Below are 72,089 nucleotides of genomic sequence, written 5' to 3' on the forward strand. Positions count from 1 at the left end.
AAATATTAAGGTACAAAAATACTTAACGGTGCGTAGACCATAATTAGATTTACAAAAATACATAACGGCACGTAGTACATATTTTCTATCCTAATCGGGTCCCACTAGTTGCCATTTCATGAAACCTGTGAGAGAGAATACACATTCCATTCATCCATTTACTATTTGTGAATGGCCCATGTAATTTACAATATCAAACAAGTAAAAAGCATTTAAACAACGCGCGAACTAGTAACTAATCTAGGTGGTTAATCCGATTAACACGCCTAATTAAAACTAGTCAAAGTTGTTTAACCGATTATGTAATTGACGTCATTAATAATTGAAGCTCCCACTAAATTCCGCATTTCCCTTAATTAATCCAATTCATTAAGTCGGTAACACCCAAACTTGTCAAAATAAAATTTTGTCAATGCCGCTCAAAACCGAGGCCTAGCCTCCCAAAATTTTAATTAAAATAAACAAAATTAATTAAAATAAATAAAACAGCAAAGTAAGCAAATATTAAGCCAACCGCATTTCAAGTGGCTTTCGCTTTAAGCGTTTTGCCAAAGAAACTCGAATAATTGCGGCTCGTGCAAACCAAGCACACTACGGCCATTTGCCTCACCGCACCAAGCACATACACACACAAAAGCTCCGCACACATGACCCGCGGCAAGCAGCCTTGAGCTGCTGCCACTGCCGCACGCACGCGCACGCACAGCCATGGCTGCTGTTGTGTGGCTGTTGTGGCCGTGTGCTGCTGCCGCGCATATGGCCGCACGCAAGGCGGGGCAGCCACCTTGGCAACCACATGCGGGCTGCTATACAGCCCGGCTAGCAAAGTGTGTTTTTTTTGCCTCGTTTTGCGTGCCATGGCCTCGGGATTTGATCCCATTTCGCGATACATAATTAATTAATTCTAAATTAATTTTAGAACTAACTTAATGAGCAAAAATGAAAAAATTTTAAACAAGTCCAACTTAATAAAATTTCAAAGTGCAAATAACCAAAATAATTCCAAGAACCATTCTTAATTAAATTGGTTTAGCTTGGTGCAATAACAAAGTTGAGGCAATTTCTCACTTTTAATTAATTTAATCAATTTAAATTAAACTTGAGAATTTGACAAAGTAAGGGGAAGTTGGAAAAATATGAACTTTAATGTTCAAATGAAAATTCCAACATCTAAATTTTGTGAATCCTTGAAAATTATATCTTCCAACATGAAGATAACCAAATTTCTATCACAAAAATTGAAACTTTATGTTTCCAATCAACTCAAAATGATTAAAACAACAAAGTTTAACACAAAATAACATGGAATTTAGTGGTTTTTAAAGTTTCAATCACTTATCACAAATAAAGATTGAATCTTTAACACTTGGGAAGCCTCAAAACAAAAATTTTCACACTAAAAAGCAATTAGTTTGCAATTATGTGAAAATAAATCAACCTTTAAGCATCAAATACTACCAAGTAACTGTGCTTTAAGGGGACTTAAAAATGCAGAAAATAATGCAAATAATCAACCACATAATCAACAAGTTATGCCATTAATTTCAAGGTTAGAAAAGACTTAAAAAATTTCGTCAAAAACGAAAAATCCCTCGAAAAAAGGCATTTTTGGTCAGAATTTGGCCAAAATCACATTTCCGAAGGGGAAAAAACCTTTCCAGAACACCTTTTCCACCCAAAATTCACTATTTTTGGGCGAAAATCTGGGTTCTAGGCCAAATTCGACATTAAAAACGGGATTAAAATAAATAAAACCGAGCTACTAATCTAATTAGCAACTTAAACCAGAAAAATAAGCCAAAATAAACCTTGAAAAACATGATTATAAAAATAAACTAACCGGGCTCCGATACCGCTGTTGGGGTTTGGTGAGTCCGACTCACCGCGGAAACGACCCCCACCCAAGGAACCACTCGTAATTAATAAAACCATAAAGCATAAATAAACACGAGAAAAGGAAGAACGAATCATACCCTTGAAGCGAGCTTCGCCCTCACAAAACGGGCTCTTACTTGAAAGCCATGAGCACTGCAAATGTCGTGCCTCCAACGGTATCCACCCACAAAGGACGAACACGACTTTTTAGGTCCGCTACCTTGGAGTTAGCAAGGTCCGACCAAAACCCAAGTGTTAATGGAGTTTAAGAGTTTTTCCAAAATATGGAATGCTCTTTCTAACTCCCACTCAAGCACTTTACTCCAAATCCCAAGGTTGGTATTTATAGAGGAAAGTATGACTGGGAATTTCTATCCCATCAATGTGGGATTCATGAAATTCAACAAATTAATTTAAAGCTAAATTAAATTAAATATATAAGCAAGTAATAAATCAACAAGTGTCCTAGTCATATGTAAAGAGGAGTATGGACCACTTGGAGAGCAGGGGACCATACTTGCTCCCCACTCCTTCCTCTCCTTGTGACACTTGTCCACACCAAAAAGCAAGCATACTTACTAGCTTCCCCTTTCTACCCGACCTAGGCCCACGGCCCAGCTAGTCTCGCACCGTGCGGGCTGCTAGCTGCTGCCAGCTCGGCCCAGCACGCCCACGCACATCAGTGTGGGCTGCTGATGCCGAGGGCGCTGCTAGCTAGCCACGCACATGTGCGGGCTGCTAGCAGCAGCGCACACCAGCACGCCACGCACTGCTTGCGGGCTGTTGGCCGTGCTGTGCTAGCATGCCTCGCACATGGTGCGGGCTGCTAGCCACGCCTTGCTAGCATGTCTCGCACATGGTGCGGGCTGCTAGCTCGGCTAATCCCCTAGCACTCGGGATTCCGATGCTAGGGGTATTTTGGTCATTGTTGATTTATTACTAATTTGTCGTCTCGTCTTTTTATTATTTTTTACTCGACTTCCAACGCTCGGTTTAGACGCTCTAAGCTCGAATTTCCGACGTCTAAATTTTTAACACTCGGGCGACGAATTAATTTCTTCCGAATTAATTCGTCGAGTCGGTTTGTATATTTTGCTTGGGTGTGACCCGAAGGGTTCAGTCAATATTAAGCTGTAATATTAATTATATTAACATTACTGATCGGAAGCGGCCTCCATCCAGGCATTCCGACCACTTGACCTTACTGAATATATTAGCTTACACTTGTTCGAAAGACACCATTCCTTTCATTCACTTGGTTGGCTATTAGCTGAGAGTCCGAGCTTGCATCAACTTTTGTTTCCCCGGCTGCCTTACACATTCTAAGGCCGGCCAATAGGGCTTCATACTCGGCCTCATTATTAGAGGCTTGGAACTGAAATCTCATTTCATATTCAAACTTATCTCCCTTGGGAGATCGACAAATAATCCCAGCACCGCATCCGGTCGCTGTTGCACTACCATCCACATACACTTTCCAAATTTGGTCTCCATTCGGCTGCAAATCCGACCGAGTCATCTCAGCTACATAATCGCCAAAGGCTTGCTGTAACACCCCCAAAATTCGAGTCTTTTAAAAACAATAAGAGTAACCTTTAACTTTCAAAAACCCAACCATCGAACTCTGGGAGTGTTACTGCTACACTTATTTTTCGTAGAAAATAAATGCAAAGCAAAAATAACATAATATTTAAATAAACTAAGTGGTCTAAGTTGTGGAAAAATAATATAGTCATTACCTCAAAACTGTAAATTACTTCAAAACGATAGTTAAAGGAAATAATTAAATTTCAGAAATAAACTAAATTGTCTTAGCTAAGCTACGTGATTATTCTAACGTCTCCTCACACGTATCCGAGTACCCTCTTACCAACCTGCAAAATAAATTAGAAACAAGAAAAGAGAGAAAATTCCCAAAATCATATAAATTGAGTAATTAAAACTGCATCCCGTAAAATAAATAATTTTAGTTCAAAAGCATATTATACATAATACTCAACCAAGTTCAAATAGTCTCATAGACATTATAATACTCAACCAAGTTCAAATAGTCACATAACATGTTATTACTTTATTTAAGAAAGGGAAAGAGAACGCTAGTAAGCCGGGACTAGTCTCTGTCACCACCTACTTTACAGAGGGTCGCGCGTAACCCCAAATGACCATAAAATAAATAGAATGTCCCTAGTGTGCACACCCCTCACTAATACCCAGTGATTAGGAGGAAGACTAATAACAATATACCATAATTTAAACCAACTAGTAGCAACCATAACCACTAGTGGGCAACTTGTTCTTCACCCTTTCGGGTTTCATTTCCCTTCTTAAATTAAATTTCACTGTACATTTTATTAGATTATATTGTCCGATCACATTGCACACGAGTATTGCACAAATCAATTTAATCCCAAGTAACAATATTTCACTTCCAATATTATCATATTATAGTCATCCTACATGACATAGGAACTATCGATCACATATAATCCATCATCCAACTTCCAAGATTTTATGTATTTTTTAAAAAAAAACATACGATGACAAATAATCAATTTTTTTTTGTTTGAAAATACACATACTAGTACACAAAATAGAAAACTCATATATAATATGATATCATACGATAGCACACTCAACACATATAATTACATAAGCACGTATTTGGCACATAATATTTCAAAACAATTTCCTAACGGGATTCTAAAGATGATGGACATTGAAAATTACCTTGATCTGCGTAATATTCAAGGTAATTAACCTCCGAAACGTTTACCTAGTAGCCTCCGTCTACAAATAAACGATTCTAAGTTAGATAATTATACGACTATATAAAAAAAATTGAGGGTGTGATTAATTTATCACAACCCATAATCTAGTCACCCCAAAACAAAATATAAACAACTAATTATAGAGTTAGATGAATCGTATTATATCATCATCATCTCCATCATTATCATCATCATCACCATCATCATCATCATCACCGACATTATCATCATCACCATCACCCATCATCACCTAAATCCCAAAATCCACTAACAATCAATACGAAGTTCCCCTTTTTTTTCTTTTTTTTTTTCTTTTTCTTTTTTTGAAAATCAATCTACACAAAAATTTAACGGACCAAATATTAAAACCAAAACAATGGAGAGTGACGAGTTGCTAGTGTCTTCCGAACTCGGCAAATTCGGCTTCCGATTTTTTTTTTTTTTTTGAAATAATCCATTACTCTTCATGAAAAGCTTTTGGGTGTAAAACAATTATGGTGTTGTGCTATGATTTCCTAGTGAAAGGCAAGGTTAAGGTTTTTAAGGAAGTTTACCTGAGAAAAGATTGAAGGTACATTATTGAAATTTGAGGTTAAGGGGGTTTATATAATTGAGTTATTTGGCTTTGACTCTAGAAGTTTCACAAGATAAGGGTCAAACATATCTCGAGTTTGTTACATAATCTCAGTAAACATATTTTCAAAATTTCTTTTTATCAGCTTTCAAACCAATCTCTGTATGTTATCCAAAATCAGTTTTCTTTTTTCTTTTTTCTTTTTTTTTTAAATCCGAAAATGATAATAATATTATTATTATTACAATTTGAAAATAATAATAATTAGTTTTAAAGTTTATTTTTGAAAAGAAATCGTTGACTAAAAATACTCCAAAATTTTGGGGTATTACACTTGCCCCTTGATTGCCCTTCTGGGTTCGAACGTGATGTCGAAACCTCTCAGCTCTAAGGCCCATTTAAGCATGCAGCCACTAGCTTTGAAAGTTGCAAACGACTTCTTGAGTTGTTGGTCCGTATAGACACAATTGATTGCGCTAGAAAATACGGCCAAAGCTTCTTTGACGCCATATACAATGCAAGGACAAAATTTTCAATAGGGGGATACCTAAGCTCAGCATTATGTAACACATGGCTGATGAAATATACTGAAATTTGATGGTCGTCCCTTTCAGCAAGCAGGCGACACTGAAAGAATGTTCTGAAATAGCAAGGTACATGTATAGCTTCTCGTTCTTGAGTGGACTGACGAACTAAGACAATGTATGCAAATGGCTTTTCAGCTAAACGAAGGCTCCTTTGGCCTCCTCTGTCCACTCAAACATTGCTTTCTTCTTAATCTTCTGAAAAAAGTATCGGCACTTATTCCCTGATCTTGACAAGAATCGGCTGAGGGCGGCTAAACAGCCCGTCAATCTTTGCACCTCCTTAATTTTCCTCGGCGACTTCATGTCCAAGACGGCTTGAATTTTCTTAGGGTTGGCCTTAATTCCTCTCTGGTCAATAAAAAATCCGAGAAATTTGCCGGACTCAACACCAAAGACACACTTCTTTGGATTTAACATCATCTTATGCCGCCTGAGTTCGACAAACGTTTCTTGGAGATCCTTTAAATGATCGGCCGGCTCTTTTGACTTGACAATAATGTCATCAATATATGCTTCCATATTTCAGCCAATTTGATATCTGAAAACAGTATTCACAAGGTTTGGAAGGTAGTAGGGGCATTCTTAAGGCCGAATGGCATAACTTTGTAACAGTACACCCCCTGCTCGATCACAAAATCTTTTTTCTCTTGGTCTTCTTCCCATAATGGGATCTGGTGGAATCCGGAGTATGGGTCCATAAAACTCATAAGAGCATGTCCGCCCGTAGAGTCGACCAGTCGGTCAATCTTAGGTAAGGGAAAACTATCCTTCGGGCACACCTTGTTAAGATCAGTATAGACCACGCACATCCTCCAGGTTCCATTCGGCTTTCTCACCAACACAACATTGGCCACCCAGTCTGGATAGTAGCATTGCCAACTGAAACCAGCGTCCAGCAGCTTCTTTACTTTGGCTACAACCGCTTGATTCCTTTCCTCCCCGTGATTCTGCTTTTTCTGTCAGATAGGCTTAACAAGTGGATTAACAATAAGCTTGTGTACGACCAGGTATAGGTTGATGCCCAACATTTCACTTACTTCGAACACAAACACATCCTTGAATTCTCTCAATAAGCTGATTAAGTCATCTTTAAGCAAACGTGCAGCTGTAATGCCTACCTTGACTGTTAATTCTGGCTGATCAGGGTCCAACACTACAACCTAATGATCGCCGGCCGGCTGGGGTCTCAATTCTTCTGGCCGGCCGACGGTCATTAACTGTTGTGCCTGGTCGACCATGACCTGCTTACGCTTTTGGCCGACCTGGTATGCTTAGAGTTAGGGTTTTTCCACTTTTGGCTTGGACGACTTTCCCTATCTGCGGGTTGTTAGCTTCACAGCCAGCTGATTACATTGCCATTTTTTGACTTCCTTGAATCGAACTAATCTTTTCATCCGACCTCTTGAACTTTAACAGCATCAGATGGGGGACGATCACAGCTTTTACAGCAATCAAGGTAGGACGACCGAGTATGACATTGTAGCCAGTCAACTCTTTTACCACTAAGAATCGAACGACCATGTCCCTTCCTTCCCCTTTCTGACTAAATCGGACTGGCAAGTCTATCTGTCCGATTGGGTGAATGATACTTCCCCCAAATCCCACATTACCACTAAGAATCGAACGACCATGTCCCTTCCTTCCCCTTTCTGACTAAATCGGACTGGCAAGTCTATCTGTCCGATTGGGTGAATGATACTTCCCCCAAATCCCACTAAGGGGTAGAGCGTCTTCTGGGAACTTCAAATTTTTCAGTGCGGCCAAGCTGATGATATCGGACGAGCTGCCCGTATCTATTAGTATCCGGCCAACTTTCAGATTTGCTATCTTCATGATGAACACTATGGGGTCGTTATGCAAGACCTTGACCTCCCCTCGGTCGGCCTCACTGACCGTTACCTCTGGAAAGGGTTCAACTTTGACCCCTTTGGCATGTATCACCTTGCTGAGCTTCCAAGCATCCTGCTTGATACCTTTAATGGTAGGGCTGCTTGCGGCGAAGCCGCCTGATATTACGGCGACCAAACCAGAATCTGTACTGTTTCCATCATCTTTCTTTTCGGTTTTCTTTTTCCTTTTCTTCTCGGAGTTGTTGTCTGTCCGAGAGTGAGTGAATTTTGACTTCAAAACATATGAATTCAGCATGCCCTTCTCGGCCAGCTTATCCAACAATCGCTTCAAATCAATGCAATCGTTCGTGTCTGTCCCACATCCTTGTGGTAATGACAATACTTGTTCTTGTTGGTATACTGGGCCGAGCCTCTCATTGGCTAGGGCTTCTCAAACTCAAACTTATCCTTAATCTCCATCAGGATTGAGTAACAGTCTTCGGTGAACTCATATTGCGGCTCGTACGCCTTAACCTTCTTTGACTTTGGCGGCTGATCATCAGCCACCCAAACTTCTTTTCGCTTGTTTCCTTCCTTTTTCTTCCCGGTCGAGTCTTGCTAAGAAGATGGCTTCTTCTCAGCTCCCTTGGCCGGCTGCTCTACTTTGGTGAGAGAACAAAAATTAGCTACTTCTAAATATTCCTCGGCTTCTTGCAAAACGCCTGCGTATGTCCAAAACTTTTTTTAGACCAAATTAAACTTAAAACCATTTTGCCTTAATCCCCGGAGAAATTCTGAGTACGCCATTTTGCGTTCGTACGTCTAAGGAAACTTGTGCTGAATTTACTCCCTAGCATCCCTCTAACATCGAGACGGCTCAGGATCCTCCCTTCGAGGCTATCTGGTATGCCCCCCCCCCCCCACTCAACTTGGTTCTCTCAAGGAGCCTTGACTGATTTGTTGGTGGCACCCTGGGAGACCTGTCATGCGGCTGGCGAAAGGGGGTACTCCCAGCATCTTCAGCGTTAGTTGCCTTGCTCTGATTTCTTCTCTGAGTTTCGTCCTCCACCCTTTTGGACGGCTGTCTGGAGGTAGATGACCTCTTTTGTTCCAATTCCTTTCGAAGCTTGTTCAGAGTGACCTTTAAGGAGGCGACAGTTCTGGCAGATCCTCGACCATATGGAATGTGGCGATCAAAGGATCATTAGAATTGATTACTGTGGCTATATCCTCTACATGGTCGTCCTGACTAGGGCCAGGGCCGGCATTAGGTGTCTGTTCGTCTATTGCCATTACGGATGAGCATCCTCACAAACGGCGCCAATTGTTTTGGGGTTTTTTGGAATCCCTCGGGACATTGGTCATGTAATGTTGGAAACAAGATTTGACACCTGCAAAACAACGAATATTCTGTCACCGGAATATTCGGCTCAGACGGTTAAGTTAGTAACCGGAAAACGGAAAGGCTAGAGAGATAAAGTAGAGAGAAGCTAGAGCTTTTAGTGCTTTATTAATTGTTATGTCACAATCCACCCCTCACATCATAAATGATTGGGGTATTGATATGTTCATTTTATATAGTATTTTACCCCCGTCCCTTGGTCATAATTAGTAGTGTTTTTGGCTCTTTAGAGCCACTTTTATTACTAATTGGTGTTTTAGTGTTTTCGTAGATTTGGTTGACTTTGTAGGGATTTGCACTTTTGGAGCATTTTCCCGAGATATTATGGAGTTTCTACGAGGATTGGAGATGCACGACCATCCTTCATAGCCCAGGGCCGGTTAGAGCCATCGAACCGGTGATTGCTCGGTGTATGTGATATCGGGGCATTTGGACCGAGTATTTAAGACCCGAAGAGGAAATCCGGATTGGCCCGAAGAATTGGAGCCCAATCGAAGTCCAAAGAGTGGCCCAAGAGTGTCGCCCGGCCAAAAGAGCTCCAGCCCGAAGGCGCCCGGCCGGGCGGGGGAAGCAAAGCTGGCGCCCAAACTCGCGCCCAGCCGGGCGCGAGAGACATAACTGAGAGGAATAAGGCGCGCCCGATTGGGCGGTGCCTCGCCCGATCGGGCGCGTGTCATTATTAGGAGGTTTTAATCGTCGTTTAAGTTTGTTTTAGTTTAGGATTCTTGCTTAATATAAATACTTTTCCGTTGAGCGAGTTTAGGATCTTCTTTTACTCTTTCTTAATTCTTCCCCTAGATTTTCTCTCTCTACTTAGTTTTTAGATTAGTTTCTCTCTCTAATACTTTGTTCTTAACTCTACTCTTAATTCCAGATTACTTTGGTAACGATTTCTTCTACTTTAATCTCAGTTATTTATTTTAATTCTTTCATCATGTCTTATTTTATTGATTTGATTAGTTTAGATTTAATTATGTGTGAGTAGTTTTATTTCTAGGGTTTATGGGGATCCATAAATAATATGAAGGGGTAATTTATTGTTGTTAATTATCAATGCTAGATTAATTTCCTATTGATTGATTTAATGCTTTGTGACAAGATTAGGCCTGATCTTTTCTGCATGAGTTTGACATTATTGATTCGAGATTCGAGAGATGAGAATTGATGTTTAGGACTAGTTTCAATAGGCAGGTTAATTTATAAATGGTTAAGTCGAGATGAGATTTAATACCGGTAGATTAATTCTGTGATTGTAATACGTAGCGAAAGCCCTTTATGATCTGGTTAATTATGCATTGATGATTGATTATTATGTTTTACCCTAGAATGTTATTTATTGGCGAACCTATGCCCTAGGCCTTTTATTCATTGTTTTCTCTTTACTCTTAATCTCCGTAGTTTAGTTTTATATCCATATTATTAAATTGCTACTTAATAATTTAGATTGCTTTAATAAATTAGGAATAAAAAGACTTGTTTCCCTGTGGATTCGACCCTACTTCCCTATCTGCATTAGTTAGAGGATTTAGGAATTACTTTTGATTACGTGATACGACTTTAGCCTGTCAGGTATTTATAGGGGTGGGAATTTGTGCCCCTTTAGGGTTTCTGCCCTAAATTTCCGTATCTTGATTGGTTGTGCAGTCAAGATTGGCACGTGTCAAATGGGGGCGCCATTTTGCGGCTTTCTACAGTAATCTCGGGATTTGGGCTTTCTCTTATTTCAGGTGCTCTTTGTGAGCTTGTTACACGTTTCATCTTCCCATAGGGACACATGTCACCCTATGATTGGGCCACGTGTCACTATGGGATTGGACCACGTGTAAGGATTATTCGTGAATTGGTGAGGATTAATGATCCTACTGTGCTTGTCTTAGTCGAAACTCACATGAGTGGAGACCAAGCTAATCAAGTTTGTAGCAAAATTGGGTTTTCAAGCCAGTTACGGGTTGAGGCTCAAGGTTTTCGAGGAGGTATTTGGATGTTTTGGAGGCCGGATAAAGTAAAAGTCACGCCTTATGATGATCACTCGCAACATCTCACTGTTAATATCAAGAAGATTGGTGACGATCTGTGGCATTTTTCGGTTGTGTATGCTAGTCCTGATAGTACTCTGAGGTGTGAATTATGGGAGGATCTTGAAAAATAAAAGATAATTATTCTGGCCCTTAGTTGATAGCAAGAGATTTCAATGAAACCATGACTATGGAAGAGAAAAACGGTGTGGTTTGTTTTGAAACGCAGAGGCGTTGTCGTGATATTACTAATTCAATTGAAAACAATGATTTGTTTGATTTGGGATGTTCAGGAACACAACACACTTGGTTTCGAGGTAATACACCTCAAACTTTTAAATCGGCAAGATTAGATAGGGGACTTGCTAATGAGGAGTGGAGAATGAAATTTGAAGAGGCTGCAGTTCGTAATTTGCCCAAATCCCAATCGAATCACTGCCTAATTCTAACCAGTATGTTAGGTTTTGCCCCCGTCCCCATGGCTACTAAACCTTTTTGGCAAGGCTAAACCACCAAAATTTTTCTTATTTTATTCATCAAAACTGGGATAACAGTGTTCCTTTGGTTCCTTTTTTTTTGAAGAAGTTTGCGGGAAAAATTGAATTGCTGGAATAGTGAGGAGTTTTCTAATAATTTTTGTAAAAAATCGGATCTTTGGGTGAGGCTTGAGGGAATTCAAGCTGAATTAGCGAAAGGGAGACAATGATATGCCATCTAGTGAAATTGGAAGCCAAGTTGCGCAAAGGAAGGTGTGCCCATCGTAGGACATCCTTCTCCTTTATGCCCATGACCCTTTAAAAGCCTACAACTTTACACATTTGAGGGTGTATTAGGATTTGAATTCCTGATTGTTTGGGAGACCTTGAATTAGAGTTGATCCTATCATTACGCTTTTTTTATAATAAACTAGTAAGGAGTCGTCCATGAGTTTTAGGAAAACTCATAAACCTCATTCATTTCTTTCTCCCAAGTAGAGTTCAAGGGATATTTAACATGAATCATAAGTTTACCCATGCCCAAATTGGTATACTTGTACCAAAAATGAGTTCATGAGCGAGAGTACTAAAATAACGTTCCCTTTAGTAGGGGAATAGCTATTCTAGCCCTAGCGAGGCCTATACTAGCTCTTTCTTTTCCACAACTTCATTACCAAACAATATTACAACGTGATAGCTAAAACTAAGAGTTTGTTTGACATTGTTTTTTGTTTTCAGTTTCTAGTATTTTTTACACTAAAAACCAAAGAAAAAAGTGTTTTCACTTTTCAGTTGTTAGTTTTCAAAATTATCATGATTTCAATAAGTTTGACTAATTTTTGATTCATTATATTACATATATCATAAGATTTTAAAAATAAAAAACCAAAAACACAGAAAACCACAGTGATGTTAAACGATCCCTAAGTTAATTGATTTTATTTACATGTATTAATCACGTACGAGTTACATTGCAAAAGTTGTTATTCTTTACAATAGAAGAAAAATATAAAAGAGCACCGGTACAAAACTCCCCTATAGCACTGGTTTTGAACCAGTGTTAATTTGAGGGATGCCAAAAAGTATGATTTTTGCCACCTGTTAAGAACCGGTGGCAATAACAGTTATTAGCACCGGTTCTGTTCAGAATCGGTGCCCTTAATGCCCTAAAAAAAAAAATAGTTATTAGCATCGATTCTATTTAGAACCGGTGCCCTTAATGCCCCAATAAAATAAAATAAAAACAGTTATTAGCACTGATTCTGTTAAGAACCGGTGCCCTTAATGCCCAAATTTTTTTTTTATTTTTGCATTTTTTGACTTAAATTAATATATAAACACTTACATACATATAAACTTACATATTTTCATAAAAAAAAAGGTTGTAATGTTACAATATTCGTCCAAAAAACCAAAGTGGAAAGAATGACATGAATTTTTAGGCAAAATAATCTTGAGGCAGTTGAGTGTTTAACCTTTGCCTCAGTTTAGCATCCAAGAAGCAGGTAGTCTTCTGATCACCTACTAAACAGCGTGCCCTGGTAATAGACCTCCAGACTAGCGCAAACAATGCTTGCAATGATAAGATCTCCTTATTAGTCTCTCCAACCTCTATTCTTGCCTTCATCTTGAGCTTTGATATTGACTCTGACGAGAAATGGATTATTTTTTCTCTTAGTTGAGGTGCCTCATATCTTCTTATGAATTCATCAGTATGGATAAAGGGAAGGGTGACTCGTGGACCATATCCTTCAGGAAACCAACGTTCATGAATCGGTAGCTTTGACATCGAAATAGGACTGTGTTGCATATGTATCTCTGACCATATGTTCCAAAAATTCCAGTGTAGTTCCATCAACTACTGCATGATTCATTGATGAACAACCGATGAAAATCCCATCTACAAACTATGTTACCTGTAGCACAAATTATACAATTAGATGCAGGACATCCTTTTCTCCTAAAGTTCTGATACTGCATTATAAGATAAAAAATACACTTGAAATAATGAAATGAAACTCCTGACAATACTTGTAGATTTTCCACTATCTGTTAATTTACCTGAACAGATCACAAAGGCCTAGTATGACATCATAATTGACAACTTTATGGTGATCAAAGAATGATTTCACAATTGCAGGCATGTCGATAGGAGACATAATATCTTAAATGGTCATATCAAGAGTAGCATGGATGAATCTAGCTCCAGGACCCTTGTTGCAGTCAATGAAGATGAAGCTATTATGATGATCTTCATCTATCTGTGTGGAAAGTTGACCTGTCAACAGATAAAAATGAAATAGATGCGAGAAAGAGAATACCTGATCTTATAGCTATATGGATCAGCTGAAATCTTAAAGTTAGATTCAAATATACATCATATTCAGATGAAATCCACTATTAAACATTGGCATAATTAACCAAAGCCAAAATATGTAGACTTCGTACTAAAATATATAGCATACTCATTGTGATAAACATGACTTATCACAAACTATGATCTTTCAACTTTTAACTAAAAAACGAATAAATGCAATGATTAGAAACACAAATCCTGCACTGATAAAATAGTTGAACTTGTTATCAAACACAATTAACAGGAAATTAATGTTCACATTCAAAGCTTTTCTCAAAACAAACACAGAAGAAAATCACCTCCCATTACATTAAACAGAATCACATTCATTTACAAAATCTAATGAGACAAGAACATGCAAATGGCAAGAGCCTAAATGACTAATGTATCTGCCCACTTGTCAGATTGACAATTAGCATTGCACCAAACAATAGCAGCACCTTGTATCCATCAGAATTACAGTTCTTGCCGAGGTTAAGTCTCCTGTACAGTTCTTGAGCCACTTAAGATATGAGACGTTACCAACAATAATAGGCATACCTATAACTTCAGGTACCCTGCAGAAATGATAATGACAAACATAAGGTCCTCTATCACCTAAATTAAGAATTTTGGATGATTACAAGTATATAAACATGGATCTCGGTTTTAAATCCTTAAAATAAAATAGTTTGCAAATAATATTCAAAGATCCCTTGATCTAATTGTAAAATAACAAGAGCATACAATTCTTTAATAGGAGCTATATATTAAAGCATGTGATCAAATTAAAGATTAGAGAATTGGGGCATATATATCTGTAATAAATCAGAAACCCCCATGGAATAGTAAAAATGTTACGTTATGTGGTGTTGGGCCCGTATCACCAAGCAACCCAATGCAATTAGGGAATCATCCTATGATCAAAGAATACACCAAATCAAGCAAAACGGCCTGATTGGAACAAGTATGGCAGACGAGATCAGAATATCAATCACGAAGATACTTACCAAGAATACACCTGCTGAACAGGGAAACAGAATAAAATCAAGAGGATCTCCCACGTTTGAATATATTTGATAACTTTGTAACCCTAGTTGTTCCTAGGTATAAATAGTATAGTTCGGCATTATGATACTCATGTACGCGCACTCATACATTAATATAAACAGATTACTCTACTTATTCTCTCAGAATTGTGTCCTTGCTGAACAAGGAAGCTTATCCTTTCTCAGTATTGTATCTCTAAATTTAATCTCTTTTAATATAATCGTTTACTTAATGCTTTATTATTGTTCTTGGTTATTGTATTTGATACCTGTGGCTTGATTGTTATTACCCCCAAATCCCTAAGCAAATTCCTAGATGACCTTACTAAGATTTGCCTAAACAATTTAGCGCCCACCGTGGGGCTGATAATCAATTAACTTGTCAAACCCATCAAAACCAAGACAATCACCATGACTAGATAACTAGTACCCTTCACCATAGCCGAAATCAATGAAGGAATGAACGCATTCTTTCAAACCCTGGACCAGGAAAAAAGCCAAATCGAAACATTGTTAGCCCAGAAAGTCTAAACTAAAGCTAATCTTACAAGCTTAACCAGATAAAATGAAGCCCTCCGTAGACAAATATAGTCAGTTGCATCCAAAATGTTAACACCCGAAAGAGCACTGAAAGCATAGCCATGCAACTTTATATGTCTGGAACTTTTCGTACCCCTAATAACAGGAAAAAGGTTCTAACAGCAGAGAAGATACCCTAGATTTAGACTTCATTGATGCAGGAACCTTCAAGAAAAGCAAGCAGGAAGGAACAGAGGAGGGAAAGATAGAGAAGGTAGTCAAGGAGTACCTCAAGGCGTTCGAAGCCAAGATTGCAAAGATCGCTGGAGTGCCAAAGCCCATGGAGGAAGAGGCAGTAGACGACTACATAGAGTCACTCTTCTCAGAAGATATCGCCATGGTGGAAGTGCTAAAGAGGTTCAGCACACCCAATATGGCCATGTATGATGGAATAACAGACCCAGATGAGCACGTGTCCCTCTACAAACAAAAGATGATGACCAACTTAATCCCCAAAGACATAAGAGAGGCTATCATGTGCAAAGGCTTTGGAGCCGCTACTATGTCAGGTCTAGCCTTAAATTGGTTTATTAACTTAGAAAATGGTACTATTCGATCTTTTGCAGGAATGGTGAACCTATTCAAGATCCAATTCGCAAGCACCAGGAAGATTGAGAAGCAATCTTCATATTTGTATCGTGTCGTGCAGAGACATGAAGAGTTGAGGGATTATCTTAACAGGTTCAACAAGGAGAAAATTGGGATACATATATGTGATGCTCCCCAACAATTGAAGCATTCAGGAGGAGGCTGCTGGATCATAGCGAGCTCTATAAGGAATTAACAAAGTATCCCTGTGCAACCTTCGAAGATGTGCAAGCTAAGGCCATGGCACAGGTCAGGTTTGAAGAAGATGTGTACGCAAGAAAGACTCCTGAGCCAGATCGCTTGTCAAGAAGGAACAATTTTCCCAGGAGGGACCATCGGTTTAAACCGTACCAGAGGTCCCACTACGATGAAGGATTGGTCAACGCTGTCGAAGAAGAATTCTCAGATTGGAAGGAAGATCCTGAACTCCCACCTAAATTGCATGAATATTGTTTCAATGTTAACCTTATAGGTGTAATTAGAATCTTGAATAAGATGGGAGATACAGTGCAGTGGCCTAGGAAGAACGATAGGCTAGGAGAGAAGAAAGATTCGTCAAGATGGTGTGATTTCCATTCAGATATTGGCCATACAACCGATGAATGTCTCGCGCTCAGAAAGGAAGTTGCATACCTGTTGAAGAAAGGCTATCTCAAAGAACTCTTGATGAAAAGGTCCAAATTCTCTAGAAAGGAGAAAGAGTCCCATCATAGCAATTAAAGGGGATCCCAAAGAAGCCAAAGAATGTTACAAGATTGCCCTAAAAGCAACGTCTACATAGAAGAGTTCAGCATAGCAATCAGAGGGTCAGTTGGGCCAAGAGAAGCTCAGCATAGCACAAGAACAAGAAGCAATAGAAATCTAGCTGAACCCAAAGCATCCAAACCAAAAAGTAAGAAAAGGATCAAAGTTGAGTCCAGACCTTCGTCAACAAATCTCAGAATTTCTAGAAGTAGAAAAGGACGTGTTCGCCTAGACACATGAAGTCATGAAAGGAATTTCTCTAGATGTGATTACCCATAAGCTAAACATAGACTCGATGCACGCACCAATGAAGCAGAAAAGAAGAAAGTTAGCGCCAGAAAGAAATAAAGTTATCAATGAAGAGGTCCAGAGCTTACTGAAGACAGGAATGATTAGAGAACTGAAGTACTGAGAACTGAAGTACCCAGAAGGGCTTGCCAACGTGGTAGTGGTAAAAAAGAAGAAGGGGAAGTGGAGTATATGCATCGACTTCATAGATATCAACAAGGCCTGCCCAAAAGATCCATTCCCGTTGCCTCATATTGATGCCATGGTAGATGCAATATCAGGGAACGAGTTACTCTCTTTCATGGACGCATACAATGGTTATAATCAAATCCTCATGAACAAGGACGACCAGGAGAAAACAGCTTTCATTACAAGCCAAGGGATCTACTGCTACAAGGTAATGCCTTTCAGGAAGAACGCAGGAGCAATATACCAAAGATTGGTAAATAAGATGTTTGCAGAGCAAATCGGGAACATAATGGAAGTCTACATAGGCGACATGGTGGTTAAATCCAAGAAGGTAGTTGATCATGTCAAGGATCTTAAGGAAGCCTTTGCCATCTTAAAGCAGTACGACATGAAATGGAACCCCATAAAGTGCACATTCGGAGTACAGTTAGGAAAATTCTTGGGCTACATGGTGACTCGAAGAGGAATAGAAGCCAGCCCAGAACAGGTTAAAGCCATATTGGATCTAGAACGACCAAAATCGAAGAAGGACGTACAAACTCTAACGGGGAGGATAGCAGCATTGAATAGATTCATCTCTTAATCTTCTGACAAGAATAAAGCCTTCTACGACGTATTGAAGAAAAACAAAGAGTTCAAGTGGGAGCAGGAACACGAAGAGGCATTCCTGAAGTTGAAGGGGTACTTAGCCAACCCTTTAATACTTTCCAAGCCAAAAGAAGGAGAACCACTCCAGCTATACCTCGCAGAAGGGACGATCAGTGCAGTCCTCACCAGGGAAGAAGACAAAGAACAATTTCCTATTTATTACGTAAGAAAAACCTTACTCATTGCGGAAACAATCTCTAGAGAAATTCATTCTAGCCTTAGGGCCTGTTCTCTTCTGTTGAAATTCAGTTTAGCTCTTAATTTATGTCTAATGATATTGCTAATGATATAAAGCCAAATTTCATTCTTTTAAGCGCTTATTACGACGACGACGACGACATGTTAATAATAATAATAATAATAATAATAATAATAATAATAATAATAATAATAATAATAATAATAATAATAATTTGGGGCTAGATACTAGTTAGATACATGTATTAATTAAAACATTAAAGAGAGTGGGTTAGGGTGTTGGACTGTTGGGTCGTTGCCTCTTTAGATTTTCGTGTTTTTTTCTTTTTTTTTTAAATATTTTTTTTAAAATTTGTTTAAATAGATTAGATACAAGTAATTGTTGTGTTCTTTTGTCATAATACTATTTTATTTTAAAATTAAATAGGATATGTGTTTAAAATGTTTAGAGGTTTCAAGTTTTTAATATATTTTCCATAAATTTTATAATTATATAGTATATTTTTCGTAAATATTTTAATATGTACATTAATATATACACATATGTATAGTAATAAATAATCAATAAATAATCAAAGATCACTAATCCGTAGTTAAAAATCACTAATTAATAAGTTCAGTTCAGTTCAGCTCAATTCAGTTTAGCTGAGTTCAGTCAATCAGAACAGGCCCTTAGTTACTGCTTTAATAAAGGTACGACCGTACTTTGAAAACCACTCTATACGAGTACGAACCAACTACCCATCAAGGCCATCATGAGAAAGCCAGAAATGTCAGGCAAAATGGAAAAATGGGCTTTACATCTCAGCAGGTACGACATACAATATGTGCAAAGAACCGCAATTAAGTCACAAGCCTTAGCGGATTTCGTAGCTAACTTCAGTCAAATCCTTGTGAAAGAAGCGCAAAAGGAAGTACTGGCCCTAAAGGAACCCAAGGCAATGCAAAAGTGGACACTCTACATAGATGGCACAACAATCATTTGAGGTGTAGGTCTAGGAATAGTGCTTACATCACCGCAAGGAGACAAAATCGCACAGGCAGTAAGGTATAATTTCAAAGCAACCAATAATGAAGCAGAGTACGAAGCATTGATTACTAGACTACAGTGGCGAAAGACATGAAGATACAACACCTGGAGGTAATATTCGATTCCCTACTCATTGTGAACCAGATTTACGGGGAATATGCAGCAAAGGATACAAAGATGATAGCATATCTAGAGGTAACAAGAAAGTTCATTAAGGAATTCAAAGAATTCAAGATAGCATAAGTACCCACGAACTTAAATACTAAAGCAGACGTTTTGGCAAACATAGGGTTAAACATCAACCATGATGAGTTCAGAGCTATACCACTAGTGCACGTGCTATCACCAGCCATAGAGAGTGACTAAACCATGAACGTCTATGAAATACTAACAGACCTTACAGAAAAAGAAGACAGTTGGACAAAGCCTCTCAAAGATTATCTCACACACAAGGTAACACTAGCAGGAAAGGTGCCAGCTCAAGCACTTGCCTTAAAGGCATCCAAGTATTGTTTAATCAGCAATGTGCTCTTCAAGAAGTCAATAGCAGGACCATTCTTGCGATGTTTAGAAAGAGAAGAAGCACAACCAGTATTGCAATCACTACACAGTGGTGAATGCGGGAATCACTTAGGAGGAAGAAACCTCGCCAACAGAGCACTCGGAATGGGATACTACTGGCCTATCATGAGGAAGGACGCCACAAAATTCTCTAGGTCATGCTTAGCATGTCAGAAGCACGCACCTTTAACACATAAGCCATCTGAAGAGCTACACCCAACACAGACGCCTTGGCCATTCATGAAGTGGGGAATGGACATTGTTAAGCTGCCCCCCCTCAGCAGGGCAAAGAGTCTACTTCCTAGCAATAACGGACTACTTCTTAAAATGGATAGAAGCAAAAGCATACAAGGACATCAAAGACAAGCATGTCATTTCGTTCATAAAAAAGAATATCCTAAGAAGATTTGAAGTACCAGCAAAAATCATTTCTGACTATGGGACCCAATTCATCAGTAACAAGATAACAAACTTCTGCAAGGAATGGAACATCTCTCTCATCACATCTACACCAAGATACCCACAAGCGAACGAACAAGCCGAGTCAAGCAACAAAGTTCTAATCAGCAACCTGAAGAAGAGATTGGAAGGCGCTAAAGGGAAGAGGGCAGATGAATTACCCAACATTACCCAACATACTGTGGGAAGATAGAACAACTCCAAAAGGCGCCACAGGTTACACTCCTTTCTCACTAGTGTATGGATGTGAATTAGTAATTCTAACAGATGTAGAGGTCCCCACTGCAAGGTACGGATTGATGATAGAAGAAAGAAATCAAGCTGAGTTGGTACATAATTTGGATACTGTAGAGGAACTTAGGGAAGATGCAAGAATGAGAATGGTAAGAGAAAGAGTCTTTAGGGTAGAAGATTGGTCCTCAAAAAGGTTTACGAGAACACAAGAGTAGTAAATGCAGGAAAGCTAGCACCCAACTGGGAAGGGCCTTACGAGATCATCAAGGTAGTAGGCAACACAACATACAAACTTAGGGGCGTAGAAGGTAAAGAGGTACAGAGAAGCTGGAATGCAGCACATTTAAAGCTTTATCATTTCTAAGGAATGAAGAAAGGAACGTAGTTATTATTCCAACCCCTTTCGTTTTTACAAAAATAAAAAAAAAAAAAAAACAAAAAAACAACAAAAAAAACCAAAAAAATGAGAAAAACAAAAAAGCAAAAACTCTCCAACAGCCAAATGCGGCACGAATGGTACTATTCTTTACTCAAACTTAGTCAATTCAGTTTACTTTTACTACGAGTACTGACTTAAGAATCAGAGGGTTGTTGGGGAAACCCACGGCCACCCCTCACCCAATTCTGTTTTGTAAGGACAACAATGCCAGGAAAAGTGCAGAGAGACACAACATCGCTACAAGTACCCTTCCCTATAGAGCAAGTAAGCGCCAACAACAAATACATGTCAGCAATATTACATCACAATTGTAATACAATTGTAATACAACTGCAATACAACTGTAATACAATGACAAACACAAGTTAACACAAAACACACATAGCATAAAAAGGTACTGAGATTACTTAGTTGCACAAAGCAACAAAACAAACAAAGCATCCAACTGCAACAAGGAAGCACAAAAAGAAAAATATCCAACTGCACTAAGGCAGTAAAAACAAACATACTTCAAAAGAAAATAAATATTGTTCAGAACAAATAGGTGACACATCACCACAAAAACTAATTCTCTCCGGTGTTGTCAATGCTAGTATAGAATTCAAGGCAGCCTGGTGATATTGTATAAAGTACTGCAGAAAAGAATGTCGAGATTCAGAGAGTGTAATAAACAAAACAAACAGAGCGACTGCTATGATGGTAACCACAGATTGATTATAAGGCCTTGCTATCATGCATGTCAGCATTGATACACCTAGGAGTGTCGAAAAGAGGGATGATACCACTAGGTTGTAGAGAAGTACCTATTGAGAAACACCGGTGCAAAATTTGAAATAATTTCCATCACCATTAGTGGTAGGTAAGTAACTTCTTGAATGCCAGCCAAAGAATGGGAAAGGGATGTAATAAAATGAATAGATTTAGCAGAATAACCCCCTATAAAAACAAGCAGAAATACATATCATGGGTTTCTGCATGGCAGCATCTACTGCATCATGGATTTCAGAATTGTGTAATTCATAAAAGCTGCTCCACTTCTGGAACTCTCGAGTTATAGTAAAACAACTCTAACAGAGCAAATAGATGAGACTAAGGCTATGTTTGGATAACAAAAAATGGAAGGAAAGGAAGGGAAGAAAAAGGGATGGAGACAAACTTCCTTGTTTGGATAATATGTTAGGGGAGGGAAGGGGAGGGGGAGGGAGGGATCCATTTTCCCTCCTCCTTTAATAAAGACCATCCCTTCAAAATTGGAGAGATTTGGAGGGAAAATGGAGCTCATCATTTCCTCCACTTTCCCTTCCTCCCCCTTCCTCCTATTTCCCTCCCTTCCATTTCCCTTCTAATTTGTTATCCAAACATAGCATAATGAACTACTTACGGGGAATTATGTGTTTCACAAAGATGGTACGCCAAAACTACTCCACCCTTAACTATACCATTCTATCCTCATTATATGGAAGATATTGCGACTGATAAACAACAAGGACACAACCCAAGTCGGGTTAAGATATTGGTTCTGCTAAGGTTTATGTCCAAGATAAAATTCTTAGATCTAAGGTTCTTCTATTTGCAGGTATAAATTTGTAGGATAATTAAGCAATAAAGCAACACTAGCCATAACAATTCACTTGATTATTAATTCGATTAACTTAATGAACATCATCATCTCTCAGCTTTTAATTTATGATTCGAATCAAGTACAACAAGCACACAATAGTGCGACAACAAGTGGCCAGCAGCAGTTTTATCACAAAAACAGGAAGGGATGAAATAGTAGGGTAGCAACAGAGGGAAATACTAGGGAAGCAACAACATAATGACTGCATTCTACTATCAAATAAATTGAGTTACATATATACAAGTTTCGGAAACAAATCGAATACGAGACACTGTTAAGTGAAACAAAAGCTACTAATAGAAATCCATGAATACACACGCTTACACAAGCAACATCATTGAGCTAAACAAGCATCTTTTGGCAAAAGTAATAATAAAACAAAAAAAAAAAAAAAAAAAAAAAAAAAAAGCCACCCCTTTAGATGGTATGTTACTGAGGCTCCACTGGTGCCTAAGTGTCAACAATGAGTGGTGACCTTGTAATCGCTTAGATCCACCTAACTTCTGAGTTAACGAATCAAGGTGATTAAAATCACCCTGAACAAGAATATTAGGGGGCAAACAATGGAACATGGTATTAAGCTGGTTCCAGACAGCAGAACGCAACTCAAGGTAAGGCGAGCCATACAAAAGGACTAGAGTCCATTCATTCATAGCACAGTGACACACATCTAAAACAGAGCAAATAAAAAAGTTTGGTACATTTCACCCTAATCGACAAGGGGATACTCATTATCCAAAACATTCAAATGTAGCATGTAGAGTAGACTCAATACCATTCCCACAGTCACACACACCGCGTTAGAGAGAAAATGCATATAATGTAGCCTTTCTCAAACTCAAAAGAAGCCCTTACAGGCCCTCCAAAGTGTCTAAACTAATTTCTATTATGTGTCCATATTTCCATTTATCATCCACAAGAAGGGAAGAATAAAACCTTTTACAAAAATATTAAGTATAGATATTATGTGTCTAGTATAAACAATACTACAGAAAGGCATATTTTTCTCAAGAAAGGGTATGTATATCCTGTTAACTTCACTGATTCAACACTACAATTTCCAATTACCACATCGTGGTTCCATCAATGTATAGGTCTCTTATATGATAAGCTGCTGCACAGCTCTCACTAGAACTTTTATCGATGGTTGAAATACTAAGAAGAAATTAGAGGGTATATGATGTTCCAACCAATTGGACGCAATCCGTAGATAGCATAAACAATATATAGCCCCAGAAAAAAAAAATTAATAATTTTTTTTTTAAAATCAAATATTAAACCCAAATCAGATCCGAACTCAAATCTCACATAAAAATGCAAAATATATTGAACACCAACTAAATCAAATAACTATCAATAAATAGCGCAACATTCAGCATAGTCCATTGAAACCCATTGAAACCCGAAATGATGATTTGAAACCCATTGAAACTCGAGTTACATTATGAAATCAGCTAATTGGCAGATGATGATAGATTGAAAACAAATTTCACAACCCTTTGAAACCCGAAATGATATTTTGATATCACACATATATATTAAAATAAAAAAAAAAAAAACCCAATAAGTACCGTTGAAACCGAATTTCAGTGAGAAATTAAATTTCAGATATAGGAGAGAAGGAACTTACTTGAGAATTTGAGATTTCCCACTTGATTCTAGAAGAGAGTAGTTGGATTAAAAGCTTGAAATTGGTAGAGAATGGAGGATGGAGTAAAGAACTGGCTTTCCAAAAAAAAAAGAAAAAAAAATGAAGTGAAGGATGAAGAACGCATATGACATATGAGGAAGATGTTACTCTGTTAGTGTTTAAGTGTTTTACACCCTTTTTCTTAATGTTTTTTGTTTTTAATTTTTTTTTGTTTTTTTTAATTATATATTAGTTATACTGAGTATTGATTTGGAGGGAGTTTTACCGCCTCATTTTGATGAGATTTACTTTTAGGGGTAGAATTTCACACAAAATTTTCAACCAAGTTAAACTCTTTACTGATTATGGAGGTAAATTTCCCTCCTACATTTTACTTGTATCTTTGTTAAATTAAATTAATTTTTTTTATTTATTTTTTTGATTTTTTATTGATTAGAACTTTAGTTACAAAATTATAATTTTATATCCGAATTGCTCACTGAATAAATATAAGATAGTACGATATGCAACAACGATCGTAACTTTAATTTGCTTACGAATGTTTTTATTTGATTCAATTATTATGTATTTAGTAGATCTTAATCTCTTTGTAGATGTCGTATGTCTTTTATTTATGAACAATTTTATATCACAAAAAGAAAAGATAGTGTACAACAAACATAGCATTCGATACACATGAATATATCTTAATGTTTTATTTAATAATATAAGTATAATCTGAAATAATTTAGTGCTCCGTAATAGATATGAGCATAGTTTCAAAATTACATTACAATGATAATACAAGTACCTATATATATAAATTAAGCTAGACGGGAGACTATACTATTATATGAAATAATTAGAATGGGATTGTTAAAACATGGATTAACAATAACCTAATATTACTCTAACAATATTGTTAATCAATTTTATGGGATTATTAAAATAATATTGGATCAAAGAATTCTATTATTAATTAAAGTTAAATTACTTTTTAACTCTTTCTTAGACTAAGGGCTTGTTCACATTTACTGAACTGAACTAAACTAAACTGAACTGATTGGAGTTGAATTGAACTGGACTGAACTGAACTGATTGGAGCTGAACTAAACTGAACTAATTTGAGTTGAAATGAATATTTTTTTGTGAATGAAGGAAATTTGAAGCTGAACTGAACTAAACGGATCAGATCTGAACGGAACTGCACTAAACTGATTGGAGCTGAAACGAACTAAAATGAAATTAAGCTGAAATGATAATCACACAATTTTATTTTTTTAAACTTGATTATTAAATAATGTAAGAAAACATAATTATACTTCAATTCTAAATATTCTAATACATATGGTTCTTGTTGGTCTCAACTATCAAGATCAAATGATATCAAACAAACTTTTCTAATGTAATTAACATGGTCTTACATCAATTACTTGTAACCCACAATAACTAGATCTAAAATTGACCCAAACACTCGTGTTGTCCACTCTAGTTACATGATAATGTAATAGTAAGTATTTATATACTCCGTAGTACGTACTTTTATATTTCGAGAATACTTATTGTGGGGTTATTTATTCAAGGGTTATCTGGTCAGTTAGGGGTTAGTTATTCATGTGTTACTCGGTTGGTTATAAGTAACTTATAATAGTAATCTTTGACCGACCAAGTAACTCTTTAAATAAGTAACCCTTGAATAAGTAATTTCGTTTTTTTTTTTATATTAATAAGCACCTTTATAATATAACTTTTATTAACTCATTATGTTATACACTTATACTGATACTTATATAAAGTATCACTTAATCTTAATTAACAAATAATGTAAGTTGACCGTATTAAAAAAAAAAAAGTAGTTCACAGATTAGGTAGCTAATTACCCCAAACAAAAACAACTCACAAACACTAATCCCCCTCACAAATCCCAAAATTGATTAGGCGCCACTTTCTTTTTTAATTAGCCGCCACTTATTAAACAATTTACCAAAACCTCAAAATTCTCCTCAAAAATCAGAAACCTTCCTATTAATTTTTTTTTTTCAGAAACCTTGTTTGCTTAAGGCAAAACCGTTCTTTCGAAGGACCCTAATTCGAAGATTCGTCTAACGCTCAGAAGATCAATTCTTGGACAAAATTTCAAGTTAGATCTATTAACTGTTCGTTTTTCTCATATGTTGTGTTTTAATGTGTGAATCAATGGCGATTTTAATTTATTTTTTCTAATACATATGTGGAAGAAATTGAATTACGTTGGATTCTAGTTGCTATGGTTGAACAGATTTGTTCTCGAGTTTTGATTTTATTTTTACAATTTCTGCTACAAATTGGTGTGGCTTAAGATTTTTTATCTTTAATTTTCATAATTTCGTATGGCAATTTTCCTGATTTCATTTAATTTATTCCTTTTTTTTCTTGTGTGAAAAGTAATTACTTTGTATCTTTGATTATATTTTTTTGTATAATCTGTTTTTTCTGATAATTTGTGTACATGTGCTACTTAAATTAGTCTAATTTATGATATTAGTAAAATTAAATAGTGCCATCCTACGAACATGATCAATATCCTCAAATCTTTTACAATTGGACATCTTAAAGAAAATAAATGGCTAATATATGATATATTTGGTACTTGAGTTCAAATGCATTGCAACTATGCTATAGATCTTGACCAACATCTTGAGTTGATGAAATCAATCCTCCAATATACTTCGGAATTACCGTCCATAATGACAATATCTGAGGGGAAAAGAGAAAATCAAATTTCATAATCAAATCATGTTAAAATCTGAAGCTGATGTTTCCAATGACGTCTTTATGTCGCTAGATATTTCATATTACCTCATTGTATGCCATATCATGTAGCTGGAAAAAACAATAAACTATGATAGTTGACATTAAAGGCCAATTTTTGTAGAAGGCTGAACCACGAATTTGAAGCTCCCTCTTTGGAATTTCGCAATTTTTCAGTGTCAGCAATATAAAAGTATGAGTGGTCAGAATAGGTAGTTTTCTTTAATAATGATAACCCTTCTTAACAAACACAGCCTTAAAGAAGTAAGACACAAAATATTATTAATTTTTTTTATTATTATTATCACTTTTCAATTAACTAGCTCTCTTTGCATTCATAGCTTTTATTGTCACATGGATACTCCGAAGGTTCAAAAGAGGCTAGAGTGGATGAGGTGTGCTAATAGGACAGACAATCTATATATAAATGGACTTAATTCCTTTCTTCAATTTGCTTTTGGTGACTTAGAAATGAATAGTGATTTAGGAGAGGAGGAAAAGAAGGTACCTTGCCCTTGTAATCGATGCAACAATGGTCCACATAAAACACGGGACAAAATTTACACCGACTTGATAGTGAATTGAATCGTGCAAGGTTATGTTCGTTGGATCTATCATGGAGAATTCAAACCCCCACAAAAGAAAAGTAGAAATGATTTGGGAGATAGTGCTCATGATGATATATTTAGAATGATCCATGACAGGTTTAGTCCTGGAGTTTCTTACAATGATGACATAGATGACATGTTAGATGAGGAGCAACAACCTAAGGAGTTTGATCAACCTAGATATAAAAAGGATACAAAAGAGGCAAAAATGTTTGAAAATTTGATGAGAGATGCTCAACAAACTTTATACCCCGGGTGTAATGAATTTTCTAAATTGTCATTCATTTTGAAGTTATTCCAAATCAAATGTATGGATGGCATGACTAATAAAGCTTTTACTAGTATGCTTCATATGTTCAAAAATGCTTTGCCTAAAGGTGCAGATTTGCCATCAAATTATTATGAAGCACGTAAGATGATTACTAATCTTGGTTTCGGTTATGAAAAAATAGAAGCATGTGAAAATGATTGTATGCTATTTTGGAAAGAGAATGCTAACCTTGAAAAGTGTTCCATATGCGATACTAAGCGTGATAAAGCTTCTCCTAAAGTGTTACGCTATTTCCCACTAACTTCGAGGTTGCAAAGGCTATTCATGTCGTCCAAAACAGCAAATGAGATGAGGTGGCACTCTGATAAACGAGAAGATGACGGAGTACTTAGACACCCAGCAGATAGTGAAGCTTGGAAGCATTTAGATAAAGAATATCCTACTCGTAACGTTAGGTTGGGTTTAGCAAGTGATGGATTCAATCTATTTGGCGGGCTTAGAAGTGACTATAGTATATGGCCAGTAGTGGTTGTTGTGTACAATCTCCCTCCATGGATGTGTATGAAACAACCTTACACGATACTATCTTTGTTAATTCCAGGGAAAAGTGGACCGGAAAATAACATTGATGTGTATTTGCAACCATTAATCGAGGAGTTAAAAGAATTGTGGGAAACTGGAGCTCAGACTTATGATGCTTCAAGGAATGAGTACTTTTAAATGCGTGCTTCATTGTTATGGACCATAAATGATTTTCCTACGTATGCAAACTTATCTGGGTGGTCTACCAAAGGCTATAAAGCATGTCCTCATTGTATGAAAGAAACTAGCTCTGCTCGGCTACCAAATCAGGGGAAATGTTGTTACATGGACAATCGTCAATTTCTACCTACCGATCATAAATGGAGAGATAATAAATCCTTTAACGGGAAAGTAGAAAAAAGAGGTCCTCCTAGGAAATTATCTTCCAATGAGATTTTAGAACAACTAAAGGACCTTGAAGGCATGAAATTTGGTAAAACAATGAAATTGCCAAAGAGGGATGATAATTGGAAGAAGAAAAGCATTTTTTTTTTTAATTGCCGTATTGGAGTAACCTCTTACTTCGTCACAATCTTGATGTCATGCATATTGAAAAAAATGTGCTTGACAATATTCTTGGTACATTGCTAGATATTGATGGGAAGTCAAAAGACAATCTAAAGGCTAGACATGATTTAAAGCATTTGAAGGTTATGAAACATCTTGCTCCTACATTAAGAGATGGAAAGTGGCATATTCCTCCAGCACTATACACCTTGTCTAAGGCACAAAAGGAAAAAAGTGTGTAAGTTTTTAGAGAATTTAAAGGTTCCCGATGGATATTCTTCTAACATTTCTAAATGCATAAACCTCGATAAGCGTAAAATTTATGGTCTAAAGACCCATGATTGTCATGTGCTTATGGAACAACTATTGCCACTTGCAATTCGTGGGGTGTCCATACCCAAAGTGTACGATGTGATAGTGAAGTTGAGTACATTTTTCAAGGACTTGTGTTCAAAGACATTGAAAGTGAAAGATTTGGAAAATCTTGAACGTGAAATTATAGTCACCTTGTGTGAAATGGAGAAAATATTTCTTCCATCTTTTTTCACCATCATGGTCCACTTGTGTCTTCACCTAGCTACGAAAGCTAAAATTGGTGGACCAGTACAATATCGTTGGATGTATCCGATAGAAAGGTACTTATGCATTTCAAATTTGATTTAATAATTTTTATTAACTAAGTCAACTTTTTTTCTTTATTAAAAATTTGTTATTTTTGTAGGCTCTTACATAGATTTAAATGCTATGTTCGCAATAAAAGTAGGTCAGAGGGTTCCATCGCGGAAGGTTACATCATTGAGGAGTGCATGTACTTTTGTTCAAAATACTTGAATGAAATCGAGACAAAATTTAATCAACTTGAGAGGAATGATGATGCGGAAAATGATGACTACAAGGGTCTATCAATTTTTGCATCGTCTGGTGTTCCTTTAGGGAAGGCTAAATGTAGGTCTCTTAGTGAAGAAGAGTTAACACAAGTTCGAGAATATGTACTTAAGAATTGTGATGAAGCACAAACTTATTTAGAGTATGATATTTTTCTTTTCTATTTATAAAAAACTTCAAGTATACTTTCCCATGATTATCTTATAACAACTATTCTTTTGAATTTCAGTGAATATGAAGAGTCCACATCAAACACAAATTTAGTTGATTGGTTTCGTGACCGGGTATTTTTTAAAATCAAATGTAGTTATTTTTTAATTACAAGTGTAGTACTAGTATAAGTTTTAATTAGCTAATATTCTATTTATTGTTAGGTCATCGATTTGCCTAATGATTGCAATGACCAAGTAGTGAAAGATTTGAAAACATTGGCTTTAGGTCCTTTGAATGGTGTTCAATGCTTCAATGGGATTCTTGCAAATGGATTCAGATTCCACACAAAGAATACAGAAATGAAAAGGGTACACCAAAATAGTGGTGTTACAGTGAAAGGCATTGCTAGGAATATGGAAAAAGATTACTACGGGATTCTCACTAACATACTTGAGATACAATATTTAGATGGAAAGCGTGTGGTTTTGTTTCATTGTGATTGGTGGGATGTCAATAGGGTAGGAAGAGGTGTCAAAGTTGACAAACATGGCAATGTGAGTGTCAATAGTCTTTGTTCATTGCGTACCAAAGAACCCTTTGTGCTCATGTCTCAAGCTCAACAAGTCTTCTATGTTAGTGACGGACTTGATCCCGATTGGCTTGTTGTTGTGAAGACCCACCCAAGGCATCACTATAATGTTGTAAAAAAGGAAGGGACTGAAAGTGAAGAAGATGCATTGCAACAACTACAATCTGAAGGTGCTCATATCTCAAGCTCAAGTAATTTGCAAGAGACTCATGATCCATTTGTTGAAATAAGAGATGATATTAGTGAAATGATTGTAGATGCTACCAAGGAAAATCAACCCAAAGATCTAAATGATATGGACTTACAAACATTAGATGACGACGATTTGCTAGAGGATGATGATGAGGATGACAGTGAGAGTGACCAAGAGAGCGACGATGATGATATTGATATTGCTTAATTTTTTTTTTCTTTTTGTTTTTTTAGCAGGAATTGTATGTGTTGATACATATATTCATGGATTCCTGGAAAACCTTTGTAGTTATAATTACTTATTTTTTCACACTTTGCAATCGTGTTTTTATTGGCTTATTTGAATAGATGTATGTCAGGATGTTTTTGTTTTATGCACAGTTATTGGTAAATGGCTTGTAGTATTTGACAGTAATTGTACACCATGTGTATAGTAGCTGGCAGCAGCTTTGCATTAGGGATGCAGTGGATGGTAGTAAATTAGATTTAGGCACTCAATGTGCATTAAAATTCTATTGTAAAATTGTCTAACCCTATTTGTTTTTTACTTTGTAAATGCAGATGAATGAGTATGAAAAAAAGAGGCTTCTTACAATAGCAGCCAACAAAAACAGACTTAAGTCGTTGGGCATAAAAAGAATCGCATCTTCTTTGACAAGCTTGGTTGAAGGGACAAAAAAAAAAAGAAAAAAAAAAGGAAAAAAAATTGCTGGCATGGAAGATGGTGAATATGTTCCCACTAATGATGAGCTTGAGGATCGGGAACGTGAAATAGAACCTCAAATCAGGTTTACAAGAAAGGTATAATATGAACTAATAAGTATGATTTATTTAGTTTTTCAACCAACCTCTATAGTTCTGGTAATTTTTTGTTAATTAATTTTTATCAAGCTAACATAAGACATTTGAGGGAAGGAAACAAAAAAGACAATTTCATTCCACCAAACTCAGTGGCAAATTTTCTTAAGACGAACAAGAAAGCATAAAACACAATGGCCATGGATATCTTAGAAAAAGGTACTTCATTATTCTTGATTTTGGTTTCTAGCTTATTACTGTCATTTTGATCTTATTAGGTACCTTAGTTGCTGTTTTGCTTTCAAAATGTCATATTAGGTAAAAGTGATGTGAACTCTCTTATTGAAATTTGCTGGTAAATAGAAATATAATTTAGCTTTAGTTTGGTATAGGAATGAGTGTGCTGCAAGCAGGTAGGGGAAAGGGGCAGGTGCTTGTGAAGAGAGTGGGTAGGTGCATGTGTAGACAGGGGGGGAGTTGTAGATTCGAGGGTCCCTGAAAATTGAAATCACTCTCACTATTATGGCATAACATAGCAGAGGCTCAAAATAGTAACATTGAAATGTTAATAGATTAGACATACATGCTTCTGTCCATGAATGCATTCATAAGAAGAAAGTACGGGTAAAAATTTTTAAAATGCAATCTAGCTAGTGAAATCAGTCCTCGAAAACGCATCAGGCATCATATTCATTGATGAAACTGATTAACTTTTTGATCGCTAATGATCGATTAAACGAGTAACTCAAAAGACATGCTTGTCAACCCACCCTAATTAAAATAACAACTGCAGAAATTAAGCATTCTATTGATTATAAACATTACAAATAAGGTATCAAATGAACTTAGAAAGCAATCATAAATAAAAAAAAAATACTGAAAACCCAACAAAATCAATTACAAACTTAGTGAATTGGGTTTACTTAATCTTACTAATTCCCAGGAAGCATAATGCACAGGACCTAGAAAAATTATGGAAAACGATTATGCAGAAATCTTGGGAAAAAAAAGTAGAACTAACTAGAAAATATGGCAAAAGATTATGCAGATATCTTCAACTAGAACCTAGAAAAATACAGCAAAATAATGGCAAAATAACAACTAGAACCTAAAAAAATACAGCAAAATAATGGCAAAATAAGAGCTGCTGGCAGTAGCACCCGCAGGCTGGCTGTGGTCAGTGCTGTCCATCACAAGCTGGTTGCAGACTGCACTGTTCCCAGCAGACGCAGCAGCCCCTGTGGTGTTCGTGGCAGCATTGGCAGCCTCTGTGACCTCTAAAACAGCCGCTAAATCCTCCAAAAAATCCAAATCAACACCCACATTATCCCCCGGAGCTTGCACTATAGTTTCGGATACCTCATCCCCGTTGACCCATTCCATTACACATAGTTGTATTTTTATTAAAGCAAACAATAAATCAGTTAATAAAGCAAACAATAAATCAGTTAATAAATCAGTTTTAGGTTTTGTGATGAATTAGTAAAATTTCAATTAACTAGACTCATGGGAAAGTTTGTAGATGCTATAGATTCAATATCATCACTTAGAGAGTTTCTGCAACAATCAAAACCAATCCTTTCCTATCACTTCAGTAAAGACTTGTTTTTATTCTATACATGTAAATAGAAAACGATGAAAAAATTGGAGAAACAAGGGAGAATAATAACACCGCTAAGGGGGGCTATGATGAAGAAGGACGACAGATTGGTCAACCACTTGAACTTGAAGATGCATCTTTGGATACTGAACCATTGAACGACAAGGAACTCATGACTGTACCAGAGAATGAGGAACTTAACATTTCATCAGGTTTGACTTTATTATCCCTTAAAACATATATATATATATATATATATATATATATATATATATATATATATATATATATATATATATATATATATATATATATGTATATATATGACAATATGCTTCAAGTCATGTTAATTCACTACCCAGTGAGCTTATGCTTGATACAGGTGCTGCTAAAAAAAAAGAGGAACGGTATATTGTAGAAAGCTTACCCTGTTACCTCCTGGGGAAAAACTGAATGTGGAGTTTGACGATGATGGTGTGGCTATTGGTGATAATGCTTCATTATTTTCTTTCTTCTTGGGTCAACAAGTTCGAAATAAAGCTATATGTTCGGTACAAGTTAAATGTTGGGACGATTATAAATCTGAAACATTAGACCATTTGTGGGCTTGCATCACGGTAATATGTTATCATAATAAACATGTTTATGGGGTTTTTCTTTCTCTTATTAACAATGAAACATTGTCAACTTGATGTATGAGCAATAATTAATTTATCTTTGTCTTTTGCAGGAGAAGTGGTCATTTGATGACCCTGAAAATAGGCGGGAGTGTGTTATGAAACATGCACAACGTTTATTCAGAGGTGCTAGGAGCAAATTGAAATCAAAGTACTTTAATGATAAAAACTTGAAAACAAAAGAAGATCGTCTCAAAAATAAGCCTAGTCATCTGACTAAAGTGGAATGGAAGTTCTTGGTTGACTATTGGAGTGAAGAGGCGGTTATGGTAAAATACACAGATAGTATATCTTTATTCTAATATAATTAACGTATATTATTGATTAAATCCTTTTTATTGTAGGAGAAGAGCTAAAAAGCAAGTAAAAGTAGGGCACAACAGAAGATGCCTCACTATAATGGCACTAAAAGCTTCGGTCGCACTAGACAAGAAATTGTATGTAATAACTACTCTTTCTAATTTTAACTTTTGATTCTTGCCATATATAGGACTACAATACTCTATGATGTCACATCAAGCCTTAATTACTACCTTTATCTATCATTTTCCAAAAAGCTCAAAAGGCTACACTAAATAAACTAATGAGATAAGCATCTGTTGCAGCTGTAAGTGGTTAGTGTTGCAGGCTGTTGTGGGTGGAGAGTGCTCCCTTGCTGTTGCTGCATTTTCTATGACCTGCACACAAGCCCTGCCTGTATACTAGCCCCCTCCCTTCCTGCATACCAGCCCCCTCCCTGCCTGCACACCTGCCCCGACCCCCTCCTGCCAGATGCCACCTGCCTGCACATACCTGCATCCCCTCCCTACTTGCACACCAGCCCCCCTTCCCTGGATTTCCTACACACCAACCTAACCCTTTCATACATAACAACCCCCACTCCCTCCTACCACTTACTTGCCTGCCTGCTTGTACACTAGCCCCCCTCGCCCTAGCATTCCTGCACACCACGTCACCACCCACGCCCCCTTTCCCTGGCATTCCTGCACACCACGTCACCACCCACGCCCCCGTTCCCTAGCATTCCTGCACACCACCCGCGCCCCTTTCCTGCACACACCTAATTATTATTTTCTGTTTTATTTTTTATTTTTTATTTTTTATTTTTTTTATTAGCTGAATTCTAGACACATGGAAAATTAAATTCTATTGGACATAACTAAATGTCATTAGCTTCCAAACCACTAAAAATTTTACGAAGTAATTCTCGCACTTATTCAAAATATGCAAACGTACAATAATTAGGAGTGTAATTTGATTCTAAAAACTCTGTAATGTTTGTAGAAGAAGAAGAATGGCGGGAAGTGTTCTCGAGTTGATGTATTGGTTGCAACTCGTACAAGAAAATCTGAGAAGGCTGTGAATGCAATCAATTTGGCAAATAACACTCATGCAGTAGTAAGTTTATAAGTTTTATGCTTGTTATTTTCCATTTAACATTTACCATCTTATCTTCTAACTTAATATTGTTTATTCATAGGATGAGATAAACAAATTAAAAGAACAAAGAGAGAAAGGTCTTAATGAGAAAACAGATGAGCAAATTATTCAGGATGTGCTTGGCAAAGATATACATGGGTATTTGAAAGCATATGGACCTGGTAGAAGTATTACGCAACATTTTAAAGTAAAGCCCTCTCGAATTGATCTTACTCAAGAGGTGAATGAAGTTAAAAAGAAAGCAGATCAAGCAATTGAAGATGCAAGAAAAGAAGCTGAAAATGCTAGAACAGAAGCAGAACAGGCTAAATTAGAAGCTGAACAAGCCAAAAAAGAGGCGGAAGCTGTTAAGAATGACGTGGACAGAAAAATTGCTGATAATAATGCAGTTTGGGAGAAGAAGTTTAGTCAACTTCTGGATTTTCTTGGAGCAGGAAGTTCATCAGGTTCTGATGATTCAGGATGTCAAGGTTCAAAGGAATGAAGTAAGTAATGCTATCTTCACCGGTTATTGATGGCACTTTGTAAATTCTAGTTTAACCAATTTTTATATTTATGTGTATGCTCCTTTATTGCCTTGGGTTGGGTGATTAGAAATTGCTGCATATTTAAACAAAGGGATATCAGTTGCAAGCTTAGACTTCAATTCAAATTGTTACACTTGACAGGAAAAAGCAATAGCCTATATACGTAGTATTTTTTTTTTCATTTTTTCTTTTTCCCGTGCTGGCAGCTATTGCCTTTCCCCCTCTCCTAGCCTGTTGTCCTAGTGTCTTTTTCCCTCCTTACTAGCTGTTGTTGCCTTTCCCCCTCCGCTGCTTGCTACCCTGCAGTCTTTCCCCTGTTGCTGCTGCTTAAGTCAGACTTATATTAGTTTTCCTACATTACAGATTAACTGATTTATATATATATATATATATATATACTTTGATGAGTTACAGAATCAATGATTGTGAATGCATAACATTGTCACAAATAATATGTTCATGCAGCCAGGCTAGCCACTTCTGCTATTGTTGTTGATGCAGTCGATGCCGATGCTGCATCTTTTGTTGTCGTTGTAAATGCCGTTGTCTTTGTTATAGATCTGTTGCATATTCTTTGTTGGTTGCTTTAAGAGCTAGAATTGTTATTTAGATGGGCTAAAGCTTTCTTTGTTTGATGTTATAGGACTTTGGTGAAGAGTCGGAAGGGCTCAATGTCGTTCAGCAGCACATCATATCTCACAAATGCTCACATATGAGATCCCCTATTAAACTTGACTGGTTTTACGCTTCGAACAACAGCAACAAATTGATATTTCTGGCCTTATCAACTTCAGCTCAACAGATCATGTTAAGTTAAAGTAGAAGACATGAACATAATTATAGATTGTATTAATCTAGTTTTTAGCGTATTATAAACACAAATAAAATAAAAGTTGTAACTTTTGTGTATTTGTATGTGATTCTGCACTAATTTCGCTTTAATTAATGCAATTTTTTTTATTATACAATTTTTTTAGCTTTGTTAGCTACTGTAATATTTATGGCAACAAAGTTTGGTAGCCACAGTACAGATTCGAGGCAACGAAGCTTATTAGCTACGGTAATACTTGTGGCAACAAAGTTTATCACCACGGTAGAATTGGTGGCAAATAATGTGTTAGCCACGTTAGTTTTCGTGGCAAGAGAATATTTTTTCCACGTGAATACTCGTGGCATAAATTTCAAAATTTTCCACGACATTCATTTTCCCGTGGCAATTTTCTAGCCACGGCCTCTTGTGCCACGGGAGAAAATTTCAAGATTCCCGTGGCAAAATTGCATAGCCACGAGAATTTTATACTTGTGCCACGATTTTACTTGTGGCACAAGGGTCAAATTGTTGTAGTGACAGCGATCCTTACCAATATGGGTAAGGGGGAAAGCCCATCACCGACAACGGCAGCTGCGGAGCCCGCAGTGAAAAAGCCGGAAGTCTCAACTCTCACCCCGGAGCAGAAAGAGCTCATTCAGCTGAGGAAAAAAGTATTGGAGCTGGAAGCTCGCAACCTGAATCGGGAATGGAGCCTGGAGGAAATAACCCCCGCTTGAATCAGCCCAGAGAAGCGGGTCCCTCGCAGTAGGTCACCGGCCGCAGAGCGAGGACCCAGCCCGGAGATAGACAAACGAGCGCGAATCCAGGTTGTTCCAGATGATTCCCCATTTTGCTGGGAGATTCTGGAAGAACTCATGGAGAAGGTGAAGATGCCGAGCTGCAAGTACAATGGAACCACAACACTCAAAAGCCACATATCAGCTTTCGAGAATCATATGGTACTCTACACCATGACGGACTCAGTCTGGTGTAAGGCTTTCCCACCAACTCTGGAGGGACTGACATCGGAATGGTACGGCGCCATCCCCAAATGTTTTGTATACTCGTACAACCAGCTGAAGAGAATGTTCATGGAGCATTTCATAACCTTGGTGGACAGAACCAAGATGACAACCGAGCTGATGTCCCTAGTTCAGGGAAAGGATGAGCCTCTGAGGGAGTTCATCACGAGATTCAACAAGGAGGCAACAACCATTCCAAATATGAGCCAGGAAGTAGCGCTATTAGCAATGCAGAGTGGCCTACTGCCAGGGTCACCATTCCGAGCATATATGGGGCGTAAGAGCCTCAAAACGCTCGTTGAAGCGCTGGGTAAAGCGCATGAGTTTATCAAAGCAGACGAGACTGACAGAGCAATGCTGGGTAGGAAAGCAACAGGTGACTCAGTTAAGCGGGAAGAGGTCACCCGGGCAGAGAACACACCCAGGGTGGACCAGCCAAGCAGAGCTGAGCAAAACCGCAGAGAAGTGGACAGGGCAGTGGGACTGAGAAGGTCTGATCCAAGGAGAGGGCCAAGGCCTGGGAAGTTTGATCAGTATACCCCACTAACCCATTCCAGATCTCACATATTCAGCGTAAATAAGGCTGATTATAAGTGGCAGAGGCCTCCAAGGATGGTAAACAGGAGTTGTGATACCAGTAAGTGGTGTGACTTTCACGAGGACTATGGCCATACCACTGAAGAATGCACGCACTTGAAGGACAACATAGAGGACTTAGTCAGGAGAGGATACCTGAGTCAATATAAGCAGCGTGGTGACCCTCCCAGAAGAAGGGAGGAGGATAGAGCGGGCCGAGCTGACCGCAGAGGAGGTCGGAGGGGCCCAGCTAGAGACAAGGATAGAGATGGCAAGCCAGAGGGCAGGGTGTACGTGATCAGCGGGGGTCTAGTACATGAGGGGGACAGTTAATAGAGCGCGGGCTGACCTGCAGGTGATGATACATCAAATAAACGACAACGATAAGCGTAGACGGCCACCTCTTCCCCCGCAGCCACTAGCCACGTTCGACGAGTATGACCACAAGGGCATAATTTACCCTCATGATGACCCGCTGGTGGTGAAAATGAGAATTGCAAATTGGGAGGTGGATAGAATACTGATAGACGGAGGCAGCTCAGCCAACATCATATACATCAGTGCTTTCAATGAGTTGAAGTTGGACAGAAAAGACCTAAAGAGAGTAAACTACGAGGTCACCGGGTTAAATGGCTCGGGGCTTACCCCAAAAGGCATAATCGAACTCTCAGTCCGGGTAGGAGAGAGGTCAAAAAGACGTGATGTCCGAGCAGAATTTCTCGTGATAAACTCCCCTTCACCCTACAATGTAATCGTGGGAAGACCGCTCATCCACAAGATAGGCGGGATGGTACCCAGTTACCACCTGGCCATGGCGTACACAACTTATGAGGGTTGGTCAGCAAAGCTCAGGGGAAGCCAAAAGACAGCCCAACAATGTTACATAACTGCCTTAAAGCAGCCTGCCAAAACCAGACAGCAGTCCGGTTCCGAGAGAAGGCTCCCTGAGCAACCTGAGAGGAAGTCAAGGAAAAGGAAGCGTGAAGAGTATCACAGGGAAAAAGATAAACAGAAGTTGGCAATGGAAAACTTCAAGCCTGCAAAAGAAGAAATGGCCAGACCACTTCCCAGCGGGGAGCATGTCAAAGTCGAGCTCACAGAAGGTGATCCCTCGAGGATGGTGAAGATTAGAAAAGACATTGATCCAGGAGTAGGGGTGCACCTCATAGAGCTGTTGAGAAAAAATAAAGACATTTTTGCATTTTTTCGTAGATGAGATGCCCGGAATTGACCCAGCAGTCATGGTGCATAAGTTGAATGTGAAGGAGGATATTAGTCCAGTCAGGCAGAAAAAGTGAAGCTTCTCCATGGAGAAAAACCAGGCAATCCAGGAAGAGGTGGAAAAACTCTTAGAAGCAGGATTTATTGAACCTTGTGACTATCCAGAATGGTTAGCCAACGTGGTCATGGTGAAGAAGGCAAATGGCCAATGGAGAATGTGTGTTGATTTCACAGATCTTAATAAAGCCTGCTCGAAGGGCTGTTACCCACTGCCATGGATAGATCAACTGGTAGACTCAACCAGCGGTCACGCACAGCTAAGCTTTATGGACGCCTTCACAGGGTACCATCAGATCAGCCTGCACGAGCCAGACAGGCAGAAAACTGCATTCATTACTGAAGGGGGAGTGTATAATTACATAGCTATACCCTTCGGGCTGAAGAATGCTGGAGCAACTTTTCAGAAGGCAATGGATAGAGTATTCCTTCACCAGAAGGGAAGAAATGTGGAAGTATACGTTGACGACTCAATTGTTAAGAGCGTCACGCAGGCTGGACATATCATGGTTCTGGAGGAAACATTTGCCACTCTGAACAAGTATAGAATCAAGCTCAACCCGAAAAAATGTGTCTTTGGAGTGAGCTCCGGAAAGTTTTTGGGTTTTCTGATCAGCGAGAGAGGAATAGATGCTAACCCAGAAAAGGTCGAAGCAGTCCTCAATCTGCTCGAGCCTAAGAGCATCAAAGATATCATGCGGTTAACAGGCAGAATGGTCGCACTGACCAGATTCATCAGCAAGTCAGCAGACAAAGCCCTGCCATTCTATCAGCTGTTGAAAGGAAACAGAGAATTCAAGTGGGGGACTAAGGAGAAAAAAGCCTTTGAGGGTATTAAGGAGCATATGACTAAGCTCCCAACAATGATCAGCCCGGAGCTGACGGAAAAACTGCAGCTGTACATCTCAGCGTCAATACAGACAATCGTAGCCGTTCTGCTGGTAGAAAGACAGAATCAACAAAGGCCGATATATTTCGTGAGCCACGTGCTGACCGAGGCAGAGCAAAGATACCCCCTGGTAGAGAAGCTAGCCTTCGCAGTGGTCACAGCAGCAAGAAAGCTAAAACCATACTTTGACACGCATATAATAGAGGTCCTCACAAACCACCCGCTGGAGAAAGCATTACAAAAGATGGATGCATCGGGTAGACTCTTAAAGTGGGAATTCGAGCTTTCTGAGTATGAATTTGAGGTCAAGCCTAGAGCAGCCATCAAGGCACAAGCTTTAGCAGACTTCATAGTGGAAGCCTCCTATGAGGAGAAAGAGGATGACGTTGGGGTCTGGAAAGTGGAAGTGGATGGATCCTCGGCCCAAACGGGGAGTGGGGCAGGAGTCATAATGACGTCTCCAGAAGGAAACGTATTTGAGTATGCCATTAAGTTCAAGTTCAAAGCTTCTAATAATGAAGCATAGTACGAGGCGGCGCTGGCAGGCCTGCGTATGAGCCTCGCAGACGGAGCCCGTAAAGTACACCTGCAAACTGATTCTCAGCTCGTTGCCAGCCAACTGCAGGGGGCGTATGAGATAAGGGAAGCCACTATGATGAAATATGTAGCCAAAGTTAAAGAGCTGGCAGCCCAGCTAGTCCATTTCCAGATAGACTTGGTCCCTAGAGCATGAAACTCTCAGGCTGACGCCTTATCTAAGTTAGCCAGCTCCACCTTACAAAGCCTCACAATAACAGTGATGGTCGAAGTGTTAGAGGAGAGCAGCATCGCTGAAAAGGAGCAGGTAAACTGCGTCAGGAGTCAAAGAGCCTGGGTCTCAGACATCTTGGCGTACAAACTTCATGGCTCGCTGCCCGATGATGAAGCACAGGCTAAAAAGGTGAAGAAAGATGCAAATTGGTATGTAGTGATGAATGGAGAGCTCAACAAGAAAGGCTTCTCAAAGCCGCTGCTGAGGTGTATTCCAGAATGGGAGCAGGAGGGCATTATGGAAGAAGCCCACTCCGGAATATGTGCCAACCATATCGGCGGGAAAGCATTGGGAGTAGAGGTCCTTAGAAGAGGGGCATATTGGCCAACTGTCACGCAAGATGCACTAGCATATGTCAAAAAATGCGACAAGTGTAAAAAATATTCACCGGTCATAAATCAGCTAGCAAACGATCTGACTCCAATCCTCAGTCCGATGTCGTTCGCTCACTGGGGAATGGACATATTGGGACCTTTCACCACTGGGTCAGCGGGCAGGAAGTATCTCATTGTGGTAGTAGATTACTTTACAAAGTGGATAGAAGCTGAGCCCACCAAGTACATAAAGGCAACCCAGGTCAGAACATTTATATGAAAGAGCATCATCACTAGATTCGGGGTGCCATGGTGCATAGTCTTTGATCATGGGTGCCAATTTGACTGTGACACCATAAAGGACTACTTGGGGGATATGGGCACCAAGTATGCAAGTGCCTCAGTCTGCCACCCGCAAAGAAATGGCCAAGCAGAGGCAGCAAACAAGCTGATCCTGACAGCCCTACAGAAGAAGCTGGAGGAGTACAAGGGCCTGTGGGCAAACTTAGTCCCAGAGGTCTTGTGGGCAAATAGGACCACTGAGAAGGAGTCAACCGGTAAAAGCCCTTTCACCCTGGCCTACGGGGTTGATGCAGTTGTCCCTGTGGAAGTACAAATCCCCAGCCTGAGGATACAACACTATGAGCAGCAAGCAAATGAAAAGCGCATGCTGGAAGAGCTAGACTTCCTGCCAGAAGTAAGGCTAAAAGAAGCCCTTAAGCTGGCAGCCCAAAAGAGCAGGATCTCAAAAGCTTTCAACAAAAGGGTCAAGCATAGGGAGCTCCTGCCAGGAGACTTAGTCCTCAGGAGGACAGGAGCAGTTGGAAGAGGAAATCAGCATGGAAAGCTGTCAGCAAACTGGGAAGGCCCTTTCATCATCCACGAGCAGGTTGGACCAGGCGCGTTCCTCCTTGCAGATCAAGAAGATCAGGTCTTAAGAAACAGTTTCAATGCTGATGTGTTAAAGAAATATTTTGTTTAAATATCCTGAAACATAGCTGTTTCAAGTTGATAAATCTTTATTCAGTCCATGATATGTTAATTAAGGCATTTGAGCCATTTTTGTTCAATGAAATACAAGCCTCTGCGTGAGGAGTATGTTGCATAAATTTGTTTAATATAGTATGCCCAAGCATCATATACTAACATGCAGAAATCAAACAAGAATAATAATAAAGTGTTAGAGGCAAGAAGCACTCTAGCGCAAAATGACAAAGTGAAAGCATCCCTCCTTAAAACCTCACTTCACCTGCAAAAAGCAAAACAGGGCACCACCTCGGGGACGCCTAAGGGGGAGCCTGACACGTTCAGCTTGAGCAGGGAGAAGAGAGGAAAAGAAGAAGATGAGCTACATGGTTAACACTAAGGTTCTCTTAGTCCCATACAGCCCATCTCTTCGGGGGGGGGGGGGGAGGAAAGGAGAAGACAGTCAAGCATTAAGCCCTTACAAAAAGAAGTAAGCAGGCAGTAAACAAGCTGAATGACATAAATAAGTCGCAGCATAAACAAGCTGAATGACATAAATAAGTCGCAGCATAAACAAGCTGAATGACATAAATAAGTCGCAACATAAACAAGCTGAACGACATAAACAAGTCGCAGCATAAATAAGCTGAATGACGCAAATAAGTCACAGCAAAGCAAGCTGATGACACAGACGAAATAAGCAAAAAGCTGATCGACACAAACAAGTCTCAACAAGGATAAGTCGAATAACGCTCAATCAAATATGTCAACCAGCACGCAGACGAAGCCTTTGGTCAAAGCCAAGTGAAGTACACAACGCGCAAACACTTGAAGCAGATAAAGCAGGAAGGACAAAATGTAACAAAGTCCCTGCTGAAGCACAGCAGAGCGCAAAAGAAACAGAAAAGCGCTAGGCAGCTAAATTAAAAAGACATGAAGGCCCAACCTACGAGGCCCCACCAAATGTAATAAAGAGCAAACATGCAGACAATTAAATAAACAGCAGGAAAAGCAGCAAGAGGAGATCATAAGGAGCATACATTATAAGGCTGAACCCCTGCCCACCAAGACAGAGTAAACATTCAGCAGGTCAGTCACAGAACAAATAAAGGTGAGCCCTCATCCACCAAGACAAGGAAACACTCAGCGAGTAAAGTTAGAAGATCACAAATTTAAGTTAAGCTGGACAGACCCAGCAACGAAAGAAAAAGTATTCTGAAAATACACAGAGAAACATAATCTTTGGCAGCTATACACCCCAAAGATAGTAATAAAAATTACCTAGTTACAACAGATCTGGGTGAGGGAAACTTAGAGGAACCACTGGAGTAGGAGGGTGACAGCCGCCATAACCTTTATTGATCATCAGACAGAGACTCCACTCCAATAACTGCAGCAACGTCAGGGCAGAGAGGCACCTCCAAGTTCAGCACGGCGTGGTTGGGGATTTTGCAGCCAGCAGCGCGAGGGTGATCAGCGGGAAGATCGAACAAACCAGCCTCACCGACAGCTTCAACCTTAGCCCAGAAGGCATTAAAGCGAGCTTGCTGCTCTTCACCCTCACCATACAAGCTGCTAACGCATCGAGCCACAGCTTCCCATCCTCCATCATGGCGGTCAGCCAGGAGCTTAGCGAAAGCAGGAGAGAGCGTAAAAGACTTGAGAGCCTCTCTCCTAGTCGCCTCCAGCGCAACAACATGCGCAGCCTGTAAATCCGCCACCTCCGCCTCTAACGTCTTCACCCTGGCCTGAGAAGTCCCCAACTGCTCCTCGCAGCCCTTCAGCTTGGTCTGAGTGAGCTGAAATTCTCCCAATTAGAGCTGCAAGGCATCCGCCTTCTCCCTCAGCGGAGTCACCTCATTGGCCGTAGCGTCCCTCTCAGCTTGAGCCTGCTGAACCTCCAGAGTCTTCTGGGAAAGAGTTATACCCTGGTTCTGATATTCCTTCTCCACTGACAGCAAGGCATTGGACAAACCCCCCCACAGACATAACAAGCTGCAAGAAAAGCAGAAAAGAAGAGTCAACCAAAGTGGGAGTTAACAAAAGAAGTTAACAATATAAAAAAAAATAATAATAAAAATAAAGTATAATAATAGGTAAAACAAGACAGCAGCAACAAAACAAGCAGAGAAAAGCTGAAACGAGAAAAAGAAAAGCCAAAAGCAAAGACTAACCTTCTACAAATCATGGCAAACAGTAGCTGCTGGAAGGCTGACTGAGCTGCGCGTAGAATCCGCAGGGAGACGAACCCCCTGAGTCAAGCGGTATTCTAGAGTACCACCCTTCTGAGGGTCGTCTACAAATAAAGACTCATCAGCCCTCACATTCATCATAGGCCGAAAGGAAGCGTTCTCAGCTCCAGAAGGACAGAGTATTGGGCGAAAATGAATGTCAATAGGGACCTCAGCAAACTCAATGGCCCCAGTAGGGCGAAAAGTCCCTCCAGCAGAGAGTGAGGACGCAGAAAGAGGATTCTCAAAGGCATCACCCAAGAACTGATGAACGCAGCGGTTAAGCTCACTGGAGTTCTAAGCGTCTCCCCCACAAACATTCCCACCTAGAAATCCAGTGTTGGCAAACGTGGAAGCAAGAGGGTCTGGGCCAGGAGAAGTGCGAGCCTTTTTCGCCTCTGGCTCATCCCTAGTAGGGGCAGAAGACACAGGATCGTCCTCCAGGTCAATCACTGGACGATCCTGCTGGAGAGAGCCCGTAGCTCGGGAGAGCGCACCCCGGGTAGCGCTTCGGAGCCGCCCCCTGAACCCGTAGGGACGCGACGGAAACCTTGGAAGCTCCAGGACAGATTCATCAGGGAGCTGAAAATCAGTAGCTGCAACAGAAGGAACGGTAGTGCCCTTCGCAGCAGCAGTATCATCAGTAGGAGTAGGAAAGAGCAGAACATGCTCAGCAGAGGAAACGGGTTTTTTACCCGCAGCAGTGGTCTCAATCCCCTCAGAAGGAAACTGGAGAACACTGTCAGCAAAATCATCGACATTAGCCTTTGGTTCTTCAGAAGCTTGTTCACGTGGCCTTTTGGCAGCAGAAGTCTGAGGTGCCACCCGGCCGGAAGCCGCGACAGACTGCTTCTCAGGGGAAGCAGCAGGCGCCACTAACGCCTCAGAATCTAAAGCCACCTTTTGAGGAGCAGGGCGAGTATCACGCCTACTCCCAATAGTAGAAGACGAAGGCTCAGGCTCAGCGCGGCTGGACCCAGCACGCTCGCCAGTAGCCACGGTGCCAACAACAGCCTGCAGCTTAGCAGGAGCCAAACGCACCTCGCCCTTCAGGGAACCCGCAAACACCTCCAGCATATCAAAGAGTTGAGAAGGGTTCTCAGGAGTGGCAGTCAGAGGGTCCTTCCAATTATCGGCCAGCCCGAGCATGTGTTTGTCCAACTTGTCATAGGCTAAAACCACAAAATGACAAAAAGTCAAATAAGGCAAAAAAAAAAGAAAGAAGAAAAGGCAGAAAACAGAAAAAAGGCAGAAGGCAGAAAAAGCTTACCAGACTCATGTGTTTGGCACAAACGCATGGCAGATAGCTGCTCATTACCCACAATGTAAATAGAATTGGGCAGCCAGACCTTGGGAAACTTGGAGTCACCTGTCCCCGCTCCCTGGAGAGCTTCAAAAGCTTCTGTCTCACGAGCAGGTTCAGAGGGAGAGACTGTGACCCCAGCCATGTTGGTGCGAATCTCTCTGAAGTTACGCAGAGCAGCAAAATTAGAAGGCACCCTCACCCAGAAGAACTTGCCAGTCTAGTCCCTGAAACACCCAAGTTTTGGGTAGGACAAGACTCTACTCTCTTTAAGGGCGACATAGTACCACCCTGACTCAGTCCTAGAGGCTGATCTTTTCAGGCTCATGAGAGACTTGAACAAATGCAGAGACTTAGGGTACCTTCGAAACCTCAAAAACCATAGTATACAAATAAGGGTATGAAGGGAGGCAGGGTGCACTAGAGATATGCAGATGTTAAAAGCACGTAGCAGCTTCTCTAAGGTGGGGTCCAAGGGGAACCTCAAGCCCAAGTCCAGCTACGAGGCAAACACAGCAATATGACCTGCAGAAGGGGCTGATAACTTCGCACCATTAGCAGGCAGAACCAGCTCGTAGCCCTCCCCAAAACCGTAAAACTTCTGCCCAATAGCGGCCAGGCCCAGTCTGTCAGCGTCCTTACGCCAACTGGAATCTAGCACGCAGTTCTTAGACCTATAGTACTTGTCATCAAGGAAGAATTCAGTCTTGCCCTCCTCTACGGGCTCAGCAACATAAGTGGCCTGACAGTCAAAGTATGAGCGGTCACCAGGAGACTCAGCCATTCTACTTGATTGAACTGTTGGGGAAGGAAAAGGTGATGGAGTCCTAGTATTCCCACCGCACACTACATAATGATCAAACCGATGCATGTCAGCCATGTCATCAAGCCAAGCAAAACTGTTTAAAGGCTGAACATGGGGAATGGGGCTAACAAGAGACACCATAGGGGGATTGGCCTAAACAGCATCAGCCAACATTTTATGGCGCATTGCGCGCAGCCTCAGGCGAGTAAGATGGGATAAGGGAATCCCATCCAGCGTAAGCACTCGCTCACAGTAAGGATCAAAGAAGTCAGGACGGGGACTACGCTGGAAAGGGCGAAATGCACTACCCTCAGCGGGACGACTACTGCCTGACCCACCAGACGCAGCAGCAGGAGTCGCAGCAGTACCCATCCTGCTCGTAGCGGGGGGAGGGTCAGGAGGCATAACAGTTTGTAAAGGAGTAAGAGAAATAGGAGAAGTGTGCGCATGACGCTCACCTGAAAAAGAAGATCGGGAAGAGGAAGAATCTGATCCTGTGGCCGTTTGAGGCTCACTCATGTTCTGACTATCAGAGGCGTCAGACATTATGAAATCTACAAAGGAATACAGGCCCGCAAAGGAAGGAAAAGAAATGGGGCACGAGAAATCAAAGAATCAGTGTTGAAACAATGAAGGAATAAGTAGAAAAAAGCCAAGAATGCAAATACAACAACAAAAGAGAAGAAATGGGGATAGCGACAATTAGGAAGAATCAAAAGGCAAGATCTTGCGAAGAAAAAGTAAAAAGAAGCAAAATTGGGAAAATACAAACAACAAAAGGTACAAAGTAAGTACCTTTAAGGAAAAAGTTGCAGAAGCAACAGAGTACAACAACAATGCCGGAGATAAAAGCCCAAGCAAGACAAAAGTCCGAATATGCAATTAAGAAGTACAAAGAAGGAAAAAGTTAACAAAAGAGCAAGAATTAAAGGAGAGAAAGCAAGTAAAGCGAAAGTCAAGACAAAAATAAAGACGAAGAAGCAACAACTTACCACAACAATGGAGGATCAGAGACGCTTGACAGAGGAAGAGCAAAGAGTGAAAATTTCAAAATGCCTAAGTAACGAAGAGGGAAGATGAAAAATTGGAGGCGTAAAAGAAATAAGTGAAAAAGGGGGCACAGTGAAATTAATATGGAGTAAATAGGCAGCTAGACACAAGGCAAATCCAAACTGCCATGTCACTTCAGTAAAATCAAACTGACATCCCGGATTGCCAACACGTGTCCAACTCATGCAAATGCGATTCCCGCCTCAAACAATATATATATATATATATATATATATATATATATATATATATATATATATATAATAAATTTTTTTTGAGAAGAGAGCACTTCAGCGGGAGTGATCGAAAATCCTCTCTGCAAGCTCGTCATCTCTCAGACTTCAGCGGGAGTGATCGAAAATCCTCTCTGCAAGCTCGTCATCTCTTAGACTTTAGTGGGAGTGATCGAAAATCCTCTCTTCAAGCTCGTCATCTCTCAGACTTCAGTGGAAGTGATCGAAAATCCTCTCTTCAAGCTCGTCATTTCTCAGACTTCAGCGGGAGTGATCGAAAATCCTCTGTGCAAGCTCGTCATTTCTCAGACTTCAGCGGGAGTGATCGAAAATCCTCTCTGCAAGCTCGTCATCTCTCAGACTTCAGTGGGAGTGATCGAAAATCCTCTCTGCAAGCTCGTCATTTCTCAGACTTCAGCGGGAGTGATCGAAAATCCTCTCTGCAAGCTCGTCATTTCTCAGAATTCAGCGGGAGTGATCGAAAATCCTCTCTGCAAGCTCGTCATCTCTCATACTTCAGCGGGAGTAATCGAAAATCCTCTCTGCAAGCTCGTCATTTCTCAAGCTTCAGCGGGAGTGATCGAAATTCCTCTCTGCGAGCTCGTCGCTTCTTAAGTCTGGAACCAATGTCACCATACAAGCAATAGGGCAACAGACTCAGCAATAGCAATGACCTGACCTCCCAAGTCTCCAGGGCGCCTCAACACCTTAGAGACTTGAGGGGCTAGGAGTGTGCAAGTTATTTCAGTTAGACGACCCGTTGAATCAGGGCCGATAAGGCCACACGCTCAGAACAGCTGGCATGAAAGAACCTCACGCCATCTCTTGAGGGGCTAGTTGTAGGGGATAGCTCCTGATGAGCTATTCCTTCCAGCTGGGCTCAGTTGAGAAGAATGTTCTTATAGTCAAAGAGCCGACATGAGTGACCTCATACCACCTCTTGAGGGGCTAGTTGTATAGGATAGCTCCCGCTGAACTATCGCCCAGCCCCCAGGGTGCGCACTCACCACTGAATAAGCGACTAAAGGAGGGCTCGTCAGCCCGGCAGAGTCAGCCCGCAAGGCTGACCAGGCTAAGCTCTCCACGAAGGAGATAGTACACCTATAAATAGAGGGTAAAGTACAACGGAAAAGAGGTTAGACACTCAAGTTATTACACTTTATATATCTCTCTAAGTACACTTTCTCTCTGTAAACACTCTCTAACTTAAGCTTCGGAGGGGGGTTCCTTGAGCCACCCCCGAGGGCAGTTTACGTGTGCTACCGTGTGTAGGTTGTTGACGGGACCCAGCTTACCCAACAGAACCCTTGGATCCATACCTGGAACAGTTAGACATTATGATAAACATGTACGCGCACTCATACATCAATATAAACTGATTACTCTACTTATTCTCTCGGGATTGTGTCCTTGCTGAATAAGGAAGCTTATCCTTTCTCAGTATTGTATCTCTAAACCTAATCTCTTTTAATATAACCTTTTCTTAATGCTTTATTATTGTTCTTGGTTATTGTATTTGATACTTTTTGCTTGATTGTTATTACCCCCAAACCCCTAAGAAACTTCCTAGATGACCTTACTAATATTTGCTTAAACAGTAGGGAATATTTCAAGCATCCCACACTTGAGCCCTAGTGTGATCATACACTTAAGCATGGTGGCGTCCAAAGGGAAGGAAAATAAAGTAAAAGAGTCTCCAACAAGTTTTAGAAACTTATAAACTGTTCACTGGGTGAAGGTTACACCACTTCACGATCCATGAGATCGCTAACTCTATAGTGGTCTGGAACCATGACTGGATATTCGAGGATGAAGGTACAAATCAAACCTAAAAGAGATTGAACCTGCCCTAAAATAAGCCTCTACTTTATTCTTCTCATATTCATGTGCACTTTCTTGAAAGGAATGGTGTCCTTCGAACAAGTGTATTATGTTGGAAGCGTGGTGGATACTCAAATATATTTGAGACAATAATATAGAGAGGAAAACAAATGCACTAAATAATATAACTCTTATATCTCTTATAAAATGTGTGTCTGTCTTTTCTATTTCTTTTTTTCTTCTTAATTCAAAATGAGTACATATTGCGTTTATATAATATTGTGTATGCTAATAAATGAATGTTTCTCCTTAACATTCTCTCTTTCTCTCATAATAATAGCATTCCTAATTTCATTATTCATGAATAAGATTTAATTAGCTATTTGTAGTAAATGTCAAGTTTATCACTTTTTAACACTCCCCCCTTAAACTTGACTTTCTCACAATACCAATTAACTTTTGCATCCTATTAAAATCTTCAAATATCAATGGCTTCGTAAAGATATCAACAATTTGATCCAAAGGCTTTACAAACTTCAATTAGATTTCTTTCTGTTCGATGCATTGTCGGATGAAATGAAACCTCGTGTCAATATGTTTGCTTCGGTCATGAAAGACAGGATTTTTCGCCAAAGCAAGAGCTGACTCGTTATCAGTCATGATCTTGGTGGGTTCCTTTTGTGGCAGTTAGAGTTCCTTCAATAATCTCCTTAACCATATCGAATGACATGCACACGAAGTAGTAGCAATGTATTCTGATTCACATGTAGATAGTGTAACAATTGGTTGTTTCTTTGAACTCCATGAAACAACATTGTTTCCGAGTAAAAACACAAAGCCTGTTGTACTTTTACGATCATCAATATCTCCAGCAAAATCACTATCACAATATCTCATCAGCTTATAATCATGTGAAGTAGAGTATAATAATCCATGGTCTAATGTACCTTTTAAGTATCGGAGAATTCTCTTTGCCACTTTTAGATGAGATGTAGATGGATTTTCCATAAAGCGACTTACTAGTCCAACAACAAATAAGATGTCTGGGCGAGTACATGTCAAGTATCGTAAACTTCCTACTAAACTTTTAAACAAGGTTGGATTCACCTTTTCTCCATTTGGATCATTCTTCGACAATTTTAACCCACATTCCATTGGTGTGTTCACAGGATTAACATTCAACATATTGAATTTCTTCAATACTCCTTTTGTATAAGCTTCTTGTGAGATAAAAATTCCTTCATCACTCTGAGTTACTTCAATTCCTAGATAATAGGACATGAGTCCCATATCCGTCATCTCAAATTCACGTGCCATTCTTTTCTTAAAATCATCAAACATTTCTATACTACTTCCTGTGAAAATTAGGTCATCTACATAGATGCAAACATAGAACACATCGTTGTTTTTCCTCTTAACATAGAGTGCATACCCATGAATGCACTTTGAAAATCCATTTTCTTGCAAGTATTTATCGAGCATACTATTCCATGTTCGAGGTGCTTGCTTCAACCCATATAATGTCTTTTTCAATCTAAGTACTTTATTCTCTTGTCCCTTGATAGCATAACCTTCTGGTTGTTCAATGTACACTTCTTCTTCTAGAAATCCATTTAGAAAAGCAGATTTTACATCCATTTGATGTATCTTCCATTGAAATTGTGCTGCTATTGAGATTAGCAACCTCACTGTCTCTAATCGGGCAACTGGGGCAAATACCTCTTCATAGTCTATTCCCTGCTTTTGCTTGTATCCTTTAGCAACTAGTCTTGCTTTGTATCTTTCAACATCACCATTAGCATTCCTCTTAATTTTGAATACCCATTTGACTCCTATCGCCTTCTTTCCTTTTGGGAGTGGTGTCAATTCCCATGTTTCATTCTTTTGAATGGCTTGTATTTCTTTATTCATGGCATGAATCCATTCCATTTGTTTTTGTTTCTTCATTAAAGCTCATTGGTTCAATATCACTGAATAAGAAAAATAAAGAAGTATTTTCTTCTAACCTTTCTGTTGTTTCATATAGATCGGAAATACTTCTATATTTCTTTGGTCCTTCACTTGAATTTGATGAATCTCCATTTGAATGTAATGAAGGTGATAACATTTGAGGAGATGGTGGTGGAGTAGTGGGAGCAGTCTTTGAAACATGTGTTGAATTTCTTCTTCAAAATAAGGAAGAAAGTTGTAAGATTCTTCCTCTTCTACGCTCCAATCCCATGCTGCCTCTTCATCAAAATCTACGTCTCTACTAATTACTGACTTGTTGGTGTTTGAATTAAACAGCTTATAACCCTTAGACTTTTCATCATATCCAATGAAAAGAAGTTTTTCACTCCGATCATCAAGTTTAGACCTTAGTTGCTTAGGAACTTGTGCATAAGCAACTGAACCAAATACTCGAAGATGTGATACACTTGGCTTCCATCCACTCCAAGCTTCTTGAGGTGTCACATTCTTCAAACTCTTTGTTGGTGAACGATTAGACAAATAAACTGCACATGCAACTTTTTCTACCCAAAATTCTTTTGGCATCTTCTTATTTTTCAACATGGATCTTGCCATGTTGAGAATGGTTCTATTCTTCCTTTCGGCAACCCCATTTTGTTGTGGTGTTCTAGGAACAGTAAGCGGTCGGCGAATTCCTTAGTCTTCACAATATTTGTTGAATTCATTAGATGTGAATTCACCACCTCTATCAGTCCTTAATGCTTTTATTTCATAACTACTTTCTTTCTCTACTAATGCTTTGAACTTCTTGAAAGTTTCAAAAGCTTCAGATTTATTTTTTAAGAAATAAGCCCATGTCTTCCGGCTATAATCATCAATGAAAAGCATAAAGTATGAACTGTTACCGAGTGATGGGGGTTTGATAGGTCCACGTAAATCTGACTGCACTAACTCGAGTGGCTTTTGAGCTCTTGAATTAGTTTGTTTTGGAAAGGGTTTCCTTGAATATTTGCCCAGCAAACATGCTTCACAAAGTTGATTCGGATGATCAACATGGGGTAATCTTTGTACCATTTTCTTGTGACCTAGTTCCTTTAGTCCTTCAAAATTAAGGTGACCAAATCTCATATGCCACTTCCAAGATCGATCTTCAATACACGTCTTCAAACACATACACTACTACAAAATTGGGCTATGGAACCACTAATATGGCATCGGTTAAGTCACTTGTCCGGTTTCTTAGATCAAGATATCTGTTATCTTAGAAATCTGGTTTCTTAGATTTTTAATAAGAAACCAGTAGTATGAGAAATCCGATGCCTCAGGTACACTTAAAATTAATGTACTTTAACTAGGGTCAAAGGCACCGTTGTTCTTTAAATTATGGTCTCTTCTCATATTATTTTTTTAAGCTTTATATATTTTTGAAAGATTTTTAATATTTAAGTGATGAAACCCTACTTTTTTTATAACCTAGAAAGTAGAAACCCTGCTTTTTCCTCTCCCCAGCCGTGTTCCTCATATTCACCCTATCTTCAAAATTCACCACTTCTCTTTAAAAATAAAAACTGAATTTTCTCTTTTTAGTTGAAGAAGAGATAATTCATATAACAATGGTGACTAACTATTACAATGGTCTCACCTGCCATTTCTTTCAAGTCGATTACGCTCGTAGTCGTTTGTAAGGATCACGATTCCGTCAATGTCCGCGATACGACACCGTAGTTCTTGGGTTTGAAATGAATCGATCTGACGCTAAACTTAAAGATCCCAGGTTTTATTTTTCTTCTAATCTATTAGTTTTAATTGTTTTTTGTTTTACGGTTTGAGATTTGTGGCGGAAGGGGGCATTTTATGGTTCCATTTATATGATTTGATTTGAGCTTTAATAATGTTTTTCCATTGATTGAATAACTTTTTTGTTTGTTTGAGATTTTTCATGTTTATTACTTAATTTTTCATATTTTTATTGTTGTTGTGTTCTAAATCTTTGATGTTGTCATTCCTTGTGAACAGATTTGCAGGAAGCGGAAATGGGCTAAGTTGAGAGCTCATATAAATTACAATGTGTGACTTTAGCTAAGAAAATGGTTCAGATTCATATTGTATTTGTATATTTTTTTTTAATTTATTAGTAAGTTCATATGTTATGTAACATCATTATTGATTTTGTAATATTAATATACAAGTACAAATGTAAATGATATAGATTATTGTTTTTATCAATGGATTGGACAGTGGTTAATTTTAAAGCTAAAATGTTTATGATCTACACGTAGCCATTATGAAAAGATAATGGTTCATCAAATAATATGGAAGTAACTGCTATTCTAGTAGGCTGAAAAAAAAAATGTAACTATTATTCTATTTAATTTTTTTTTTTTAAAAATAAATAATAAGCAAAGAAACCGGTTATTCCAGCATACTGGTTTTTTAGTGTATAAAAGAAACCTGAGATCTGACTAATTTTGGTTTCTTTGCTTTGGTAATCAAGAGTTTTTTAGTATAGCTAAGAAACTGGGACGTTTTTCCAAAGTGAGCCAATTTTGGCAAATATTAACCAAAATGGTTGCGTGGCAAAAATATTTACCAAACTAAGCTTTCAGGCTAAAACGCTGTCTCGGTCAGCGTTTTATGCCTGGGTTTTTTTTTTAAAAAAAATCAACCTAAAAACGCTGTCTGGGACAGCGTCTTTGTTGTTGACCTTTTTTAAATTTTTTTTGTAATTGCCTTTTATTTATAAAAATGTTTTTAAAAAACAAAAACAGTTATACCAAAGACGCTGTCCCAGACAACGCTTTATGTACAAACTTCCTTGTACCTAAAAGCTGTCTCAGACAGCGTCTTATTTTCAACCTAAAACGCTGTCTGGGACAACGTTTCTCTGCTGGTGTGCAAAACAGCAGCAGAATCAGCCTTTTGCCACTGATCTGCCACTTTCTTCTGCCCCCACCCACCACCCCCTGCCATGATTCTTGCCACCACAATCCACCAACAACCCCCACCATCGACCACCATCTGCCACCACTTTTGACCTCCAACAACACTTCAAACAGCTCCACCACCAACCCCAACCATTCAACAACCGTCGATAACCACCCACCACAACCAACAACACTAAAACCACCATGAACAACCACATTAACCACCACGGGCCATCCTTTCTTCCCCATTTTCGACTATGGATTCCAAATGTCTGTTGTTTAATGTACATTAGCCCTGAAGGATCTATTTTGACTGACATAAATCCGATTTGGATAAATAAGCAAACAAAACTTCAAAACACAAACAGATTCATTCAACCAACATGTCTTATATTGATAATGCAATCGTTATATACAGCATTCCAGGAAAAAGGACAAAACAATGATACAATACGTTCACTACTCATCAATTTGGTGTAACCCTTCCCTAGCCTCACTGTCGTCCCTTCGTCTTGGACGACGCCGAGTGTAATGGTGAATGGTGGTGAATGGGTTCCGGCGCGGGGGGGGGGGGGGGGAGTGAGCTGGCTGGACGATGCGTCCTCCTGGGTTCTGAAGGGTGCAGAACTGTGGAAGATGTACTCCTCTGCCTCTGTGTGCGACGTAGGATCACCTCCACTGCTACTCTGGCCGGGGTCGAACCGCGAATGGATGGAGTGACCATCATCACCGTCCCGCTGTTGGATGAGATGACCGTGACCATGTCTGCGTAAGGAAGTCGCGGACATATCTCGCATCCGCTGGACCTGGGCTCTGGTGGGTCCGTCTGTAAGGGCGAGGGACAGTGCATCATACATCGCCACCATATCCGCCGCCTGTAGCAATCATCGATCAGTCAAGTACATGATATTTAAAAAAGTTAAAAAATGAGGATGATAAGTATAGTAAAAGAAACTCACATATCCGCTAATGACATCATGTGCCGGGTGGTAATGGGTGGACGGTGGTGTGTAGCTGGGGTTGATGAAACGGCGTGTGATAAGCCTGTACCACACCATGTACGGATCGTCATGATCCATAACGCCCTGCATGGGATAACCCTGAACGACATGACCCAACCGCTGCTCCTATAGCTGAAGATACTGCCAATGCTCCAGTGCCCAGTTTGTCTCCGTCTTTCCCCGACGGTCAATGTCGTGAAGGCCCACGACAATGTCACAGTTCTGGGGAATAGGCTGCTGCAGTCCGAACTGTCACATGACGCGGTCAGGTAGGTGACTCTCCACAACCTTGAAACAGATCAGGGGGACCCGGGCACGCCACTCTCCCTGATGCTCCAGTAGATGTGCAGGCATGACATCTACCAACTCCGGTACATACGGATCCCATGTGATCTGCAATAACACATCCGAAATAAGTTAGTCCACAATCAGTATACACAATACCTAAATGATTACAAATGTCTTCAGAGTTTGTACCTGATCCTCAGTGAGTCGATCAAGGGCGTCTCGGTAGTATGGGAGACCCGTCGCCGCATGTGCCTGTGTGAGTCTGGGGACCATCCACCTGGGGCAACAAATTTGGTAAGTATGTTTACAAAATGAAATCGTATATGGGAAAAAAAATGACAATTGTTACAAACCTGCAACCGTAAGCCTCATCAGCTGCAGGGCGAGGCGGAGCGATGTACGACTCATACTGGTCATCCTGGTCCTGCTGCCCCGGACGATGTACAGCAGGCCTACCTGGTCTTCCTACGTGGATGTGCTCCCAAGCCCATAGCTTCAATAGCAAAACACAAAACTATGTTAAATATGACATTACTCATTGCATAATTCGCTTGTGATAATATACGTAGTATACCTGAAGCACAAACAGAGGTCCTCCAATCTCGAGCGCACCACTCTGTGAGGCTCTGCAAAGTTGGCGATACAACACCGCCAAAGAGGCACTACCCCAGCTGTATCCACGGATATGCTCCCAGTCGTGGTCTAACAGCTGTAGGTAAATAAGCTGCAAGTGGCTCCCGCTCTTGTTGCCGAACAACACGCCGGATATGAGGAAGAACAAGTACGCTCGAGCGTATCTCTGTACTGTGGCGTCATCGGCGTCCGCAGGCAAGCCCTGGAAAGTATCTCGTAACCAGACCGTCCTCAAGGCGGAGCCCCTAACATCGTTGGGACCCGGCTGCACCCCGAGAACCCGCACAACCAATCCAACGGGATCGACTAGAAATGATCCCGTCACCGCAGTCCCCTGTACTGGAAGGCGCGTCAGTATTACCACGTCCCGCAATGTCACAGTCGCCTCCCCAACTGGTAGGTGGAAGGAGTGCGTCTCCTGCCTCCATCTCTCCACTAACGCCGTGACAAGGTGTCAGTCGATCTCCCTGAATCCCAAGCGATGTACACCGCCAAAGCCAGCGTACGTCACGTACTCAAGGCAGCGATCATGGACAACCCAGGGGTTCCTGTAGTGCCTGCACTGTAGTGGCTTCGCTACGTCACCCTGAAAACACAGGAGCATTTATAAGTAACAAAAGATAGTACATCAAAGAATCCAAAAACGTTAAAGATGAATCATTACCGTCAGGTTCCATACGTCGACGCTCCGATGGGTGTCCTGTAGTGTCAGGACAGAAGGGTCAACAGGTCCGGGTGTCCTATCCCGTACGTCCATGATATCTGTTCATTGAAAACGTTACACACCAAACACTAACACAATATATTGAATACTAATTTCGATTGAAAGGCATAAACAGGAAATCTCGAACATCCAACGTACAAAATAAAATTCATCGAATTGAACACAATAACACATAATGTAGAAAATTATAACTGTTTCATCAAAATAACACCACTACATACTACTATATCAAATAACACATATACACTTAGGTCCTATGTTGGTCTTGATGGACAAGTAGTGCGGTTGTGACCTTGCTGGTGACAACGGCTGCATTTGGTTGGGGGCCGGTTGCTGTCATCCATCTCATTGCGTATGCGCTTCGACTTTGGACGACCTTTTCCACGTATCATTGTGCCGTCCGGAATGAGTTTAGGGCCTACGTACTGTGCCCACTGTGCCTAGGTTGTCTCGCAGGGGATCGGCCAGAACTGTGGTGCATAGGTGTTCATGTAGGCGGCCGACTGCAACAGAGGGTCCACCCAAGGCCGTTCTGATAGTGAGTATGTAGCACAGACTTCTAGCACATGAGAACATGGGAGGTGGAATATCTTCGGTTTGTTGCACGTACACGTTCTCAACTGCCAGTTCACCGTATGCTTGTGGCTTCCTTTATTACCAACTCTCTCTCCCCTCTCTGTTGTCACTTGGTAAATATGCAATCGCCGGTTATAGGCATCCACTCTATGATATCTGGCTTTAGCGGTGTTCTTCTCGAGGATGGCAGTGACCTTTGGGGGGTATGGAAGTCCCTGATCAGACCTAGCCTCAGAAGACTCCCTTCTCAAAGTGAAATACTTGTTAACTATGTGGAAGGTTAACTCGACAAGGGACATAATCGGTAGAAACCGAGCTCCTTTCAGCACATTGTTGAATGTCTCCGAGAAGTTAGTAGTACATATACCATACCTGCGACCACTGTCGTGAAACAGAGACCACATAGGGAACGAGACTTGAGCAATGTACTCAATGGCCTTGGGACAGGCCTCACCAATGAAACACAGATCAGCTTGAAGTTTTCTTTCTTGCCTTTGGTACGCAGCGGCCTTGAACATGTCTCTCATGTCGTTACTTCGCACGTGAGTCTTCAAGTAAGAGGCTATGTGGCGGACACAAAACCTGTGATACGCTCGGGGCTGGGTGAATCCAACATTAGGATCATTCATTGCTGCAATGATCCCAGGATGCCGATCAGAAATAACACAAAGGCCATCCCGTTGCGTGACACGATCTCGAATACAACCTAGGAACCAAGACCAGCTGGAAGTGTTTTCCCCTTCAACCACCGCAAATGCAATAGGAAATACTTGGAAGCTTGCATCAACACTCGTAGCAACCAACAGTGTTCCTTTATACTTCCCGTACAAGTGCGTCCCATCGATACAGATAACAGGCATACAATGTTTAAAGCCATTGATACAAGGACCGAAGGCCCAAAACACTCGTTCAAACACTTCCATGTTGCTGTAGTATACACCATCCACTAAAGCTTTGTGTTTCCATACGACACATGTTCCCGGGTTTGACCGTAGGAGTGCTTGCATGAAGTGGGGAAGTTTGCCATATGAACTCTCCCAATCCCCAAATATCTCAGCTATAGCTTTCTCCTTGGCATACCACGCTCGTCGATACGGGACATCGAAATGAAATTGCTTCGAGATCAGTTCCTGTATGAATTCCACTTTCAACGAAGGATCTTTCCGCACAAAGGACTTCACATACTTGGCTATTACGGACGAATCCAAGTGTGGGTGATCATTAGATAGTACTTCAGTGATACATGTCTCCCGATGCGGGCCTTTGTACGTGACTATGGTAAAACCACGTGAGTGCTCACTCGATTTGGTACCCCGTAGCATCCAACCACATTTCTTCTTGCATCGCAGATGTAGGACACCATCATTCGAGGTCATTGTGGTGTAGAATTGATTCCTCTGAATAGAATACATCTTCACCATTTCTTGAAGCAGTTTCTTGCTCTCAAAATACATTCCCTTCTCAAATTCTCCCCCGGGAACAAAAGAGGTGTGGCTACCCGATTCGGCCCAATACTGATCAACTTCATAGTTCTCGGGTACCTCACTGAACCAAGGTATGGGAGTTCTAACCAAAGGCTGACCATCTTCCACCTGTGTAGGTTCATCATCCCCCTCTCCGTTCTCGTCCTCATCATCCATTTCCGCATACACATCATACACCGACAATTCATTATTCACAACATCATCAAAATGATTTGGCTCTTCTCAAAACGGTGAACCATCATCACCTTGCATAGGAGAGTAGCTATGCAATTGCATCGGCGAAGATGCCACGGTGTTCGATGACGACGGAGCAGGCTGGCCGAACACTGTCACGCGTCCCCTCGCATGTACTGGTGAAGCTATATGAGAACTAAAAGGCAAGTGAAATTGGTCGTCCTGCATCATTCGAGTGAAAGAACCCATCCCATATGCATTCGATGGAATGTGGTTTGCGGGTTCTTTGAAGGACGCGGTGTTGTAATCAGAGACATATGTAGCTTGCTGTTATGCCCGAGTACTTTGTTGGGTACATATAGGCACTGTTTCTACATATATCTCATTGGGAAAACCCTTCATTCCTACCATGCTCCTCAAACCTTTCAAATGTCTGTTCGTAGAGACAGGTAACACTTGCACCCCATGACCAGTATCACACCTCATTTTAAGGTTCAGTTCAACAGTCATAGGGTTTGAACCAATACAACTGTGAACCTCATTCATCAGATCAGTCACAGTCATGTTCGGTTCAAGTGTTATAAGGTCCATATTCCCTCCACTGTACTCCACATTTGGTCCATTACACAAAATTTCACCTCCCCATCGACATAACAACGCTACATTTTGTCCAGCCATATTCTACATAACAACCAAAACACATTTTACGTAAAGCCGTTAAATCATCCCTAAATCACCACAATCAAACAAAAAAATTTTACATACTCTACAAATTAACTACTAAGAACCCCTAAATCACCATTATTACACAACAATGTAGGTAATTACAATTGTTCAAACCTAATAATTATCAACCATTGTCAACAATTTTCAACAAAACCAACAACAATAATTCAACATTATCCAAACTATTATCAACACTAACAATATCAACACTACCATTATCAACACTAACAATTCAACAATTACCAACACTAATAATTCAACAATACCAACACTAACAATTCAACATTTTTAACACTAACAACTCAACCTCATCAACATTTTAACCCAATTCCAAAAAAATTAGAAATCACCAACATAAACCCTAGAATTTAAAACACAAAGAAAGTTGAATGAATACCTATTTCAGGGTGAGGGGAGTGTATAGTGGGCTACACGGAGGGCGACGGTCGAGGTGACGGCGGGCGACGGTGGAGGTGGCGGCGCCGGCGGCGGTCTACACGGAGGAGCACAAGTATGAGAGAGAGGGGAATTAAGTTAGAGTTTGGGAAAGAAGGGGTTTGATAATGAAGGAGGAGGAAATGAAATGAAATATGCTGTTGGAGGGAAAAAAAAACGACAGAAACGCTGTCTCAGACAGCGTTTCATTAATAACCTTAAACGCTGTCTGAGACAGCGTTTATAGTTCCAGAGTTAAACGCTGTCTGGGACAACATCTTTGGTATAACTGTTTTTTTTTTAAAACATTTTTATAAATAAAAGGCAATTACAAATTTTTTTTAAAAAAAGGTCAACAACAAAGACGCTGTCCCAGACAGCGTTTTTAGGTTGTTTTTTTTTAAAAAAAACCCAGGCATAAAACGCTGACCGAGACAGCGTTTTAGCCTGGAAGCTTAGTTTGGTAAATACTTTTGCCACGCAATCATTTTGGTTAATATTTGCCAAAATTGGCTCACTTTGGAAAAACGTCCAAGAAACTGGATATTAGTAATAACTGGTATCTTTAACTTTTCTAAGAAACCGAACAAAACTTGCGGTTTCTTTGGCTAAGATACCTACTACCTAGGCACCACAACTATTACGGTTTCTTAGACTAGTTTTGCCCGGTCTCTTAGGCCAATTTTGTAGTAGTGATAGGTCCAATTGTTTGTAAGTTTATTAAGAACATTTTGTTCTTTGTCATAGAGTCTATGGCTATAAGCTTAGAGTATCTATCATGTAGCCACAACTTTTATCCCTCCATTATTATTTTACATCCATTGACCTCTAAGAGTTGACCCACACTTAAGATATTACTTCTTAATTTAGGAATATAATAAACATCTGGAATTAATTTGTGACTAGAATTTTTTGTTTCAATCATTATTGTACCTTTTCCTTCAATCTTTACTTTTGAGCCGTCGCCAAAAGTAACATTCCCTGTCACAGTTGTATCTAGATCAACAAATTTATTTTTGTCTCCTGTCATATGATTACTTGCTCCATTGTCAAGATACCATGTGCAATTTTCATCTCTCTTGTCTTCTATTTTGAGGGCTAATAGCATGGTTGAATCTTCTGCATCTTCTTTATCTTCAATAAGATTTGTTTCTTCTTGCACCTTTTTTGAATAACATTCCCATGCAAAATGACCATATTTATCACAATTGTAACATTGAATATTAGCTTTGTTACTGCTTCTTTGAAACTGGTTCGTTCCTCTACCTCTTCCTCGGCCTCGACCTATGGTAGAAGTTTCACCTCTAAAATAATTATTGGTGTTTTGGTCTTCTCTCCCTCTTCCTTGGCCACGTCCATTTCCACGTCCACGTCCTCGTGAACCACCTCTACCACGTGATTGAAATCTTTGTTTATCACGTGTGTCTCCTTTATTATTAAAAGAGATTTTAGCTTGCAACACTTGTTGCTCATCTTGCTTTTAACCTTTTTTTAACTATTCTTTGTTCATAGGCTCTAAGAGACCCATTAAATTCATCAATCGTCATGGAATCCAAGTCCTTATTGGCCTCTTCGATAGCAACCACTACATGGTTGAAATCGGAATTAAGAGAGCGTAGTATTTTTTCAACTACACGAGAATTAGGCATTGACTCACCAAGCCTCTTCATTTGATTCACAATGTATAAAACTCTTCCAAAATAATCAGAGATGGATTCTTTATCAGACATCTCAAGGTGTTCAAACTCTCCTCTTAGAGTTTGAAGTCGAACCTTCTTTACTCTACTTACTCCTTCAAATGAATTTTGAAGAGTATTCCATGCTTGTTTGGAGTTGGTTGCATTAGAAACTTTCTCAAACATATCATCATCCATTCCTTGATGGATGACCGTAAGTGCATTTTGATCCTTTTTCCTCTCGGTTTCCAAACCTTGTTTATCTGCCTCATTTAATTTTGAGTCATCTTCTGGTTGTATAAAACCTTTTTCAACAATCTCCCAAAGTCCTTGTGCGCTAAGAATAGTTTTCATTCGTAGAGACCACTTATCATAATTTTCTTTTGTGAGTTTTGGGTATTGAAAAGCAACGACATTATTTTTTTTTCCATGTTTTATATATAACCTGGCTCTGATACATCTTTGTTGGAAGTGTGGTGGACACTCAAATATATTTGAGACAATAATATAGAGAGGAAAACAAATGCACTAAATAATATAACTCTTATATCTCTTATAAAATGTGTGTCTGTCTTTTCTATATCTTTTTTTCTTCTTAATTCAAAATGAGTACGTATTGCATTTATATAATATTGTGTATGCTAATAAATGAATTTTTCTCCTTAACATTCTCTCTTTCTCTCATAATAATAGCATTCCTCATTTCATTATTCACGAATAAGATTTAATTAGCTATTTGTAGTAAATTTCAAGTTTATCACTTTTTAACATATTATTCCGATAGGGGGTTCAGAATTATTAAAAAGCTAATTTTCAGTGAGGTCAAGTGATCAGAATGCCTGGGTGGAGGCTGCTTCCGATCAGTCCAGTCACCCAGGACGAACTCATGAAATTCATGACTAGTTTCGAGGGTGAAATTAAAGATCTGATCACCAAGAGCAAGTCTGGCCAAGCAAGGGTCAGTCAGCGAGGAAGACTCTTCCCGAGAGGTGGAAGCCAGTCAGGGATAGGTAGCCAACTCCACATCAAAAGGATAAGGCAGCCGGGATCCTTGAATGGTCCAAGATTCTTATGCCCCAGAATAATGCAAGAAACCCCCTTCGGGGTGAACAACCGGTGGGTAACAAAAAATCTACTCATAAAGCCCAGGAAATCGTAACCCGTAGGAGAATTCAGCAGCTGTCTGAGTCAGCCTCTACCTCGAGCTTTCCAGACAGCTTTAAGAATACATCAGCAGAGAATGTTCAATCCTTTCATGAGAGCTATATAGGCGGTAATACCGTCCACTTTGGCGCTCAGATGATTGGAAATGCACCGTACGTACCACCTATGGTCTACGGCCCGAATTCTCCTCACTTCATGCAGCCGGCTCTCTTTGGGGGTCAAGCGACATTAACGTCCAACCTTTGGACTGGCAGCTCCGACTTCTCAAACTTGGTGAGCAAACTTCTACGTTCACCAAGGAGATAACCGACAGCCGGTCAAGGTAAAGAATGTGTTGGTGGATACTTATGATGGTACCACCGACCCAGAGGACCACCTCATAGCCTATTCTAACCTCATGCACATGCAGGGGTTGGAGGATGCTATGTGGTTCCGGTGCTTCCCGGCTACATTGAAAGACTTTACTTAACAATGGTTTGGCAACCTGCCAGCTGGGTGCGTTGATAGCTTCAGGAAGCTTGCCTTCCTGTTTGCCTCCAACTTCTCAATGAACATCCCTGCCAAGAAAACAAGTCTCGATCCGAGCACCATTCAGCAGGGAGATAAAGAGGGACTTTGCTCCTACGTCAAGCACTTCAACCTGGTAAGAATCAAAATCCAGGGGCTATTTGACGAGGTAGCCTACACAGACTTCTTCAAGGGTCTGAAGGACGGGTCGACCTTTAAGTTTGACCTTATTCGAAATAGGGTTTTCACCCTTCAAGAGGCGTTGATAGAGGCGAAGAGCTTCATTTAAGCTACCTACCTCTACTCATCTAGCCATCAGTCGGACTCCAAGAGGTTTGACAAGCAAAAAGAGAGTCGGTCTGCTCAACTGGCTCAGAAAGCTGAAGAGAGTAAAAAGAGAAAAGAAGTCTGGGCAGTTGAGGAACCTGATCAGCCGTCCAAGAACAAAAAGAAAGAATTCAAACCGTATATCTTGCGGTATGAATTTAATAAAGACTGCTACACCATCTTTACAGAGGTGAAGGATCGGATAACCATTGAGAAGCCGAATCCTATGAAGAGTTCCGTTCAGTTGCGAAACAAGAATAAATTTTGCCACTTCAATCAGGAAGGATCGGCGGACATTAGATCGTCTAGCAAACAAGGGCTTGCTGAAGTCCTATGTCTTAAAGTCTAAAGAGACTTCTAAGATAAATCCGGGACAGTCGTTAAAACAGTCCAGCCTACTAGTAGCTCGGATACCGACAAGAATCCAGTCTACACTTTAGCAGGAAGATTCGCATGCGGTGGCCCGACCATCCGTGGCACCAAGGATCACCTGAAAAGGATGATCCATTCAGTTGAATGATGGATAGGCGTCCTCTAGTGGAACATTCCCAAATGTCCTCATCACTAAGAAGGACCGGGGCAATGTGCGCCGACCGCATGACAACCTAGTTGTCATTGAATGCAAGGTCGCCAACCAGTTGGTTGACCATATCTTAATAGATACGGGTAGCTCTTCTAACCTCATCAGCTACAAGTGTCTATCAAAGCTTAATTGCAAGCTGGACAATCTGCGAAATGTCTCCCATCCATTAGTTGGCTTTGGTGGGGGGGGGGGGGTTGTGCACCCAGTCGGACAAATTGATATACCCGTCCGGCTGGGGGAGAAAGGGAAAGGGTGAAACATGGTCGTCCGGTTCCTGGTGGTTAAAGAGCTGACCGCCTACAACATTATTCTCGGCCGACCCACTCTAAATGAGTGCAAGGCCGTCATCATCCTAGCTCTCATGCTTCTAAAGTATTAAAGGGATGATGGCTCTGTTGGCTACCTCAACAAGGATTAGAAGACGGCAAGGGAGTGATATCTCTCATACGTCAAGCCGACTGCTGCAGCAGCCAGTCAGCTGAAGGAGCCAATAGACCTTGACGAAGCCAAGGACCCTGATTCACCCCCTTCAGCAGTAAAGAAAAGAAAAACTAAACAGCTGGTGGAGGTGAAGAAAGAGAAGAAATAACAATTACTGACCGAGGAATGTTTAGATGATCTCCGTCCCCAGCCGGCTGGAGAGCATGTTGATATTCCTCTGGACGAAAGCCGTCCATAGAAAACTGTTAAGGTGGGGACAGCTGCTTTTGAAAGGCTGGGTGCAGACTTGCACTTCCTGCTGAAATAATTCAAAGACATCTTTGCCTTTTAAGTGGAAGAGATGTCAGGCATCATTCTGGATCTCGCTGTCCACAAAGTCGCCGTGGATCCAAAAAAGAGGCCCATTCGGCAAAAGAAAAGAAGTCACGGCGAGGAAAGAAGTCAAGCGGCAGTTGCCGAAGTTAAAAAGCTGCTGGACACTGGGTTCATTCGCCCATGTAACTTCCTTGATTGGGTTGCGAATGTTGTGTTTGTAAAGAAGCCGAATAGAACCTAGCGCATGTGTGTTGATTACACAGATCTTAATAAGGCATGTCCAAAGGAAAGTTATCCACTCTCAAAGTTCGACAGCCTTGTCAATTCTACAGCTGGCTATGCCTTGATGAGTTTCATGGATGCTTATTGTGGCTTCCATCAGATTCCCTTGTTGAAAAAATATCAAGGGAAGACGACCTTCGTCACAGATCAAGGGTTATTCTTCTATACTGTGATGCAGTTTGGTTTGAAAAATGCGCCTGCTACTTTCTAGCGAATGATTAATATGGCCTTCATTAATCAAATCGGAAGGAATGTAGAGGCATACATTGACGATATGATAGTCAAATCCAAGCTTCAAACGGATCACCTAGTTGATCTATGAGAAACCTTCACCACACTCAGGCGCCATAAGGTTATGTTAAATCCCAAGAAATGCGTCTTTGGTGTTAAGTCTGGGAAGTTTCTCGGATACCTGATTGATCAAAGGGGGATAGAGGCTAACCCCGAGAAGATACAGGCGGTCATTGACATGAAGTCACCCCGCACTGTCAAGGAAGTTCTGAAACTAATTGGTTCCCTAGCGTTCCTGGCGGTATTGTGAAGATTTCTCAGCCGGTCAGGTGACAAATGCCTTTATTTCTTCCAAGAAATCAGGAAGAAGACTAGATTTGAATGAGGGGATGATACTGAGGCGACCTTCCAAAATTTAAAAGAATACTTTCAATCTTTTCCAAGGCTAGTTAGCCCTCTGCCCAAAGAGACTTTATCCGTCTCAGACCATGCCCTTAGTGCCGCTCTCCTTGCTGAAAGAGACCACATTCAGCTCCCGGTCTATTTCATTAGCCATGTAGAACGAAATGCTGAAATCCGATACCCCATGGTTTAAAATTTTGGCCTCGCACTTTACATGACAGTCAAGAATTTGAAACCATACTTCTTGGCGCATCCGGTTGTGATATACACAGATCAACCCCTCAAGCAGCCTATGTCAACTTTGGAGTCATCCGGTAGGATGCTCAAATGGCTATTGAATTCAAAGTCTTGAAATCACTTACGAACCAAGAAAGGCAGTGAAGGGTCAGGCGTCGACTTCATTGTTGAAATGACAAGACCGGTTCCACCGGATAATATAATCGGGTTTAGAAATTGTACGTGGACGAGAGCTCCACTATGAACTGTTGTGGTGCAGGAATTATTTATAAGTCCCCTGAGGGAAAAAAGTTGAGTATGCACTACGGTTCAAGTTCCAGACCTCAAACAGAGGCGGAGTATGAAGTCCGGCTAGCCGGCATCCGAATGTGCAAGGCGGCAGGTGCAACCAAAATTGACGCCTACTCTGATTCGCAATCGGTCGTTAGCCAGTACAAGGGTGAGCATGAAGCAACCCATCCGGCTATGATCAAATATCTTTAGGCGGTCAAAGAGGAGACTGAACTTGAAGAATTCCATCTGAATCAGGTGCCTAGGTGTTAAACAATCAGGCAGATGCATTGTCTAAACTGGCATCCTTTGCTTGCTGTGATACGCCTCGGTTAGTCTTTTGGGAAGTTCTAGAAACAAGAAGTATACATGAGGAACCCATCGGAATTCTTGACCAAAACTCCACCTGGATGGATGGCATCCGGGCTTACTTGACTGACATCACGCTTCCTGATTCACCACAGGAAGCAACTGTCATGAAAAAGCGAGCTGCAAACTTTGAGATAAAAAAATGGAGAACTCTTCAAAGAAGGTTTCTTGAAGCCTCTACTGAAGTGTGTTACCCTTGAGAAAGGGAAGGAATTTCTTGAAGATTTGTATGTTGGATACTACGCCTCTCATGCAAGCGGCAGATCCTCAGTTGTTAGAGCCAAGTGGCATTACTTCTTGTCTACTCTAGAGTCGGATGCCATGGAGATTGTAAAAAATGAGACAAGTGTCAAAAATATGGCAAGCTAATCCATCGTCCTGCTACTGACCTAACGGGAATCCACAACACAGTCCCGTTTGCTAAATGGGGCATGAACATTCTAGGTCCTTACACGTATGCTCCAGGCGGAAAACACTATATCTTAGTGGCTGTGGATTACTTTACCTAGTGGGTAGAGGTGGAGGCGGTCAAAAACATCAAGACCAAAGATGTCATTTCTTTCATATGAAAGAACATTATCACCCGGTTTGGGGTACCTATGTTATAGTGTTTGATAACGACCCTCAGTTTGAGACGCCTCAACTCAAAACTTGGTTGGGAGTTCAAGGGATCTCAAATTATTTTGCATTAGTCGGCCGACCCCAAGCAAACGGCCAAGTTGAAGCCTTCAACAAACTCATCTTAGACGGTATTAAAAAGAAAATTGAAAGTGCCGGAGGTTTATGGGCTGAGGAATTATTTCATGTCCTATGGGCCATCCGAACAACTGCAAAGGGGGCAACAGGTGAAACAACATTTCTCATGGTCTACGGTGCAGAAATCGTCTTGCCCATAGAGCATTATGAGCAGACTCTACGATGAAGAGGCAAACTGGGAGGCCATGCGGCTAGCATTGGACTCACGCCTAGAGTGCAGGGGCAATGCCACCTTGCATCATGAAATTTACCGTCCGAGAATGACTCGTGCAGTGTCTACAATAAGAACGTACACAAATGCCTTTTGAAAATTGGGGACTTTGTGCTACGCGAAATGGAGGCAACCGGTAGGGCAAATAAGCTTGGAAATCTGACTCTTAATTAGGAAGGCCCCAACCGGATTTATGAGAAAGTAAGAGACGGCACCTACCGCCTGGAGACACTAGACAGAAGGCGGCTGCCCATAACTTGGAATGTTGACAACCTGAAAAAGTACTACTTCTAAGTGTTGTAAATATTTGTAAATAGAAAGCCTATCAATGAAAAGCTGTTTTTTGTTTCTAAATTATTTTATCTATTCCTTTATATACACGCGTCATATCATATGTGCCGCCTGTTTGACATACAGACGGTACACCTCCGCCTAATAACTTAAAAATTGAAATTGGAAGTTAACTACTAACGTCCAAGTAATGTGAGTCCAATGGCCAGAGAATAAGCTAAGCACAAAAAGGTTTAGTGGCTATATAACCGTCTTTTAAAAAGAGACATGAGGCAAATGGTTGGATAGTTACCCATTTTATAAATTCGCATGCTCCAATGTGAAACATGGCGTCCGGCGACGCCCCTCCGGGTGTTATCGTCGCATAGGGCATTCTATCGTCTACTCTACAACCACATACAAACGACAAAAATTAAACGACCTAATTGGTCAACTCATAGCTGTCTGATCAGGGTAATATAAAGAACGATTAAGACAGCGGAAGCCGGATGTTCGACAAAACAATCGGCAGCCGACCGAAGTTCTAACTTAAATTACCTCGCGAAATTATACAAGTCCTCCAAGCAGGGAAAACGGACATTGAGTATAATTAAAATTATGGCCACCAACCTACATAGACGACCAGTTTTAAAATTGGCCCAAGTAACTAAGTCTCAGAAACCCATCTGAAATGGGGTGAGTACATAAGGCTTGGGAAATATAGAACCGCATGTTATTGTGGTAGAAGATTAGCAGGTGGACAAGTACAAAGTTTACACTTTAGTTCATGCAACTTGTAATATTTGTAGCATGACCACTCATCCGGACCCATTTGAAATTGGGTAGGCGCAAAAGGCCGCTTGGAAAATATAGGACCGCCTGTTATTGTAAAAGAAGAATCTCACGTGGACCAATGCCAATTTTACAATCTAGTTCATGCAACTTGTAATATTTGTTACATAAATAGCCATCTGACCATGGCAGAAAGGTGTAATGACCGCCCACTATAAGCACTGACTGCTTGATTGGCCAATCGCCCACTATAACCTTAGTGATTGATTGACTCGAAAATCAGTCATACCCCCATCCGGTATCACACATTTTCAAGTCAACCAACCAACTTGTAAATCCAAGCGCACAGTCGCCCAGGGGCAAAACCATCCGATATACCATCTAAACATAAAATTCAAATTTCAAAAATAAAACACAAGTGTTAGAAACCAAAAGCAAGCATTAAAAACCGACATACTGGTCGGATGATTCATCATTAAAAGTGACCCCTTGGCAAGCTAGAATCAAAAGTCAAATTGTTAACCGGCTAAACAGCCGGTGAAAGTAAGAAGAAACAAATTGTAGATTAACCCGACTCAACAGTCGGTAAAGAGACAAGAGATACTCGGCACGCAGGCCGGAAATGTATTTGAAATGGCCATTCGGCCGCAGAAAAACATTAAATTTAACCAGCTTTGGGAGAGGACTCGACTTCATTTTCATCCGCCATTTCATCATTGGCCGAATGTTCTCCATCGCCCTCCTTAGCCTCGTCCTCATCCTAGACCGCCTCGCCGCCATCTGCTCCCTAGTTTGCCTGTGCATCCAGCTCCTCCGTAGCTTGCTTAAAATGATACTCCCAAACGGAGTAGTTCTCTTTGGGGAACAAAGACTTCCACGCCATCTTCATGCGAGTGACGCAGTCGACCTAATTCTCCTGAATGAGCTGCTTCTTCTCCTCCTCTACCCTGGCGGCCCATTTAGATGCAAGCTGCTTTTCTTGGTTGGCTAGCTTGTGTTTCAACTTCTCATTCTGGCGCTTGAGACTATCCGTCTCTTTGCCAACATCCTGAAGCTCTTCAACTTTTTCCTTAGCCGCCTTTAGCTCAGCTTTCATCCCAGTCGCCCTCTTTTAGGCTGCCTCCAAATCTTTCTTTACTTTCAAATTTGTTGTCGCCTGTGAGTATAGGATATCTTCAGTCAACAACTCAGTCTTATTTATATCAAACATGGCTTTGTCAAGATTAGAAGCGACCCTTAAGTTGGCAGCCCTTACCTCTTTCTGCTTATCATTGAATGGTTTTTAAGACCATTAACTCGCAGCATGGCCTGCATCCGGCCAAAAGAAAAGGATTGTTAGTATACAGTCGGCAAAGGAAAAAACTAGAAAATAAGTTGAGAAAATACCTCTGCCAAATTTGCAAGGATATCATCAATGTTCAGGGAGCCGACTCCTTTAATAGAGTCGCGCTGTTAAGCAGAGACGGCGGCGATCATATCCTTGGCGACCCGCTTCACATCCGACACCTAGGGAGCATCTGCACAATAAACACTTGGTGAGAGGATGACATAGATTCGGCCAATAGACCTGCTGGTTTCACAGTTGGTTGGCAAATAACTATAAGTTTTAAACCTACAAGGGTAAGACAAAGGATCAAAGGCGGAGGTACTTAGGATAACAATCAGATCTTTGACGTTTTTGTCCCTCCGCCTGTTAGAATGACTGCCTGAAGAGTCGGTAGCCCCAGTTGGAGGTTTTTCCCTAGTCGACTTGGACTCCTCCGCCTGCTTCAAAGAGGCCATGACAATCGACAATTGCCGCCTGTCCAAGGATGGGATTCGGACTGGCTTGCAAATGGCTTGAGAGCAACCGTCTTTCTTCTCTTGGTCGGCGTTTGGCCCTCATCCGGTGCCAACTGCTTTGGGGGCTTTTGCCCAAGGGTTGGCAGCACAGGCGACTTCACCGACCCTTCCTGAAAAAAAGCACAACTTTGAAATGAGGAATTAAAAAAAGGAAAACGACAAGTAGACGGATGTAGAGAAACTTACATGCTCAAGCTGCTCCTTTTTAAATATATGGTTCTTATGCTGAACCATCTAGCGGTAAGATGTGGCGTTGCCTCCTGGTTTCTCGTTGGGGTCTAACTGAGACATGGCTTCTTTTACAAAGGCCGAATGAGATGTTAGTTAAAAAAAGAAAAAAAAGCTACGCAAAAGACTCATGCGGCTGCCTACCTCTTCCCTTCTCACTACTAAGGCCACAGGCGGACAAATAGAAGGGATCAGTTAGCGAGCTAAACTCTAGGATATCACTTTTGGGGATTATCTCTTTCTTAGTTCCCCCCTTAACAGTTTTTACTTCAACTTTGAAAAGCCCAGGCATCATAATCTGATCCCAGCCTTCATTAGACATAGGCGGGAGGATGGCTTTCTAACCTAGCAGATAGGGATTTTGATTACAAGAATTGAATTTTCTGTTTTACATGGTATCGGGGGATGAGATGATGTAAAACTT

At 40.3% G+C, this 72,089-nt stretch overlaps 4 protein-coding genes and 2 long non-coding RNA genes across 13 annotated transcripts; 4 read left to right on the forward strand and 2 right to left on the reverse strand.

The window, feature by feature from the left end:
* Positions 1-25,723: 25,723 nt before the first annotated feature.
* LOC110729243 lies at positions 25,724-36,705 on the forward strand. 8 transcript variants are annotated; one of them, XM_021908957.1, is made up of 10 exons: positions 25,891-26,258; positions 31,257-31,496; positions 31,587-31,712; positions 33,123-33,305; positions 33,476-33,710; positions 33,824-34,039; positions 34,115-34,207; positions 35,055-35,168; positions 35,251-35,695; positions 36,381-36,705. In XM_021908957.1, the coding sequence occupies exons 7-9, from the start codon at positions 34,157-34,159 to the stop codon at positions 35,692-35,694; spliced, it is 609 nt and encodes a 202-aa protein (XP_021764649.1). In that variant the 5' UTR covers positions 25,891-26,258; positions 31,257-31,496; positions 31,587-31,712; positions 33,123-33,305; positions 33,476-33,710; positions 33,824-34,039; positions 34,115-34,156; the 3' UTR covers position 35,695; positions 36,381-36,705. The 8 variants fall into 8 exon arrangements, with proteins under 8 accessions (XP_021764655.1, XP_021764649.1, XP_021764652.1 ...); XM_021908960.1 differs by having other exon boundaries at positions 31,611-31,712; XM_021908963.1 differs by having other exon boundaries at positions 25,724-26,258; positions 31,257-31,712; positions 35,058-35,168.
* LOC110729242 lies at positions 29,026-30,126 on the forward strand. Its single transcript, XM_021908955.1, has 3 exons — positions 29,026-29,511; positions 29,598-29,903; positions 29,991-30,126. Exons 1-3 carry the CDS (start codon positions 29,051-29,053, stop codon positions 30,100-30,102), a joined length of 879 nt encoding a protein of 292 aa, XP_021764647.1. The 5' UTR covers positions 29,026-29,050; the 3' UTR covers positions 30,103-30,126.
* Positions 36,706-37,423: 718 nt separating the features above from the next.
* On the forward strand, positions 37,424-38,479 carry LOC110729294. Its single transcript, XM_021909025.1, has one exon. It carries the CDS (start codon positions 37,424-37,426, stop codon positions 38,477-38,479), a length of 1,056 nt encoding a protein of 351 aa, XP_021764717.1.
* Positions 38,480-53,247: 14,768 nt separating this feature from the next.
* LOC110729207 lies at positions 53,248-54,049 on the forward strand. The gene is made up of 2 exons (XR_002512834.1): positions 53,248-53,571; positions 53,814-54,049. It is a non-coding gene; the product is annotated as an uncharacterized LOC110729207 (long non-coding RNA).
* A 1,911-nt stretch (positions 54,050-55,960) lies between these two features.
* LOC110729208 lies at positions 55,961-56,616 on the reverse strand. Its single transcript, XR_002512835.1, has 3 exons — positions 56,364-56,616; positions 56,200-56,287; positions 55,961-56,115 (listed from the first exon to the last, which is right to left on the reverse strand). It is a non-coding gene; the product is annotated as an uncharacterized LOC110729208 (long non-coding RNA).
* Positions 56,617-57,807: 1,191 nt separating this feature from the next.
* Positions 57,808-59,583, reverse strand: LOC110729295. Its single transcript, XM_021909026.1, has one exon. It carries the CDS (start codon positions 59,581-59,583, stop codon positions 57,808-57,810), a length of 1,776 nt encoding a protein of 591 aa, XP_021764718.1.
* Between the last annotated feature and the right edge of the window lie 12,506 nt (positions 59,584-72,089).

The sequence above is a fragment of the Chenopodium quinoa genome, unplaced genomic scaffold (assembly GCF_001683475.1).
Source record: "Chenopodium quinoa cultivar QQ74 unplaced genomic scaffold, ASM168347v1, whole genome shotgun sequence".
Lineage (NCBI taxonomy): Eukaryota > Viridiplantae > Streptophyta > Magnoliopsida > Caryophyllales > Amaranthaceae > Chenopodium > Chenopodium quinoa.

Coding starts and splice junctions, on each gene's coding strand:
- LOC110729242 (XM_021908955.1), top strand. CDS start 29,051: ATGGAAAGTGGCATATTCCTCCAGCACTATACACCTTGTCTAAGGCAC. Junction 29,512..29,597: donor TGGATGTATCCGATAGAAAG/GTACTTATGCAT, acceptor TTATTTTTGTAG/GCTCTTACATAGATTTAAAT. Junction 29,904..29,990: donor GAAGCACAAACTTATTTAGA/GTATGATATTTT, acceptor TTTGAATTTCAG/TGAATATGAAGAGTCCACAT.
- LOC110729243 (XM_021908958.1), top strand. CDS start 34,157: ATGCCTCACTATAATGGCACTAAAAGCTTCGGTCGCACTAGACAAGAA. Junction 34,208..35,054: donor GTCGCACTAGACAAGAAATT/GTATGTAATAAC, acceptor TAATGTTTGTAG/AAGAAGAAGAATGGCGGGAA. Junction 35,169..35,250: donor CAAATAACACTCATGCAGTA/GTAAGTTTATAA, acceptor GTTTATTCATAG/GATGAGATAAACAAATTAAA.
- LOC110729294 (XM_021909025.1), top strand. CDS start 37,424: ATGGAGAAGGTGAAGATGCCGAGCTGCAAGTACAATGGAACCACAACA.
- LOC110729295 (XM_021909026.1), bottom strand. CDS start 59,583: ATGGATGATGAGGACGAGAACGGAGAGGGGGATGATGAACCTACACAG.